Source organism: Pyxicephalus adspersus, chromosome 9, assembly GCF_032062135.1.
Source record: "Pyxicephalus adspersus chromosome 9, UCB_Pads_2.0, whole genome shotgun sequence".
Lineage (NCBI taxonomy): Eukaryota > Metazoa > Chordata > Amphibia > Anura > Pyxicephalidae > Pyxicephalus > Pyxicephalus adspersus.
The window spans coordinates 45,934,059-46,006,147 of NC_092866.1; the positions used below are offsets into that span (position 1 = coordinate 45,934,059).

The window sequence follows — 72,089 nt, forward strand, 5'->3', positions numbered from 1 at the left end:
CTTCTTTATAGGGTGCATTTCTGGTGAGGTGATAGTCGGAATTTAATGTCTCATGGAGAGAAGATCTACAATAATTCTGCACTGGTTGTTACTGCTGCTTCTGTCTGTGGCATGAATTATTTGCTGCCTTTGTTTTGGGCACCAACTGTAGACTGGCTTATCCAGGTATTTGAATAAGTAACAGATTGGTAGTTGAGAATTACTCACAACCACACAAAGCTTCATCACAAACTGGGCTTTATAGAGCCCATAGAATAGGCATAGGTACCGGAATTGGTGTCTGCCATTGACCATTTTCATTGCAGCAGGGAGCCGAAAGAACAGCTTCTGCTGTATTTTCTAAGAGCAGCATTAAACAGCTTACATAGTATTTTTCAAGTAACCAAACACTTAGGGGGTCAAAAATCTTTTCACGCAACATTCAAACATTTTTCAACTTGGATTATATTGGAAAAATATATGACTCCTTGGTAAAAATTGTGTAACTTTGGTGTGAAAAGCATTGATAAATAGACGACCCTCTGGAGACTAAAGGTTAGATGTACAAGCAGTGGGGTACTTAGCCAAAAACTAATGATTATGAATTCCAAACAGGAATCAAATTTAAATTAAAAACTACAATTCCTACAATTCATTTTAGGGCTTTATCTATATATCTATATATATATATATATATATATATATATGTATATATATATATATCTATTGAAGGTAGAAAGCCATGTAAAAAGTTAGGAAAGNTATATATATATATATATATATATATATATATATATATATATATATATATATATATATAGCTATTGAAGGTAGAAAGCCATGTAAAAAGTTAGGAAAGGGAAAAAAAAGTATTGATTTACTGATTTATTGTCTGTCTTTGCATTGATCTTTACAGCTGAATTAACAAGTGACGTGGAGGGGTGCCAAAATTCTGAACTCTCATTACCGAAAATCTATTGCACAGAACCTGTCTGCAGTAAGACATACTGAGCAAAATGTCAATGTCCAGGATACCTTCAAGCTGAAAAGCAGTGGCAGGTGGCAGTTTAATCTGCTTTATAGGAGTTCAGCTTGTTAGCCACAGTCCCAGTAGGGCCCCTGTGCAGAATTGACTTGGCACTGACTTGGCTAAGAAGGGTGTAGGGCCCTTACTCAGCGGCACACTTTCCACCTTCCTATGTCCATCACAGGTACAAGATATTAAATAGGTTAGAAGGAGTACAAATCATGGTGTATATAGTCGGGCTTGGAACAGGGCTGGGAGAAAGAATTGATATACTTTAGAAGTGTTTATCCTATCAAACAATTTTAACTGGGCTTACAAAAACACACTTAAATACATAGCGTACTCTACTGACTTCCTTGTTCTGTTAAAATAACCAGGGTGAACTGTTATTGATATGGAATAGTCAGTGATGTATGCTGTACATGCATAGAGCAGGTACATATATTTAAATGTAAGTACTCAGTACCACATTCATCATCTAAGTTTAGAATGCAAATTATTTTCCAGGTTTAATTATTGCGGTTATGAATATCATTGTTTTGTTTGCAAAATTTGTCTTATGTCCAAAAAAGGACAGGAGTATATATACGGTATATATTTATTTATATTAAATATATATATATAATTTAAAAAATTTAACTCTCTGAATTGTTCTTGTTTCTGCTTGTACCTGGAAAATGTGACTATTTTTATTTCTAATAGTTTGGAATTCTTCCTAAACCATACCTAGAACATGGGGCCCTACTGGGACTGTGGCTAACAAGCTGAACTCCTAAAAAGTGACAGCAGATTAAACTGCCACCTGCCACTGCTTTTCAGCTTGAAGGTATCCTGGACATTGACATTTTGCTCAGCATGTCCTACTGCAGACAGGTTCTGTGCAATAGATTTTAGGTAATGAGAGTTTATAATTTAGGCACCCCTCCACATCACTGGTTAATTCAGTCCTAGGGATCAATGCAAAAACAGAGAATATAAAAATCAATACTTATTTTTTTTGGCTTTCTTTTTACAAAGCTTTTTACCTTTGATCACTGTGTGTGTGTGTATGTATATATATATATATATATATATATATATATTAACATATATTAATATAGTATATTTAAAGCAACTTTTTTTTAGACAGAGTAGGTAGAGATTAGATCCTACGCATATTTTTGTTGCACAGAATGTCAGAAAAGCAGTAAAAGGTTAAAATGGAGTAAAATATCCAATACACTTAGGGGGTTTCGGGACTCCCTTCATCAGGACTAAAACACAAGTATTTTTATTTGTGTTTGAGCCCTGATGAAACCCTGATAAAACCCTGAAATGAACTGTAGGATATTTCATTTCAAATTCAAATGTATTCCTGTTTGGAATTCATGATCATTGGTATGATGTTTTCTCATATGTTAGACTTTAAGCTGGGCTTAATTCAATATAAATATTTATATAAAAAATTGTTGTGTCTCTATTAAAATATTACCCTGTGTATTTGTCTTTGTGACAAGTGTATATGTGAGAGGATTAACCTTTGGAATATTGAACTCCTTTGAAATGAAGAAAATTTTGATTATGAACTGGGTCATCTCATCATTATTAGACCTCAGAAATTATATTTTAGCTTAGTGCACATCACTCATTTAGGTTTACACAAGGGCTGTGGGAAACTGTGATCTAAACTTCAGTGTATACTTTCCACAGTGGAATCAAAACAGACTGAAATATCTGTACATGTAGTTGTGCCTTGTGTATGTTTGTCTTTCAAGTCAAATAACAGTCCTGACCACTTCCCGGCACTGTCTAACCCCAATGGACCATTTCCTAGCAAAGAAGGCCTAGAGGGCTTCAACATCCCTTTATAAATTTCCAGTTGATTCCACCACATTTCATCCTGTAAGCATTCCTTTTATCCCACTAGGGATGAGCAAGCAAAATTTTTTATTTCAATCTCGCGGCGAACCGGGCCTTTCACTTACAGAACATGTAAGCGAGAACAGCCTTGTGATTTGCCATGAGGTTATGTTCTCGCTGAACTCAGATGAACTCTCAATGGAGTAACTCACTCGCATGCCTCCAATCAGCTGTGATCTTTTGTCCCTACTGATCACCTCATTAATGAAGTGTAAGTTGTGTATATAGTAATTATAGAAGGGGTTCCCTGAAGACTTCAATGTTATTTCAAGGGTTCCCTGTGTTAAAAACATTGTAAGACACTGGCAAGGAGAGTTGATAAAATGTGGTCCAAGGACCCCTCTCCAGTTCAGTATGCTGAGGGAGTGCTGCTGCTTATAAGTTCAGGCTCCATGAAGGGCATACCTTGTGTCACATCACTGACCCAAGGAAAGAGATATATTTGCTAATTAGGATATCACCTGAACAAAGTATACTATTTTTTTTTAAAACTCCAATATCATAAGAGGTGTAAATGCTCACACTATAAACCCTAGTGGCTCTGACCCTCTCCCCCTTTGGAGACTACCGAGGACTTTAGGTAACCCATGTGTTTTTTTTTTACTGTGGCCTTCCTCTTGGAAAAATGGAGCCTTTGATTACTAGGTGGCGTAAAATAGTTAAGGACACCCGACATACGGACAAATCCTAGATACAAAAGTGCTTCCCTGCTCCTTCATGTTCAGCTTCAGCTTGATGGGGGTGGTTTGCATGACTTGCAGAAGAAGTCTGAGCAGTTCTGCAACATCTTGTAATTCTTTAATGACCAAGATAAACTTTGTAGCTGTTTCTTTTTGCATATCAAAGCACATCTTGTTCCAGAAACTAATGAATGTCTAGGCTCCATGAAGTTTGTTTTTGGCTTTGGTATTTTGCTTTGTTTGTGATTAACTCACAGTGAGGATTTTATACAGTAACTGAAATCTCACTGCCTAATATGTTGAGACAAACATCTGTCTTAATTGCATGTATTAACCCGTTCCGACTTTCATACAAATTCAACCTAAGAACAAACCTACAATCCCGATCTCGTATGTAACCCGGGGGCTACCTGTAGTGACGTAGGTTTGAGCCTACCTGAAGGCTGTGGTTAGGGGAAAGTAGTTTTAAGAACTGGAGCATCTATAGAATGTTTTTATTAAACTCCAGCACCCTACAACTGTGACTACTGCACACTTCTACATCTACATTCTACTTCCACACTACTGTGGGTGAGGTCTCTGTACTCCACTGTACTGTGGATGTACACCTTGCCTTGTTTACCTCACTTCTATCTCAAGCCCTGGCATATTTAAAAAGCAATGTTGCTTTTGCTTTCTGTCCTCTTGGCAGTGCCTAAACCTGTTCATATTCTGAAATAATGTCAAAGATAGCCAAAATTCACTGCCCTTTCCTTCTTTGCCTTATCTTGGGGAACATCCTCCTGACCTCATGACCCTTGATCAGGCATTATCCTACTGGGGAAGGATCCAAATCCAAACTACAGAAGTGCAAAAAATACCAACCTCAGGAACTTTGAAATTTGTTGACTCTCTCATCCCAGACAGCTACCAGTTGACAAGGTGCACATCACTCATTTAGGTTTACACAAGGGCTGTGGGAAACTGTGATCTAAACTTCAGTGTATACTTTCCACAGTGGAATCAAAACAGACTGAAATATCTGTACATGTAGTTGTGCCTTGTGTATGTTTGTCTTTCAAGTCAAATAACAGTCCTGACCACTTCCCGGCACTGTCTAACCCCAATGGACCATTTCCTAGCAAAGAAGGCCTAGAGGGCTTCAACATCCCTTTATAAATTTCCAGTTGATTCCACCACATTTCATCCTGTAAGCATTCCTTTTATCCCACTAGGGATGAGCAAGCAAAATTTTTTATTTCAATCTCGCGGCGAACCGGGCCTTTCACTTACAGAACATGTAAGCGAGAACAGCCTTGTGATTTGCCATGAGGTTATGTTCTCGCTGAACTCAGATGAACTCTCAATGGAGTAACTCACTCGCATGCCTCCAATCAGCTGTGATCTCAAGTTCCCACGCTCCCCGGGCTGTACTTATCAGCCCGGTACCATGGGAACTGAACTCAGATGAACTCCCAATGGAGAAACTCCATTGATAGTTCATCTGGAGTCACAGCTGATTGGATCCAATCAGCTGTGACCACAGGTTCCCACGCTCCCTGTACTTGTCAACCCATGGGAACCTGCACCCTGCACTTCAATGAAATTCGCTAAATCAGTTCGCCCAAATTTTCGAGAATGTCAGAGGCTCATCCCTATTACCCACCATTGGGTTCCTAGTTGGGAAGTAGATGTCTGCTGCCTTTAACATTTTTCCACCCAGGCCAGTCCATACCAATGACAGACCATAACATATCTCTTAAAATTGAAAAAAAAGTTTTAACAGACCTTGAAAAGGTTAACCTCTGTCTATTCTAAATTAAAGCATAGTAAGTCAAGAGGTTGTCATGATATCATTCTTGAACCACCCTTGCTTGCATTTTCCAGTCTTTTTCCACATACATAAGATTTTCCTCTAGCCACAAGATAACAAAATATCCTACAGAGATGTTTGTCTCTGGAAACAGCCATAAGGTTTAGACTAATAAAGAAAACCATTATGTGGATTTCACTTTGGAAAGTTGATAGCTTGTGAATAAAAGTGTCTGATTGCTTTCTAGTTTTAAACTTTATGGCCAAACGCTAATAAATTGAATGGGAAAAGACTAAAGTTAGCAGCAGGCAAACCTTTTAATGCACTGCTCATTCCAAACTAGATCCAAGCTCTTAAAAAAAAACCTTGCATAATTATTATTGATCTGTTGCCATGCACCTGGTATTTTAAAGACATTACTGACTTCCACTTGGCTTAAGTGGCAGGCGGAAGCATTTTTAGGTTGTAAACAATCTGGCAGACTAACTGAAGTATATTTATTTTTGTCCTGGAGAACAGCTTTCTTAATTATTCATCATGTTGACTATCTTGAAAAAACTCACTTTAACTTGCCAAAGACAAGATGTTATGACAGTTATGAATATGGGTGACAGGCTCATTTCTTTGGATCTACCTGATGGGACCTCTTTAGATGAAAACTTGTTTTGAATACTATTGTCGACACCCCTTCAAAAATGAGTGACTCCGGTACCTGGATATTCCTTTGTTCTACCCTTTGCATAGAAATTATGATGAACACCTAGGTAAGCTTTAATATGTATGGAGCAACCTTACTTTAGCTGTCTGCTTATCAAGTTGCCCTCTTAACCCTTTTCAAACCACAGTACCTATATTAAAGTTTTCCCAGCATAATACCCTGTGGCAAAAATGTCCTCCCTGAGATAGCTATCAATTACCATTTTTATGTTTCTGATAGCTTATAATTTTAGCTGTCACTCACAGCTCTAGCCTAGACTGATGATCAGGATCCAATTGGAGTGGTTCAAAATCTTGGAATCACTATGTCAGCAATTAGGGTATTAACATTTTAAACAAATGAATAAAACACAGATACATTAGAATTATATATATATATATATATATATATTTACTCCAATAATTTATGGTTTAGTTCCACTTTATATCTAACATTACCTAAATCATAACTGAACTTTTAGTCTGAATCAACTGAATATATCCCAGGTACATTGAAAAATATGGTCTGCAAAGTCTGAAATGTATTATTTTTTAAAAAAGCAGTGGGGGGACAAGTGATGGGGGTCACGAGGGGGAGAGGGGAAGGGGGGTTGTGGGTGATGTGGTCGCTGGGGGTGTGGGGGGGCAGCTGTTCACTGGGGGCGGCGCAGCGGAAGGGGACCGAGTTAGTGTGAGCATGTTGAAGTTTATGTATACTTTGAGGGGCCTTTGGGGCCGCACCTCAAAGAGGAGGTGGGGGAGCGGGTTCTGAAGGGTGAGTACATGGACATATTTTTGATGCTGCCCTTGGAGCGCTTTCAGTTAGACAGGGGAATTGGGGGCGAGGGGCGAAAGGAGGAGACATAGGTTGATTCCGCGCACTTTCTCTAACTGGCTTCAGGCATTTATCATTTTGGCAAGTGTCACTGGGGAAAAGCAGCCTGAAAAGTGTGAGGCACTTTTTTGTTATCTGGACATGGTTAGAGAGGCATACCGGCAGTGCGGTGGGTTGTTTGGTTGATGTACAATGGGCAATTCCGCCAGAGGAAGGCGGTGTGGCTGTCACTAAGGTGGAACCATAAGGATATTGGTTTATGGATGCGGTTGATGTCGGTTGGCAGACAAGGGGGCACAGTTTTTTTTCGGGGGGGCGGCGATTAGGAGGCATCAGGGTCGCTGGCCAGAAGTAAGAGGAAAGGGGATGTAAATTAAGGGCGGTTGTCGGTTCCATCACAAGTGCTCTGGCTGCGGAGACAGTCACGGACTGGTGCGCTGTTTTAAGCAGGGCTCAGGGAGGGGTGGTGACAGTGGTGGAAAAGGGGGTGTTGCCGGTGAGGGTCGAAAAGATGCTCCCCTTTTTAGTTAGGTACCTGGACCAGGAAGCGGTGAGGGTGCTCAGGGAGGGGTTTACAGTGGGGTTTAGGATTCCGAGCGCTATGGAAGGGTTGCCTAGGGAACCCAGGAATCTGTAATCAGCGCTGAGGTATCCGGAGGTGGTGGTGGACAAGTTGGCCAAAGAGGTAAGTTTGGGCAGAATGAGTGGCCCCTTTATAGCACCACCTGTGGAGGCTTTGGTGTCTCCCCATTGGGCTTGTGCCCAAAAAAAGGCAGGAAAAATTGGCGAAAGCAGATATTGAAGCCGCTTTTTGGCTGTTGCCAAATCACCAGGACTGCATAAGAGTGTTGGGGTGTAAGTGGGCCAGGGGGTATTTTGTTGACAGGTGCCTGCCCATAGACATAGGCTAAACAAGGGGGTAAGGGCCGATTTAGTGGTGTGGGACAGGTTCTTGGAGGATTTCAATGGGAAGGCGCTGTGGTCGTAAGGGCCAAAGCTTTTCACAGATGCGGCAGGGGCGACAGGTTTTGGGGCCTACTTTGGGGGTAAGTGGTGTGCAGGGATGTGGCCACAGGGTTAGGTGGACCAAGGATTAGTTCAAAATGTTGTGATTTTAGAGTTGTTTTCTATTGTGGTGGCTGTGGAATTGTGGGGGATGGAGCTGGCCAACAAAAAAGTGCTTTTGTATTGTGACAACCTAGAGGTAGTTTAGGTCATTAACAGTTTTTCAGTATCGTCAGGGTTGGCAGTGCCGTTGTTACGACACTTGGTTTTTAAATGCATGCAGCATAATATTTTTTATCTTTGAACGGCATATTCCAGGGGTTTGCAATGTAATCGCTGACGCTTTGTCTCGTTTACAGTGGGACAGGTTTCGCGTGTTGGCACCTGAGGCGGAGAAATGAGACCACCCTTGTCTGGAGGGTTTGTGGGGAATTGCGATGGTATTATCGGAGGTTGGATTCGGCAGTCGGTGAGTGAAAGGACATGGGGGGGGGGGCATACAAGATGGTTTGGCGTGACTGGGGGTACTGCTGTTTTGGTTGGCTAAGAAGTTTGCCAATGAGGGGTCAGTGGCGTCAGTAAATAGGGTAATGGTGCGGTTGGCATTCGGATTTAGGTTAAGAGGAATGCCGGATGAGAAAAAACTTTTTGTGGTTCGGCAGGCTTTGAAAGAGTATAGGAGAGGTAAGAAGGTGCGGGATGTCAGACGTTTGGTGTCCTTTGAATTACTGCAGAAGTTGGTGGGGCAGTTGGGTGAGGTATGTTCAGGGGTGTATGAACAGGTTTTGTTTCGGGTTGCTTTACAGCATTTTTGGGGCTATGCGCATTGGGGAATTGGATAGCCCAACAAAGGGTCATCCTGGGGGGATCCTGGCGCAGGATGTTTTGTGCCTGCCGGATAAGGTGAGTTTGAGGATTAGGAAGTCAAAAACGGATCAAATGGGGAAGGGGTTGTTGGTGAGGTTGTTTTGTATGGAGGGATCTGAAGTCTGCCCAGTTTAGGTGTTGGAGTATTTCCTGTGGTGAAGGCCAAAGGGGGAGGGCCCCCTTTTCATTTATGAGGATGGGGAAATTCAGTTTGTGGTGGTTTTTAGGAATTGTCTGAATCAGCTGGGGTGAATTTGAAGGAACACTCCTTGCATTCCTTTTGTATTGGGGTGGCTACAGAGGCAGCAAGGTGGGGGGTGAGGGAAGAGGTTATCAAGAAAATTTGGAGATGGGAAGCCAAGAGGCTCCAATTGTATATTAGACCTCATTTGCTATAAGGTAAGGAAAGGGGTTGGGGGGGTGATTTAGAGTGGAATAGAGGTATATTGCGCGTTGTTTTGTTGGGCTTGCATTGTTTACTTTTGTATTTTAGGGGGTCTGCATGGCCTCTTGTTGATTCTTGGACATTCTTACGTGTGGTTGGGTGCCCAGGGGGCGAATTGGGGGAGTCCAAGTCGGAAGCTACGGTGCAGTGGATTGGGGTTCGTGGCATAATGTGAAGCTGAGTGGTATCAGAGGTCAGGCCCTTCGAGTGTGGACTCTTGTACAATCTTCACTGCACTAGTAAGGACCACTTAAAACCACCATTGTACTAGAGGAGAAAGGTGATAATAATGGGTTAACCAAAAGTTATTTGGTATATGCAACTTTGGAATAAAATTGAGCTGTGGACCACTGAATGACCAGACTGGGATCACTGATGTCTTTTTCTATGATAAAGGACACAGCAAGGTGCCTCCCGCTCATCCCCCCCCCCTCTCCATAGAACTGAACAGCTCCATGTGTACAGCACTCCTGGGAGTTGTCCTGGGAATTCAACTCACCACATACAAATAATGCTTTTACTGTTGAATTAAGGACCAACTGACTAGCACACTGTCCAGAACCTTATCAAGTTCCCATACCATGGTGAAGCTGAGTATATTTTTAGACCATAAAACAAGAAACAGTTTTGCTTCCTGCTGCATAAAATGACATCTCTTAGCAGATGTTCCCAAACTGTCTGGAACATATGTCTTTATTAATAAGTCCCTATGTCATGAAGTATGACCTCTGTATAGAAGGTAGCAATATGTCTTCTTCTCTGTAAGAGAGAGTGAAGAGTGAAATGAAGTACACTAACCCATGGACATGTATTCTAAGTATTTTTTTTCTGAACCAACTGCTATAAAGTGAGATCTGACAGGCTGCCATATGTTACTCTATATTGCAATGGATATCTAGGGATCGGTGGTCTATTTGAACCACTTTTTTTTAGTTGAAAGTAGATTTTTGCGATTGTGGTGTTGAGTTTTTTTTCCCCTAAAATTAATTGAGCAGACTTCTGCTTATCAATTGAGAGTTTCCAGGTGTTATACTAAAGGCTGATCAATGTGGCCAGTGACTTAACTTCCTTTATTATAATACAGTAGCATATGGGATTTTTCATTCAGCATAAGTAAACTTGTTGGGATAGTGCAATTGTTGATTCAGTTACATCAATGGATAACTAAAGTGACAGTAAACTTGAATCCATTGTTTCCAGTAACCAATAAGCCTGATTCACCCCAATAAAATTTTACCCCAGGGAATGTATTCACATACATTGAGCATGTCAGCTCAAGTACTTCTACAGCGTGCCAATTCACAATAAATGCAACTCATGGAATATAAACAACTTACAAAAAACAACACAGCAAGACCTCCTCTATTGAACTAGGCCAACATTTTGTTGTTTGGTATAAATTTTGAGAGGGTGGAAATTATGTTAGTGATTCGAAAGTAAAAACTTTTTTTATGTTTTTGAGGATTGGAAGAGAACAGTACAATACCAGAAATGATTACCTCCTATTTACTATTTTGTCTTGAGATAGGAAATTAAAGTTTTTCTTATTTCACCTAGCTTGTATACTACATTTTTATTAATCAACCAAAACTGGGTCCTGTTCTAAAGTATTTAAATACCTGGGGATATTGTTGGTGCCACGGGAATGTGTTGACTGTTCACTCTTAGACTCTGTAGACACTTAGGCTACGTACACACGTGCAATAATTGTCATTGCAAAATATAATCTACCAATAATGTACATACACTAGATACGATTGTTTGAAAGATGCAGGTAGTGACGTGTACTAGAGAAAGTGTACTGCAGAACCATCCACGATCACTGAACGACCATACACACAATAGATTGTGAACAATCAGATCCATCGGGATAGTGGTTCAATTCCAGCGACTTTCCTCAGTCGTCGACATCGTTGGCCAGTTGGTTAAAGATTATCGACCGATCGGCCGTCAATCGTTGTTTCCAACGACAGTTATTGCATGTGTGTACGTAGCCTTAGTCTGGTGCTCTTATTTGACTTTTTATATGTGGATCATAAACTGTGGATCACCGCCACTTGTGCTTATCTTCTTTCACAACCAATATTTTAGTACGTAGGCACTTTATAAGTGAAATAGAGCATGTGAAAATAAAATGTTTGGACCTCTCCTCACATGCTATGTTCCTATTAACCTGAATATGATCCAAGGAAAAGGTGATTTAGCAAGTTACTTAATCCACTGCTGAACAGTTTCCTAAAGCAGAAACCTGATCTGGGACATATCAATGGAAAACTACTCTGTTATTGGGCATGGTGACATTCAAGAGCACAAATCTTTTAGCATAATAAATATTTAGCACACTTCCTGGTACAGATGGAGTTACAGAAACCTTTTACTAACTCCTGAGAATATGATATATGCTGCAAGCTGAACATTATAAAGGCAGAGAAATGACAAGGATTCAGGGTATCCCATTTGTCTAAAGTTCTTATGCTGGCCATGGACAAGACCATTCAACGTTAGCATACTTTGATTGCTGTCATATCCTGACTCAGAGATTTACTTTGGCTCCAATTTCTTTCTTACAGGTAGGTTGATAACTATACAAGGATTACTGAAAAAGGAAACATCTCAGCAGAGAAGGGACATACAGCAATATAATTCTTCACACCTTCCCAATATGTGCTGGGAAATACAACTAACAAACTGCTAAACACAACTAACCACAGGGATTGGTGGCCATGGTGAAAGTAGAATGTTCCTAAAAAACAAGGTTTATTATAACTGACTTTTTTAATTCTTCCAGTCTTAGCGTCCTTTGCATTTCTCATTATCTAGTCTAATGGTAAAAAACCCTGCAACCTCAGATCTCACATGGGAGCAGGTGCCCATGGAATGCTTACTGGGTGTCTCTACTGCAGGTCCTGCTGTGGTCAAAGTTTGATTTATGCATTAGTGTTTCACATTAATTATTAGTGCTGGCCCAGAGGGCAAATAGTCCCTCAGCCCAATCACTGACATTCTCTGGTTGTAGGTCCTCAAAGGCATGCTTACATAACTTCTGCCGTTTTGTGGTCTACTCCAAATGTGAATGTTCCCAGCTGTCGTTTATTCCACTAGCTCGGGAACGAAGGCTTTCTTTTCACCCTTATTTACCAATCCCCACCAACGGCAACAGCCTGTACTAACTTGGGGAGATGTCACACTGAAGATGACTCTCCCACCTATTTTCATTGGGCACAAAGATACCCACTGAGGACCTGTTTTACCTCTTTTCCCTACCTTAGGGCAGGAGGGTGGGCAAATTTTTCCTCTCCCAGATGACCGCCACTTCTTGTTACAGCCTCTTTTAACCACTTACTTACTTCTCCCAACCCATCCTTTGGGCCAATCCGTCTCAAGTCCCTCTGGTCACCGGAACTCCACTTTCCTCCATCTTTTCTCCGCTTCACCCATTTCACTTGGTAATGTGGCCCTTTGCTTACTCCTTTCTCGTTGCTCCAGGCCTTACTATAACATTAAGAGGCATATATATGAAGCATTGGATATGACATTCTCCAAATATTCACTGGAGGTGAATACATTTTAAATGACGGTAATTGTTATCATATGTAATGATTAAAGATGGCAAATCAATAGTTCAATAGCTAAATTATGACAAAAGTAAACAATGGTTGACACCATAATAATTCAAAAATAAATCACCATCATAAGGTGATATTATTCTCCTTCCAGATCCTCACTGTTGTTTAGACTTGCAGGACTGTAATAGACATACTAGACAGCTTTGCTTTTTCAGCTGAGCTACTTGTGGTATGTTAATGCTCCATATATTCCTATAGAATATCCTCTAGAGGGCACATAATACATCACTTTATGACAGATACAGTTGGCAGAAGAATACTGGCACACATTTAGCCTCAGTGTGATATAATTAATGTCTCTAAAATTGTACACAGTAAGTGAGTCAGGAACAGATTTTACCAATAATAGTCATATGAAATGCACATGTTGCACGCGAGAGCTGTCAAACACTGTTGTTCACAGAAATTCCAAAGTTAATTTAATTTTCGTTGTTTTTTTGAAAGAGAACTAGTTATTTATATGCTTAAGTAAGAACTGGAAATATCAAGCCTAAATATTACAATTGAGAGGGTTTACATTTTTATAGTCTGTTAATTTCTTGATCTCTTACATTGGGGCTGATTTATCACGTGAATGCGCGTAAGCTCACCACGCAAACATACATGCCACTGGACACAGCACATTACTGCGAGCCAGGGCTGAGTACTGGTAAACTCACCTGCCAGCTTACAGCATTAATAAATGAGCAGTGGGGTCGAGAATTCGCCAATTAAGGTTATAATTTTTCAGCTGCATGATTCAGGAGGACCTGGTAAGCTCCATCAATGGTGATGTGATTGCAATCAATTAGCGCATACCTGCTCCCTGTTCTGTGGGCATCTACAGTCCACTACATGTCAATTTGAATCTTTAGTGCTTGACCCTTTTTAATCTTCATTTTTGTTAGCTTCACCTGTACTGCATTGTTTTTGTGCCTGGTTTCTAATTACAGTTTCTGTTGTTTAGCAATTCTTCAGCAATGTTTTGTTATTTTATCCATACATAATTAGTACAAATGTATGCATGGTTTCCACTCCAAACTGGTACTTGAACCCCCTTGTTGCCTTTGTCCCATTCTCAAAGTCATATTGTCACATATTGTTCTTTGAATGTATCATGGACATATTCCTTTTATGAATAAATTGGCATTGTTTGTATGTCTTTTATTTGTTTTTTTAATAGTCCGGGACAAATAAACTTTGTGCCAAACATATTTTTTTGCTTTTACAGCCTTTAAGGGTGTTTATGCACGTTTAAATGGCATTTTAGACCTTGGCCCACTATACATTGACTTACTCACCTCAGCTTGGTAGTAGAAGCACATAATGGTGGATTCCTCTTTTAACCAGAACCAATATCATCCATGAATGTTGTTTTGAGCCAAGCCCATGACATCAGAAATAATAGAAAGAAATAGGCAACCTTTTCAATTTGAAGCATGTTAAGCGATATGCCAAAAAAATACCTCTTTGCCTATTTCTTCCTATAATTTCTCTTTTATATAAATATGTACACACAAATAAATGCATACATACATATATGCATGTATGTGCATACATGAGTGCACATGAAGCAAAACAACCAATATACACATAAAAAGAAAAACTTACCTGAATGAGGATCCCTCTCTGCAAAAGTGGCAGGCGTTATCAACTGATAGAACACGCACACATAGCGTGTCCGCATTGGCTGAGGTTGAGCAACAACAGAACATCTGTTCAGGTGTGTTAGAATGAGTATGCAAATTAGCTGGACAGCTAATTGACAACCAGTTTGGACAGCAAGTGGAAGTGTGCTTGTATACAATAGGTCTAAGATTAGGCAGCACAGCACAATGACAACAAACCTATAACACAACTACAAATGAACACAGGAGTTGTGTAGAATAGTGGCAGCAATTCAACATGAGTGAAGTATGTTAAAAGAAAACCACAGCTTATTCAGCAAATGTGTTAAAGTGCTAATTAGTATATATACAGCTTGATATGAATAAGTTTAAAGTGTTGCAACCAGACCAAAAAAATATTAAAACAACAATTGCAAACAATCCAACTATAAATGAAGCAATTTTCTGAATTGGTATAATGTAACATAAAAATGTAGCACTCAGCAAAAAAAAAGATCAAGCAGTAAAGATTTAAATTGACGTGTAATAGACTATAGGTGCACACAGAACAGGTACCAGGTGAGCGCTAATTGATTGCTATGACGGCACCATTGACGGAACCTAACAGAATCACTTCAATCGTGCAGCTAGCACTAGCACTTGTCACCAGCTCACGGTAATGTGCCTTGTCCATCAGAGCGTATATTCATGCTGCGAGCTTAGGCGCATTTGCGAGGTAAATCAGTCCCACTGATGAAAGGGGAACAAAATAATAGGCCTTAATTTAATAAAACCCTCCAATGCTGCAGAAGGTAGACTATCATGGGAGAATGTGGGTGATTCAGCAAACATGAAATGGATCTGGTCCAGGACTTAAAACATTTGCAAATGATTTTTAAGAAATCCATTCCAGGTTTGTTTGATCACCCAGGTTCTCTGATGGTAGTCTATCTTTTCCAGTCTCGAAGAGCTTAAATAAAGTGTCAAATAGCTAACATCGAAGAGTCTGTTGGGGCTGCTAATATCACAACCAAGATCATGGAACCCGCCAGCAATCCCAGGCCATTTAGATCTCTACAAAAGAATTAACAGGTACATTACAAGAATAAAATAGGATCAATGCACATAAAATATTATGGGGAGATTGATGATGAAATGAATGGTCTATTGACAGGATTCCTTTAGGGGATCTGCTCTCTTTACGTAAGTGGTAGCCAACCTGTGGTTAACAAGAAAATGTTGGTGGCCCGCCGCTGCTCCGGACCATGTCTCCTGTAGACCAGGCTCAACCTGCGATGGGAGAATGGGTGGGTTCTGGCATCATGTGGTCACTAGGGGGGAAGTTTCTTCCCCATTGAGTGGCACGCGGCTCCCAGCGCATGCACAGTCTGGAGCCCGTAAGTTTACTGGTCCATAGGTCCAAAACGGTTGGCGACCACTGCTTTAGGTCATTGCTTTAGGTCAGTTTTTTTTTTCAATTTTTTAAACTTTGTTTCAACTATGCACTATACAGAGGCTTTCAAGATTTCTTGGATTAGCCACACATTTTTTTTGCCTTTTAGCATATGAGAAAAGGTTTACTCTGATGACCCCAAAACATGCTGTGTTAAATACTAATGCTGACAGCTCTCTCTGTCTTTTGTGGGTACTGCCAAGACATGCTGATAACAGATGTGAAGTCACGCTTGCAGCTGAGGTGTCATATTTTTGTTAGAAAATAAATATTCTACTTTAAACTGACTGCAAATTTCTGTAAATTTACCCATGCAATAAGTGGTTGTTTGGAGGTGGTGAAGGAGGAATGTACAGTACGAATACTCTTGCATTTTGTTTTGGGTGGAAAAAATAGCTAGATAATGGGGAAGATGAAAGAAGAAAAAAACATACAAAAAAATCTACAATAAATAAGATGTAAGAAAGAGATTTTCCTCACATGGCATAACTGAAGGTCAGGAAAAGCACTGGGAAGAGTAGAGACTTGGTTGGACACAGGCTGACGGATCACAGGCATGAATAAAAAATCTAAACCCTATTTTATTTATCTATAGCTGGGGTCACTTGTTGCTTCAACCCTTCTTTTCTCCTTTTCTGCATTTGGACATGTTCTTCTTCAGGTGTCCACGCCACCGCCTACATTGATGTGCAGTGCCAGACACAGCCAACAGTGGGCCCCTGCACAATTTACTTGGGGCTACTGTTGGCTGAGGAGGGGTCCAGGACCTTTGTGCAGGGGCACACTTTGCACCTTCCTATGCCGGTGACATGCACACTTCCATTGGCTGTCCAGTGGTTGAATATTTGTAGAAAAGAGAGGAGTATTCTCTGCAGCAGTGAGGTCAGCAGAGACCAGGCAAGGACTAACCAGTGCCTGTGTTTGTGACAGCAAGACTGGCTGACACCCATACCCATAAAGGGCACTGACAAGAGACCTCACTGGTGGATTTAGTTGAGTATTTCCCATAGTAAGGATAACTTAAAAATATGAGGGATTGTTTGGAGGAGGATGAAAGGGAGGAGTGGGCAGAAGATGATGTGTAAGTCTATTTCTCCAAGTTTTCGTAAAATTTGAAGACATTATTCATAGTTCTGGTCTTTCTAAGTGTGGATCAAAAAACATGTAATACATTTTGTCACACCTTTCAAAGTGCAGGATTTAATAAATTCTGATGTGCCGTCTCCAAGAAATGTGTAAATCATGCATGGAGAAACAGAAATATAAACCTTATCTTTTTATATTTATTATTTATTACTTATTACTAATTGTTGGTATTGCAGTCTTTTAATTGTAGGAATATATATTGATAAAGAAGACACAAAACATGGGAAAATGGGAAACTTTAATGTTACAACAAAATATCAATGCTTTAATTCAATGATATTAAACTAATTTGATGAAGTGTTTGATTGGCTTGTCTGTACAAAGAGGTAGATATGGTAGTTTTACTTACTAAAGCATTGGTTGAAATAAATAAAGCAGTGTTCATTTTAAAACTTGCTATGACATGTCACAGGTGATTAGATACAAACTATATTCTAAGGCAAAATGAGAAATAAAGTACAATCAGAAATATGGGTACAGTGATCAGGTTTGTGTAGTGCTATGGCTTAATTAAAACAGTCATAGCAGTCCTTGAAGTCAGGGGAGCCTGGTCCATGTCTAAAGAGCTATTGTTGACTCAAGGGTTGAGAAGTACAAACTTATTAGTGCATTGATTTCACATAAAACAATCCACTAGAACCAGGTCTATTTCAGATGACTGCAAGAAGAATCTTTTCTCCACTTGAACATAGAACAGGATCAGCACAGCAGCAACTCATTAGGAAAAAAGTATCTCGAGCCACCTCTGCCTGCATCTGCGAACCATAAGATAACTAGTTCATATTGTCTGACTGTAATTTATGTGTGTTCCGTTACAGAGTCCTCCAGTTTTAAGAGATGTTAATAGAATATCTATAACAATACATGAAAACCTGCTAAACTATGCTCATCAGAGTTAGTAGGATCAAATTAAGTGTTACTTATGGGCCATCAATTCTGAAATGGGACCATTCTAGTTGAGATTTCTAGTTGTGCCCCTATTGTTGTGCCTGGGAAAGTGTAGTCTTCTTGTTTGTAGCCTGAATTGGATGATTTTCGTTCACTTTTTGGTCTGGTGCCAACTCTGACATTTATGATTCCCCCTCTTTCTGTTACAGTTATAATGGTCCCAGGACACATAAGTGGATCTCTCCATGGGGACACAGACAGCAAAGACAAAACATTTCACAGTGGGTCTAAACCTTCACCACATACACTTTAAAGTACACCTGTCATAAAAAAAGGTTGCATAAACAGACATCTATATGCAAAACCAGTGTTTTGTTGAACCCTATGCTTTTTCTAAAGATTGATAGGGGTTGTTTGAGCAATAAGCAACTAGTGCTATTTAGTAGGGATGAGCGAGAATGACTCTGGCATTCTCGTGAAAATGTATTAGTAGTTCAGATGGGTCCACGAAATTTTCCCAAAATGTCGCGAAGCCATCGGAAATCACTATAGGAGGATTATCTTGGCTGCATTCATAAATACAGCCGTGGGAATCCTCCTGTCAGTGAGCGATCGCCGGGCAAGCCCTCATTCTGACCTGTAGTGCCCGGGGATCTCTCACTGAGAGGAGGATTTATTACGGCTCCATTCATTAGCAGCTGCGATACTCCTCCTCTCAGTGTGAGTCATGCGTCTTGTGTTTATGAATAAACGCGGGTGTGGGAAAAATCTGGGGATTTTTCCCATGCTGCATTCATTGATGAGCAGCCACCCATGAAACTCACACTGTGTTCCTGGATAGAGAAATTCCATCCAGGAACACATAGTACAGGGCTGCAACAGCAATCAGGGGAGTGGAGCTGCTCCGCTCCCCTGATTGCTGTTCCGCCCTGTAGTATGAACTCCTGTGTTTTTGGATAGAGAAACTCTATCCAAGAACACACACAACTGGTGGAACACACACAACTAGTAAAGGGCTGCAAGAGCAATCTGATTGGTCTTGGAGGTCCCAAAAATTCGGTCTCACCGGCCGAATTTACAAAGGCCGTTCTCGTCTACATGTTTGGTAAATGAGAACAGCCCAATTCGCTGCGAGACCAAATTTAATTAATTCTCTCATCCCTACTACTCATTATCTTTACAGCAATGTAAGGGGCATTCTTCCCACTAAACTATTGTGAGTAGTGAATATAGTAATCATGGCAGGGGGTTTCCCAAGACAAGTTATTTCAAGGATTTACCTGTAATAAAAGGTTGAGAAAACCGCTCCTACCTACTGTACTTGGTTTATATTTTTCAGCTTCCTTAGCTTATGTACAAGTCTTCCTAGATCCCATATTGCACTCTCCAACTTATTATAGGGAATAGTCATTATGGAATATAAAGAGGTAAAATATGATTGAGCAAGGATTTTGTAATAATATTATTCACATACTAGGGTTCCTGCATTGTGTATGGGTGTGAATTGACAAACTGTGTGTACTGACAGTTTACCATGCTGGTTTAAATAACTCTTCCTTATTTAGGAGGTCAAGAACTTATTTACTTTATTTTACTTATCTTTCTCAAATGTCTGATCTCACATAGTATGCTTTGAAGTTAGCAAATATTATCATGTAGCTTCCTTCACTATTCTTACATAAGAATATGATGTAAATATATCTAGTATGTCCATTGGGAAACTTTGCATTCTGGAACCTGTCACAAAATTTTACATACTAAGTTTTCATGAATAGTTGTATTTACAGTTCTCCCATGGCAGCATGCAAAATTTGAGCATTCCCCATAGGACATATTAAGCTTGATTTACAAAATTTTAATACCAGCGTTTGGCACTCTATTTTCAGCTATGTGTAATTTTCACATTGGATTTAAGTAAAAACAACAGTCAATATCCTGATGTGTTAGTGTTATGTGGAACACATAGTCAGTGGATAGTATAAAAAAGATGCTGATCCCTCTATATTATACAAAAAGAAAAGAGGTACAATGGGATCATTTTAAGCACCAAAGTACTATTGCATCAAAAAAGTACCTAACACATCATCATTGTATTTATAGAGTAATTTAAAAATGTTTAAAAACAAGGACACATACACAGAAAACACACACCAATTCACAACTCACAAAACAGTAGTAATGTGGTCAATAGGATGAATGTTTTCTTGCCTTTCTGCCCAGTGAGGAGAATTCCCCCAATGCCAAAAAAGATCATTGGTGTCAATTAAACTGACCTGAGAGAATTGTTCATAGCATCGGTATATGTAGCCAGTGTCAAATTTTATAGACTCACTAAATAAATTTAATTGCAAGCTCTTGAGACACCTTGGACTTCTTTGCTGATATAGCTGCCATGGTACCATTTCAGCTAATTAAAATGCATGACATCACCCAGCTAATGGTATTATGTCAAGGAATGGCAGGCTTGTAATGTTCCAGTCTCACAAATAATGAAGATAGCAATGACAGACAATGCCCAGATAACAGGTTGTGCTGTAGTATGAACCAATAATCTCGGGACCCTAAAGTAGACAAGTAGGCCAAAAATATGGGAGTTGTCATTAATTACATATATTTATACATATATTTATAGCTGTAAGTTCTATGATCTAATACGTTCTATTGGGCTATTTATTGCTGACCACCTTCTGAAATGAGGTTGCTGTCTTCAGTGCTTTTTACTATACCAACCTGGAATAAGTATGCCAACTGGAAAAGGCAGAATAAAGTTACAATTTCCAATCTCCATATTTGTTGGAAGTCAATGGCTCAGAAGGTAATAAAGGAAATATATTCATGTAGCATATGGCTAGTTTATATTTCATATGGACTAGCATTTTCAGAAGTCAAGGTCAGCAATTCTACTTCCATATTTCTTCATTACAGGTTTATATAATGTGACACCCTACACTGGGTCTGTTTGCAAAATATGTCTGTGGCTGACTTCACCTCTATACTTTCCTGAATCTATAAATGGCTAAGATTGCTCATTAACAACTACCACTTGGTTACTGCTCACTGTTAAGGCAAATGCGGAATCAGTTGCAACTTGGCCTTTTTTTGTCCAGTTTGGTGACAAGACATTATGATTATTTTTGCCATATATCTTGTCTCATTACAGAAAAATACAATAAATTTACTGTACTGGTAGAAAAAAAATCTATACCTGTAACAGTTTTACATATACTAGTTTTTCTTTATAAAAACTGGAATTTCCAGCAGGGCACAGCTATAGTTTTGTAGTATGGTTCCTCCATCAAACACCTGTGAACTATTGGTGTCCATCCATCTATAATCCTTTCCAGGCAGGTAAATGTCCCGATGAAAGTGACCTTTTTCGGTAATTGGAGCAATCAGCATCTGAAAAAGAAAACAGTGATAGAGATTCAATCTTGGAAATATTTAGAACCACCCATAATATCTATCTGAAAATTACTTTTTTATTGAGGTAGAATATTTTTATGATGGGTATGATGTCCAAATACCAGCAGGAACGTTGCTAAGCTCTTAGATGAATGGAGTTACTTTTGGGCACTGATAAAGCCAATGTGAGATGTTGGTATGACCATGGCAGACTGTGGCAGGGCGTATTATTTGCAGATTATACCTTTTTGTACCATCTGTTATAATTCTCTAAGCTATGTCCTACCTAATTGTGCACTCAGTGTTCTCCCCACCATAGTATCATCGATGTATAGGGCCTCCTTTCTTGATGCTCTCATTTAGTGCCTCCAGTTTGGATGTCTTCAGTAATGTCAGTTTCTTCATAGTGACCCTGATTATAGTGCCTCATTTAGTGTCCATCCCATAGTGCCCAATGTTTTTGTCCCAACCATACTGTTCCCTAGATGATCGCCTCGAGTTAGTGTCTTCCCATTGTAGTGCCCCTTGGTGATTGCTGCTGTCAGTTCAACAAGTAGGAAATCATCAGGTTTCCTCCAACGCTCACTCTAATGCAGTGGGTAGAAGAAGATTTGGGGCATGATTTGTAGTTAATTCCCCAAAATTAAACAGCCCAATGGTGTCATTGATCACCAGTGCCAGAGGTACCCTTCTCCTCATTGCCCAAACCCTCTAGCAGTTATTTAATTAAAATAAATTAATTTCCTACCACTGGCACAGTTTTAGGTGCCCAGTGAACTGTAGGGAAGGAGGGCATTTCCAAATACAGTGTGGGCATTGAACAGGTGAAACATGGCCATAACGGGGATATCTGCTGTGCCAGTAATTATAAGATATTCCCAATGTTTGCTTTGGGGATAAAAATCTAGAGGCAAACAAGATTACTGAACCTCTGGGATGTAAACATAAAATAAACCTAGGGACCCCTCTAAACAGTTGATTAGTGATTGGTTGGCCACCTACTTGTGTCAGGTAGAACATAGGCCTCCCTTCTCAGCACCTCTTCCTGTTGCTTCGAGAGGGGATCACCATTATTTGGTTAACAGCACATGGGCCGGTATCAATATTATAGGTAGCTGGTTATCTATGGTAGAGGGTAGGTGCTTTAACATACACATTCCTCTACTTCAAACCAGCAACGTTTGTGCAGATTAAAAATTAATATCATATAATATATGTTTATTAATAGAATATGAATTGCTCGATTGAAGAACAGTTGTTGGGCAAATCTTGTTTGATTTAATTTTCGACTTTTGATTCTTGAGGAAACCTAGTTTTAAAATTACAAATATTAGTGGATCAAAATATGTAAACTTTTTTTACATATTTATCTTGACTATCCTGTCTTTTATTATCCAATGCTACAGAAATATAGTGAGAAGAAGACACATGGGCTGATTTTCAAAAACAGAAATTATAACTACAAGAGTTTTCCATAGAAACCAGGTTATTAGTTTCAAATGAAATCTGATTGGTCTCTTTGAAAAAGCCTCCACAGTCTAGTTTTTACAAATGGACCCCAAAACCTGAATTAGCCTAGGCATTCTCTGTCAATGGCACAAAGTGTTCCTGAACGTCATCTATCATCATGACAGCCACTCAAAGGATAGATATTAGAGTGTTAAATCGGATGCTCGTAGAACCTGATCGACATATCACTGGCTCTTTCTGGGATTGTCATGTTTGCAGGCTGAGCTCTGAATCATTGGACAAGAGTGCAGATGTTTTAGAAGCCCTCTCAGCAATGGAAACAGTGAGTAAAATTGGCCTTAACTTCAAAATACATCACTTCACCTCTTCTCTTTTACATTAAAAGGCCTGGGCCTGTGATTTATTGATGTGGATGTGTGAAGTAGTCTGGACTTCCAATGAAGTCAACATCAAAGTGTCAGATACTAATATGATCCATAAAGCTCTTTGAATGGGATCACAGCCTTAGATGAGTGATTTCAGCCAATAAACTCTGGAATGTTTACTACCACAGAACGATGGGCCACATTTCAAACACTGTCCAGATGGAAAAGAATTCTCAGCCCAAATTCGAGATATGAGAATTAAAGCGATAAAAGTATGTGGAGATTTAAGCTATTATTTATTCACAAAGTATCTCGCTATCACACAATTTTACAATGTAGACCTGAAAATGCCTTAAGAATAGTCAAAATAATCACAAAAATATCAAAGCTGAAAGAAAATTTTAAATGATAGGAAAACAATGGTCCACTAATCTAAAACCCTTCAAGTAGCAATGTGAATTGTTCACACTTCGTAGTCTGTTGATAAGACAATCACATAGCTCTATATGTTATAGTTAAATTCTTATGCCACATACACACTTGCAAATATAAGTCGTTGGAAAGGATCTTTCACAATCCTTTCCAACGACTAAGCACTGCACGATACATGAACGAATGCTGTACATACAGTACCATTCTGCTTTATGCAGAGGGAAGGGGGAGAACGACAGAGCGGCAACCCGCTGCGCCCTCTCCCCCATCACTTGCATTAGGATCGTTCATCGTTCATTGTCTGTGGATTTGCCAGGACGGTCGTTCAGACGATGAATGACGCGCGCTTTACACACTTGAGATTCTCGTCCAAGATTGGCCCTGAGACCATTATTGGGCGAGAACCGATGGAAGTGTGTACGTAGCTTTATTTTGATAAACCTAGATAGGCAAATGATTCAGCAAGAGCGAAAGATATATCAGTTTCACCTCTAGTTCGCTGAAGAAGTGTAGGGATAAAGTAGAAACTGTGCATGTTCAATGAGTAGCTTGTCCTATTAGTTCTATGAAAAGGGAATAATTTGCATCTAAATATAAAAACATATAATTAAGTATTTCTGTTTTTTGGAAACACATATATCATAAATAAATTATGGATTCCAGGAACCATCAAGCATGAGGTTACACAAGGCAAACAATGAAAAGGCAAACAATGAATAGAACATAGATTGAGGATCAGGACTAGTTAAAGTGTAATGGGAACCTTGGCTGGTGGTCAGGGTTGCAGATAGGGGGTAAAGTAGTAATGCTGGTCAGATTTGATGGTGGTCAGGCTTAAAATCAAAGAGACAGATGGTGTGGTCTTTCAGCAAAAATCAGGAACCAAAAAGATAGTTTAAGACAGTCAACAAGGCTTTTCATGGGACAAATTCTCATAGCATAAAACCTTACTTCTCCTGTACAAAAAAAAACCCTAACCCTGTAATATTTGTTCAAAAAAATCTCACATTTAAACCTGAAGTCCTCAAATCTTTTTGATGACATCACAGGTCCTTTTGCTTCTCAGTAATCAGAGCAGCAGAGTTTAGGCCCTTTTCCAGTTTTTTTGTAGCAGAATTTGTCCAATTTAAGGAATAACTTAATAGTTGATTACTAATGAAGAATCCTAGATGAAAGTTTAAGAAGCTGCAACACATTTGCTCCTCTTGATAAAAAAAAAAGTAGTGGCTCAGACAAAAAAGACATCAATAACAATATTTCAAGTATGGCCATTTGTCTTTGGCATTTGCCTTGGCCATCATTGGGAAATGACATATTTGTCTGTCATCACTGCAGATGTCACACCAACAAACCAGCATTAAATATTTAACACAGAAATTAGTATACTCAATTCTGGAATGCAGGCATTCAACAAATCATTCCTCTATTAGTAATGTTTACATTTTTCTTATTAGTGATTGTCAACTCCAAATTAGCATGTAGGGCAGATATGGTTTAGAGCAGTGGTCGCCTGGTCTTCTGACCCCGATGGGGGGTGCACCAGCCAGAGCCGCGGACCAACACACTTTTGGTTGGCGACTGCTGGTTTAGAGATGGTAATTTGGTTCCTTTTATAGATATTAAGTAATTTTAAGTGGATGGAAGCATATAACCTTCTCTATAGAGCAATTCATGGGTATTTCACATGAATTACATGAAAGCTGTGTATTCTTGCCTCTTCCTTGTGCCTTTCCAGTATGGCCATCTATAACATTACTGAGCAATAGGAATTTATAGACAGTGCCTGGCTGTCTGTTAATTCACACCTGCCCCCGAAAACCACCAGACAATGGTGACACATTATACCAACACTTACACGTTATACCTTGACAATTAGTTTACAATCGCATATATTTACATTTGTTATTAGAGGCATATGAGCCTGGTATGTTATGTACCAAAATGAGGATTGAGTTTATTCCTTCTGATATTGGTTGCCTAAATCTGAACAGCAACACTAGCAGTTCCGATATTTTTTTCATAATTTTTTTACTTTTCCGTTTATTTAATGCATTGTCTTGTATTTTCTTAATTTACTTACAACCTTTTTTTTACCTCATCTCCAATAAGAAACTCGTCATCTGTTGTGAAAGCCACTGGGTCCTCTGGGCTGAGCCACCAGACAGGCCTGTAGATGGGGTTTCCTGTTCTAAGCCACTCATAAGTGTATTTAATCAAGAGAGGAACAACCAAGTCTTGGTGCCTTTGTATGTACCGTCGTGTAAAATTTAGTACCTGAGACATAAAAAAAAAAAAAAATATTCTTTCAATACATAGCTTTTGACATCACTTGCTGTAAAAGTATCACAGTAACACATATAACAGTAAAAACATCAAAAGAACAAAAACACAAAACATACACACTGCAGTAATCATAAAGGATAATTATAAAGGATAATTACCATATGAATTGAGGGATTCAGTAGATAGGCACATATGAACAAAACCATTCTTTCCTGCTTAAGAAATTTCCTAACTAATTTGTAGCACATGGCTGGCCCCCGAGCTGCAAACGTAGAAAAAAAAATTGGACCAGCTTGAAAAATATGGGGCTTATAATAAATCTCATTTGGTTACCCAATGGCCTTATTTAGTAAAGCTTTCTAAAACTGGAGTAGATATAATGTCATTGAAGAACCTGGGTGATCCAGCAAACTTGGAATGGATCTGGTCTGGGATTGAAAACATTTGCCAACCAAGAGTAAATGATTTTGAAGAAATCCATTGCAGGTTTGTAGGATCACCCAGATTCTTCCAAGATAATCTATATTCTCCAGTTTGGAAGAACTTTGATAAATATGTCCCAATATGGAGTATGGAGGTCCAGTTTCTGAATTCAGGAAGTATAACGTCATTGGTCAGTACTTACATTTTCTCTGCTGCATGTGAAGTTGACCATGTACTACATACAAGGTCTGCTTTTACAGCTGAAAAGTAGTAGAAAAAAAAACACCTGCAGGGCAAAAATAAGATAAAATACTTACCTATCCTGGCTTATGTAGTGCGGGGGATTGACACCATCATGCTGCTGATAAAATCTCCAGGGAATGAGATTTAGGACTGTACAGGAACTTCTTCCTAGTAACATTTATCAGGAACCCACCGATAAAAGGAAATCAAACTTGCCTAGGTGCAGGCAAAAGATGGTGGTAAAAAATAGTGTAACTTTATTTTAATTTTAAAAAAGGAAGATTTTTTTTTGTTCAGAATATATACACTAGTGCCTTTATATCTCTGGAGTCCAGCTTTAACTTACAATTACAGTGCTAAGTAAGCTTACCCAGTTGTCGCAGCAAACCCACGGAGGTGTATTAAAAGACATCACAGGCAGAAATGTTGCAATTTGTAGCCAACGGATAAACAGTTCTTCCTCTGTTACAAATTCTCCATTTAGAGTTCCACCTTTAAACAAACACATGTTAGGAAGCTGAAACATTTTTGTTCAATTTAGTTCATTTAGAAAAGTTGGGTAATTGAGGGTCAGTTTTATTATGCATGGTTTTAACTTAAACACAAAAAACATCTACTACTTTAGTATATCCTTTAGAAATACCAAATAAAACTCTCAGAAGATCATCTAATTCTATAGAACTAAAGAAAATAGTGAATTTTTGGGCCAATTTTGTAACTGGCCTGAATCCAAACAGCAGAGTTGTTGCTTTTAATTTAGTAGCCGAATTGTCCCCCAATTACAGTAATTTGCATTAGGAAACCTAATTGGTAGAATCAATGGGTGTTTCTGGGAGTTGCAGGGGGACTAGGAGAACATAGCACATACAGGTGTATACATAGGGGAGAAGCACATATTTCTTTAAAGGAATAGTTGTACTTTAGGTTTTGCTAATGATTTGTAATGAATTGGTGCTTAAATGATGACATGATGTTATTCTCACAACAACATCACTGTCACCCCTAAAATACCAATATACCTTTGTATATATTGCTTTGTATAATATACATTGCTCTCTATGTAAAGTAAATGCCAAAATACACTCCCTGCTCTTAAATGTTCCTATATATTAAGAAAATATTAATTCAGCATCTCTCATACTGCCAGTTGTGTTTTACCCATAGAAATAAACTAAGGATGACATAGATAGTCTGTGGTCAGTAAATCTGCTGACTAAGACATGTGCTGGGAATAAATGCAGTTATGTTTATTGTGGTTGGAATTACAAAGCAATATAGAGATTTAATTGCCCAGCATAACAGGTGTCAGTGTAGGCATGACATTGCTAAATAGGAAAAAACATGCAGGAACATACAGATACTTAAAAGCTTTACATAAGTAGAGAGCTTCTTGAAAAAAAAGAAAAGGGAAAAAAATTGAACTATACTAACCAATAGCATTTCTTTTTTTTTTTCAAAAAATAAATACTGAAACTTGATTGGTTGATGTAGGCAGACAACTTTATATTTTGCTTTTCAATGGTATGGTCCATCTTTTATAATAAACAGTAAATCTTTTCCAACATGCTTTGTGAGAACATGGGTGCCTATTGGATGTTAATGCTTAAACTTCGTGTGTAAATATTTAGGTACTATATTCCCATTTGAATTAGGGGGTAACGGTATTTCCTCAAAAGTAAGCCATCACTTGGGCTTGGGTATTACATTCCATTTAAATGCAGGAGGGGGAGCAACATTTGTACCAGGTGACTAATGTGAAATGATTTGTGAACTATGGATATCCCCTTGCGAAAGAAGAGACAAAAAAACTTCCTAAACTTTGTTAGATTGTAATAATTGGTCCCTTTACAAATCTCTCTTTATGCTTCAATTGATTCTTAACAAAGATAGGATCACAGAGGAAATAATAATGTTGGAGCTTTTGTAGATAATCAGGGGATCACAAAAACCATCAGGAAGATAAGATATATATTATGCTTTGGACGGCCCCGCACACCACATTAACCCATTCATCCAATTGCTCCAACATAACAACTACAACTTGAAATTCATGGCGGAAAGCAGCAAAACATGCTTACGGCTCCTTGATGTCTATATGTCCATCAACAACGACAATCGGATATCCGCCTCCCTGTTTAGAAAATCAACTGCAGGGAACACCATTTTGCATGCCAAGAGCACCCATTCTCAATCATTGATTAGGTGCATCCCTTACAGCCAATACCTGCGCATCAGACGCAATCTCTTTTTGCATACCACATTTAGAACACAAGAGAAGAAGAAATACAGGAGAGACTCATACAACGTGGCTACTCGAAAAAACACTAGAAAAAGCTTACCAGAGAGTCTGTCTTCTCTTGAGAGATGATCTTTTGGGCGACAAACCTAGACACACCACTACACACCAATCAATACCAAGGATTATTACTAATTTCAACCAGCAACATTGGTCCATCAAAGCCATTTTTCAAGAACATTGGTATATTTTGTAAGCTGACCCTTTAGCCAAAAAATATATTGGAGACAAATCGCAACTGACATACCGCAAGGCACCATCCTTGAAGGATCAACTTGTTTCAAGCCACTTCTCCTCTGCGAATGTATCTAACACCAACAATACCAGAGGCACTTTTAGATGTGGACGATGCACCCAATACCAATGGGTCCTGGAATCCATAAACATACTCTTACCAAATGGCCAAACACATCGCCCCTGCCTCTACATAAACTGTGCAACATCGGGAGTCATCTACATGATTCTATGTATGTGTGGGGCATACTATATAGGAAAAAAAGAAAAGACCCTTACGCAAACACATTTATGAGCATATTTATTCTGTAAATATTGGGAAAATCACCACTCCATTTAGCTACCATATGGCAAGCAAGCATAAATTCGACTCTAAAGGGTTAAAGTTTTTTGGATTAGAATATATTCCCCCCAATCCAAAGGTTTGGCGACACAGACACTTTACATTTTACAATCGCAGTGTAAATAGATAGTACCACTACAAGCCATGAAATATCCTGGTCTTAACTATATGCTGAGTTACAAGTTATTCCTTCCCAAAACTGTATTACTCCTTACCCTACTGCTTCACAGCCTCTTAACCTTTAACCCCTTTTTCCTTTATTTCTTTTTCTATATACAACAGCTTGTTTATTTATGTATCTATTATTAAAAATTTAATTAATGATTATTGGTATTATTACTACTATCATTATTATCCTTGTTTGAACATTTACAATACCTACTTTGTGTTTTAGAGCAGGGGTGGGCAAACTTTTTTACCCAGGGGCAACAATCTGACGCAAATTTTGGCAGACGAGCCGGGTGGATGGGAGAGTGGGCGGAGTTATGCATCATGACACCATTGAATGTGACCTCATGATGGCATAACCCCGCCCACTCTCACATCGCAGATCTGAGCCTGCAATGGGAGAGTGGATGAGCTTTGTGCAGTGACAACCCCGTCCACTCTCCCATCGCAGGCTCAGATCAGGGGACGTGAGGTAATGTACAGAACCAAAATTAGAAAAAAAGTTGATTCTGTCTAAATATTTATTGACCTAACTGTATATCCCTTTCAATGAATTATATAGTATGCCAGTGTTTTTTCTTTTTATTTATTTTATGAACAGTTACTTATTATTCATATGTTCCCTACATACAGTATGCATAACACAAGTCCCCTAAGGAAGCCTTGTCAGGCGAAACGCGTTGGGACGCATTTTGTTCTAATGCTTTGCATTATTTAGAAAATATTGTCTAGCTAATAAGCAAAGGAAATCCTGTCTCGGAGGACACAGCGGGTTTGCTTGCAAAGTAATTTTATTGTTTGTATGTTATGCACTTTCACTTCCAAGTTTTGTATATGCCAAAACTTGGAACAAACGTGTATATTGTTTTCAATATATTGCCACACCAAGCAAATACCGTGTCTTTTCCCTTTCTTTCTTACATTATACACATCAGGAAGATATAGTTATGAATATGGTTTATTATAGTTCTTCATAATGTCCTTTTGGAAATTTATTTTTATGTTATTGTGATAATGTACTATTGGTCTGTGTATCCTAGTGGCCTTGTTCATTTATTCTTTTTGTAAATCAATAACAAAAATTTAAATATTGCCTAAATATTTGGTTTTTATCTTTCAGAAGCTGACAAAAGCTCTAAATCTCCCACTTTTCACCATTACATTTGGTCTTTAAGCATTTACTTTACAGTGTATGATGCTAATACAGACCATGTAGTGCAGTTTGTGTTTGTGCTGACACTGCAGTCCTTGTTCTGGTTAACTGCTCCTCTGTCAATAATACCCACCTGCCTGAAAAGAATCAGAAACTAACCGCAGCAGCTGTTTTTTTCACTTAAGCTGGACGTACATTAAGAAAGATGGTAAAAATTAGTACATGCGGTACCAGTATATATACAACAATATCATTTTTGGTTTACTACTTGAATCCTTGAGCCTTTATTTTCCTAAATTACCTTCAATATCATATACCTGATTATATATATATAAAACTTTAGTTTAAAGGTCACAGCAAATTTGGAAGGATACATATATTTTATTTTCTTGTTTTTCTTTTTTATTGGTAACAAATAGCAACAAAAACTTGCATGTTCCTATAAGGTTTTTTTAACAAATGCAACAACAATGTTATTTGCAAGCCCCCAAATATTTGTTCCATTTTGGAACCCAATTTCAGACTAATTTTTAAATTAAACCCCAGGCAAGTGTGACTTAGTGCAGAGAGCTTGAGCTGATTCATGTCTATATATTATATTATATTATATTATATTATAATATATTATATTATATTATATATGTATAAGCAAAAAAAAAAAGTTTGCAGTTGCTTCCAATTTATGAATCTATTTTGCTCATCATATTACTTTCTTGAAATTATATATTGCCTCGGATTTCAGTTGACAACAAAATATCTACTGAAAGAACAACTTTACCAAGAACAGAATTTAAATTTAGGAAGAGGTGGGACAGGATTTGATTTATATTCTATTGAGAATCTGCTACATGACACAATACAATATTTCTGTACCATTTGCCTCCTAATAAATTATGCAAATATATGCTGAAAGTTTAAAAATCTGAAAACAATTACCTATTGCATCTGGAATGAAAAAATTGTGACCTAGCAAACTGTAGTGCAGAACAGATGGGATGATTCCTTTTAGTCCTCCATCGCTCCAGTCTGATCGCAGAGGGCTCATTTGAACAAAGAACGGTAGAAAGCTGGACCTGTTCCAAGAGAACAATATAGCGATTGACTAATACTTTTCCTTTAAATTTCTTAAGCAAAATAGAATATACTATATTTGTCTGACCTACTTATTGCATATACTCATCATTTGCTTTCCTGGCACTTATGCTTGCTGATGTAGTATTAAATACTCAGTATTTTAAAGAATGAAAAGCATTTAACCATTTTCTTTTTTTTCTATTACACAGTGTTGAGTGCCAGTCACTGGACCCTGGTGAAGAACTCAGCTTTATATAAGCTCCAGACTTGTTTTGGGCATACACAGGGCTTTTTCTCCTTGCCCCTGCACCAAATAAAAGGAGCAGGGAGTGGAAGGTAAAGTTAGTATGTAAGGGGTTGGAAAATAAAGCCTGTTGCCATGTTGTATTAAACAACGGGCACCTAACAGTATAAACTGTAAGATCCCATATCTCCAAGAACTGAATTTCTCATACATATATCTACATTATCATAAAGTAAGTGTTTATATACAATTGAATAGAATATTGACCTAATAAATAATTTAAAAAAAAAGTTAAAAGGAAAAAAGGATAGCACTGCCAAGACAATTGTTATGGGAATTTAAGATGAACAAAGTTTCTTTACCTTGTACTTGCTGTCACTATGGCAGAATTTCCCAACTTTGTGAGCGCTGCAACTAACATTTCAGTGTATCGATCACCCTCAAAGCCTCTGGGAGATTGTATGGATTGTTCCAGAAAGGTGTTACCTTCCACCCCTTCAAACATGATGTATTTTGCACCAAGTTTGCTGACCAAACGTTTTACGTTGTTCAAGTACCATGTAGCAGCAACATTGTTGGTTATATTTAATCTCACGGAAAACTGGCCTTTCCATCTTGTCAAAATTGGGGCCTAGGAATAGCAAAGTTGGAAAAGAGCTGTGGTCATATGCTTTTACACAACTTGTACATGCAGTAGAACTGATCATAAAGTAGTATAACCATCTAACAGTTTTTTATTTAATTATAATTATATAAGATGCAAAAATGTAATATACTATTATATATTTGTTTAACCTTAAAAATAAGTTAATCTAACTTTGAAAGCAACATTTTGTCTTCCCAAAAAAGCACATATGACCAGTTTTTTGAAACTTAGGTACACAGATCAGTGTTAATCTGCATTAGTGTGCTTGGCAATAACTCAATGACAAACGTTTTTGGCTGCAGGTCTGAGAACTAAGAATGCACACATTTGCTATTCTCTGATAATAATTAATTAATGTTTCCACAATTAGGGCATTTAGTATTTTGACCTATGAAGTCATATTGTAACCATGAAGGGTTTTAAGGTATAAATGTACTTAGAAAATCGATAGAAACTTTGCATATGGCCTCCTGGATTTTACAAGGAAGTCACCCACTTGTCCAGATTTAAAGCCTTACAAGGTAGCAGAGACCTTACCACTGTCCTGTCCTTTTGTGTTTTATATATATAAAAAAAAACACATTGTCTAATAAAACTATTTTCCACACATTTTTGCCAATAATGAAACAGATTCTTTAGCTCTAATGTATAAAAATCTTCCCTACATGATTGTAAATTCAATGTTATAGATACCACATTAATTCATACATTACCATACCATTGATCCATCTAATTTTGAAGGGAGGCTGAGCCAGTAGTTTTCCTGACCCTTATGTAGACAATCTTGAAGTTCCTCAGAGTTAAAACTTGCATATGGAGATGTGGTTACTGAGAGATTAAGGTGCCTAAGAGAATATGGATCCCTGCGGTGTTTGTGAGTCTCTCCTGCTTGGTCTATATTGGATATGTGGTCCTATACAAAAAGAAACATTAAAATACTTTACCACCAATTAAATAATTACTATTTTTTTTAGGGTCCTGTCAAGAAAATTTAATTAATTGTTCCCTAAGTTTTAAAAGATGAAAACTTTCCTGGGACATTTCTGTCTTCCTTCCATCAACTGATTTATCATTACAGAAAACTAAAGGCACTGCAACCCCATGGGGAACATGCTATCTGACACACCTGGAAATATCAGAAACCAATGGTGTCAACTATTGAAGACAACAAACATTTAACTTGCACCCATGTGGAAAAGTAAATGTTCATCCTGTTGTATTGTAGGGAGCATCTACATGTATTCTAAAAGAGACAGAGTCACTTTTAAAAGACACCGATGCTGTTTTACCACTAAAAATAAGTCTTTCCTGCAAGAAAAGAATTATTATTTTCCCTTTCCTTCATCCACTGTTTTTAAGTGATAAGTTTGCTTAAAGGAAATCTATACTGTGAAAAATGCAAAGGGTGCCATTACTTATAACCTTCTGTTTTTTTCTGTAGAATGTTGCAACCTTTGCACAAAACACATGAATTACACCCTTTTATTCCAGTGTGAAGGGGTATTTTTCATTGTTTCATGTGAACATGTGGACAAAGCTAACAATTTAATAGAGATTGTCAAACATGCCTGGGTTTGATTCATAAAGAGTTAGGAGAGTGTTCAGAGAATCCATTTACATTTAATAAATTCAATATTTCAGAGTCCAACCCTCACTTAGTTCAATGGAAGATGAATATTCCACTTAAAGGTTCTAATGTTCTTAGAGTATTCTCCTAAATGAATTCCGGGTTTTCTCCCAGGATCCAATACCCTAAGAACAATCTATCCTTGCAGAATCTGGAAAATTTGTATCCTATAGACCAGTGGTCTTCAACTTTTTGGACATCACGGACCACTAAATTTACAAACTCCAGACCGTGCATGCCCGGGGAGCCATGTGTTACTCAAAGGGGACCAAACTTCCCCCAGAGTGACGTCATGATGCCAGAACCCACACAATTTCACATCGCAGGTCTGAGCCTGGTATGGGAGAGTGGGTGGGTTGTGTCCAGAGACACAACCTGGGCCACCGCCCTGAGCCTGTAATGCATATGGGAGACATGGTCTGCAGCTCTGGCCGGTGTGTCTCCCCAGCGGGGTCCTTCTCCTGACCCTGCTGGGGGATGCACTGGTTAGAGCCACGGACAACCAAAATTTTCTAGTGGTCCACCGGTTGGGGACTGCTGCTATAGACATATATACGGTTTGACTGGACTGTGGGGTTTATTAAACTTTAATGAATGCTTGCCCAAACCTTCACAAAATTATTCTGGGTACATTTATCCATCTCGGATATGTAAGTAATGCAAACATTCAGTTCTTCTTTGTTTATTCTAAACAAATTTTATATGCTACAAAATAAACAATTACATTTGCAATATTCATATTCCAGTCTCACAACTCAACTAAATGATATATATAAAGCCCCTGACCTAATTCTCTTGGATGAGCAGTCTGATGTTTGAAGGTGAAGGCTTACCTTGCTAGAAAGTAACATAGTGGAATGTTCATTTAGGGAAATAAGGCATTCTCCAAAGCCATGCCTCTTTAATTTATTATGGAACGATTTGACTTCTCTTTCAAGTTTTGCAGCAGAATCTGATACACCATAGTGTCTCCACATTGGGGTCCTAGACAGGAATTTATAAAAAAGTAATTATATAGTATATTTACATTTTCCATTACTTTTTCCTCATTACGATGTAATTGCAAGCTCACACATCAATCAACTTTCAGCTGATTATCCTCATTTCCTGTCTGATGGACTAAAAGGATTATCAAGACCACCCCTCCCCATCTGAGTTGTCCTGACTTTTTCCTTTTAACTGTTCATCTCTTGTCTTGTCATCATTTAGTCACTGTTTCTTGTATGGGCATTTCCTAGGGTGATCTCTTCAGGTATGCGGCTGTTCGGATACAATGTGTTGGAAGCCATGCTGTCAATTGAGAAATGCCCTGTTCTTGCTGAAGTTTACTATTTTGCTGTCATAGTGTTTATTGTACACATTCTTATGCAATACATGAATTAAGTAGAGTCACAAAGCAGTTCAGTAAGCCATGGCATTACACAGTTGTACCTCCTGTGATAACAATGTGCCTGCACAACTACAGATAAAATACAAAGATGCTGAGATTTGTGATTTACTGTGCTGTTGGTGGTGGCTGAGAAAACTTATAAAACAATTGTTGATGTTGTTTGGTTGTTTGGAAAACTGTCAGCATATGAAAAGAATGTAGTAATGTAATGTTTTGGAAAAATGTCAGCATATGAAGAAGGAGGAATGGAGTAAGTGCCAGAGCTCCATCCTTATCTTCCCTGTACTTAAATGCCAGATTGGTCACTGGTCACAGAAACTGGCAGAGACTGTGGACTAATCATCTTGGCTTCTAAGGTAAGATTTTTGCAGCATCTGAAATTTTGTCACATGGAGTTAAACGGATTACACAGTATTGGGTCAACATAATTAAAAACATGTACCAAGGGACACTACACAAGGGAAGGAGAGGGATTTTGGTTTAATGGGATTTTAAGGTGCTGACTAGAGTTCAGCATTAAGTAACAAAATAGGACATAAAACAAAATGTAATGAATTTATGTAAGTATTTATTTCTATATCATAGTATGTTACCTAAAAATATTGATGTTTGGAGGTGTCCTTTGGTTTTCATAAAGTTGGAGTGCCACATCTTGGTGTACAGTTTGGATGTTTTGCCCAATGCAGATTGTATATTGTAGAGGGAGCCTCTCTGTGCTTGCTGGTGTCTTTACACAAAACGCTTTGTTTTTCTCAATAGACATGAAAAGTGGAACACGTGGGTTGATTACCACTGAAACACCTACACAATTGTAAGAAACAAGAAATATTGTAACAAAGTGTCAACCAATGTAAAATCTCAGAACTTAGCATACTTTAAGTATGAATTAAAAAAAAAATATGCCTGCTTTGTCATGCTTTCAACACCTGTGTAACATTGACAGACATTTTCATCCCCATCTGTGGCTTTGGATGGCTTAAACCTATTTGTTGGGACAGATATGTTTTTGTACTTCACTTCAATGCATGATCTCCCTCATATACGGTAGTCCTGAAGTAGCAGTTATATTCCAAGAAACGCGTTGAGATTGTAAAGTGTAACAGAAATGTACCCTGCTAAATGTATGATAATTTATTGGATGTCACATTTGTAAATTAGATTTTTCAATTGATATAGCTCTCTGGATGCTATTGTGAAATAATTTTTGGCTTTTATTGCAATTTATTGGATAATTTTCTGTAAGATTAAAGATGACTACAAAGCCCCCCCCCCCCCCCCCCGCGTATTTTATTCCTTGTTTTTTTACTTGTGTAACATTAATGAGTACAAAGGTTGTTCTTATTTGACATTGCTTTATAGGGCAAGGAAAATAAGCTTTCTAACTCTCATTAGTGGTAGTCTATACTGATACCCATGTGCAATATTTTTCTGTAGTGGAAGCTTAATCTTGGGAGCTATGTCTGCTATAAGCCTTTCCCACTCCAATCCTAATTGTAACACTAAAATTAACCCACTTTGTAATGCTTACACTAACTTTTCTTGTAACCCCAGCACTAACCCTTTCTGTAATCCACGGGTGTCAAACTCTTGCCCGGGAGCCAAATATGGCCCCCAATGTCCTTTTTTATGGCCCCCAAAGGAAACCTAAATATGAACTGCAACTGGCCCGCCACTGCATTGAAATAGCCCGGCTACCACAATTCTTGGCATCATTCACCAGCGGGCTCTCTGCCTATGCGTGGCCCCGCATTGGATTGTTTTATAGACGTAAGTAATGCTAGTAATTGTAGCAGCGGCGCCATTTCAATGAAGAGGGAGTTTCAACGGCGGCCACTCATAAGATTTAGTTCTACATTGGCTGCATCTGGCATTTCCAGCACTCCCCCTCAGCTGTACTTTTCCTTGCTACTCCAAGGCATAGACTTGAATGGTTGGATTTTCATAGAAGAATATTGTTATTATTATTGTTAGCCTGAGCAAAATGGTTACCATTTTGAAATTTACCTTTTTTTATTAAAGGCTACAAATAGAGAAAAAGGCATTTTCTTAAACAAAATTAAAAAAAAATGTTATGCCTTTTTTTCTAATATAAGCTTGTTCCAGATTGAATGTGAAGCAAAACCACTTTGTTTTCATATGAAAAGGGTTTATATCTAAATAAAAGGAAAAATGTCCTCAATTTTTTCAATAAATTTTTAGGTTGGCCCGCGACTTTGTCCATGTTTCTAATTTTGGCCCTCTGTGTATTTGAGTTTGACACCCCTGCTGTAACCCAACAGGGTCCAAGGCCATCTTGAGAAGCCAGGGGGATGTCTGGGGCTAGGCAGACAGAAGATCAAGGTTATCACAACTTCACAGCACACTGGAGCTGGAGGGGTTCTGTCCTGGCCAGGGGCTGGCTAGAGGGCCCACCAAATGCAATATTTCCCTGGATCCCCAACTGTCCTAATACATCTCTTTGGGGGCCAGTGACTTGCCATCTCCAGTTCTAGTTTCTGTATCAGTTTTGACCAGTACAACTTGAATCTTAAACAAGGCTTTTTATTTCAATATAGCGGCAAAATAAGAGAACCTGTTATTTATCTACATTCAAGAACGGAAGACAGATGTGCCAGACCATAAACCCATAAAAAGAACTTCAACAGTCCAACCAATTTTAATATGCTACTTGGCTAATTATTAAATTTATGTTCATGTGTTCTTTTGTAGGCAAGGAGACATTTCAAAAGAATGATATTTTTGCTAACTTTTTTATATTACATTATTGCAATGTTTCTAAACCAAGATAATAAACAAGTTTACATACAGCATGTGACAAATGATTAAAGATTGAATAAGTTATTGGTGTTGGAGTGGGAAGTCCCTGATGACAATTAGAGGCTGACAAGCTCCACTGCTAAATTACATTGGTTCTCTTTTATAGAAATAGAATGTGATACTGCACCAAGCATGATAGTTTCAAAGAGACACAACTGATCATTAGATGATAGTTTTGTTTTGATTGTAATTGTATGGTTGTATTCCACCTGGGTACCATATTTTCGAAAAGTGGCTTTTACTGGCATCGATCAACTGCATGCAGACGGAATAGTCAAAGGATCTTTGTATGCGATCTCTGCAAACAATAAAATGTCTAGAATAAAGTGGCAATAATGGCAGCTGATGATCAAGTCATTCATCCCTACATCCATGAGCAAAGCACAGGCTTGCTTTAAAGTAATCTTTTTAAACTCATAAATGATAAGCAAGTGAAGTTTATTACAGAATCAAGAATGTCATGTAAACCAAACTGATTTTTAGAACTGAAAATAATGCACTCCGTTAATGATGATGGTAATAAAAAAGCTTTTGTAATATTCCCAGGAATATTGGGCATGATTTACTGGAGGAATTTAGCTTGTTTATATGCCAGTGTGAATTGCAACCTTGCAAGGCATAATTCACTTTGCTTAATAAATGTGATAAGAATATCTTACTTATTTTAATAATCACGTGCCTGGGAATCTAAAAAAAATATTTTTCCTCGTACATTATTGGTTGGTTGTCAGCAGAGCTTCATTACATTTGCCAAGCTAAATGAATTATCTCTTGCAAGAGGATAAGTCACTGGGGTATTTTAACAGGCTAAAGTTCTGGTGATCAACCCCATTACATCACAAAACAAAGTTTATGTGGGATATATCTTCAGGTAGAAGAAAATTGTTAGAAGAAGTTTTAATCATGTAAATAAGAAATATTTCAAGTTGCAAATAAATATTTTGTAATTTTAAATTTAGACAAGTGGAGCTTTTTTTTGTCATCAAATGTAATAACCAGTTTTGATGAAATAATCCTGTAATGTAAGAGTTCTCTCATCTGCTCCTCATAACCATTGCATCCAATGACATGGCCAAGGCTCTTCTGCTGCCCAAACTTCAGGTGCAATAATATATTGCAGACTCATGAATGTACACACATGTGATCACTTTTCATTTTTGATGGTGTTGTACTATCTGTTGGACAAAATGAGCATTCCCAATATTGTGGTTTTGTTTGAATACATTCCATACAAGGAATGTTGAAGGTTTTTGTGTCAACTGGGGTACTTTCAATATGACCCAGCAGTCCCAGGTTCTGCCCTTTGTCCATAATTGATCAATGGCCAAATAAAAGTGCTCATCTTTCATGGTTGTTTCCAGTGACAGTTGGTGAAAAATGAACGAATGAGTGCTGTACACTTAACAGCCATTATTTTCTATGGAGAGGCAAAGGAGTGGCAAACTGCTCTGCTCTGCACTGCCATGACATTGGGGTTGTTTCCTATTGTCATTCATTCATCTCCAGTGGCAGATTGATGAACACTATTGGGCATTTGCTGCACACATATTAGATTCTCCCCCTAGATGATGACGACTATTCGACAATTATCTGAAATGTGTACACATCCTTAGACTGGTCTGCTTCTGACATTTGTTTTTAAACATAATTATTCAGGGAACTCTCAAATTAGAACCAATAGATTTTCTTTTAGGACAACGCTGTTTATTAATATTACTGTTATAATAATCAGCCTAAACCTTCACCACTATTTCTTAGTACTGCCATTGAGCTCTCAGCTGTGCACACCTGACCACATTAGTAATTAATAAAGGAAGCTCATTATTCTATCCAATGCCTATTAACCAGATTTTGTCTGTCTGTTTCTGCCTGCCTACACTACAATTGTCTTCCTCCTGGGACCATCACACCCACCTTAAAGTGATACTTCAGATGATTTGCAGAAAACATTTTTTGGCTAACCTAGAGAAATGTTTATTTGAAATGTAGCGCTTCTACTTTTTGGAACCTGGCATTGGCCATGGATTCAACTAAGCTCACAGTTGTCCTAGATTGGCCCCAACTCTCCATCGTTAAGGCCCTTCATCGTTTTTTTGAGTTTGCTAATTTTGCAGGTTTTTGCACCCTCAAATAGGCTTTTTGCTCTGCCCCAGTCCTAGTGTACCCAGACATCTATCATCCTTACTATACTGAGGTGGTGCTTTTGTGCATTGGGTAGAAGCGTTTCTCTCCCTCCATCCCTCCATCAACATTCCCAAGAGCCTGAAAACCATCCTGAATACAGCATTTGTCAAGGCTCTGTCAGGCTGTAGCCAAGCGTTTTCCAAAGTGGACTGGATGACTCTTTCATCATCTCAATCACAGAAGGGAGATGAAAAAAAGTGAATGTGATACATTACCCTCGAGCCAGGGTACTGCTGATTCCTCCACAACACTCAAAACCACTCTGACTGAATGCACAGGTGCTCCATCACCTCTGTTTTAAAGAACAGAAGTTGTCACACCTTTTCTTTAGCATCTCAACTCAATACTCTTCTGACCAAACTACTGCTGTACAAGTTGGTGAAAGCCAGCTCTTCCCTAAGAACATATTAAGTGTGCTTAGCCCCCTTGGAAAATACTAAGCCACCTTTTGATTTTCAAAGCAGCACAGTGGCATAGGGGTTATCACTCGGGCCTTTGTATGGCTAGGTCCCAGGTTCAATTCCCAGCCAGGACATTATCTGCATGGAGTTTGCAGGTTCTCCCCGTGGGTTTCCTCCCACATCCCAAAAAACATGCAGTGAGGTTAATTGGCTTCTCCCTAAAAAAAAAATTAATCTTAGACTACATTAATGACATATGACTATGGTAGGGACATTAGATTGTGAGCTCCTTGGAGGGGCGGTTAGTGACATGACTATGTACAGCGCTGCATAATATGATGGTGTTATATAAATACTGTGTAAAATACTGTGTAAAAAAAGCAAGCCATCCCTGCACTCTATGAACACTGGCAAACCCTGTAAAGTGTCTACTTCTTGAATTTTACACTTTGTAGCTATGTCCAGGTGATGACGCATACCTGGAGCAGTGGCTATAGGAAAGAGCAGAACATATTCTTCATGGCCCATTACATGAATGTCTTGCAGGCACTGACATGTCTGCATCTGTTATCACCCAGTAGATTGGTTAGGAGGTTGAGCTTTACATGAGCTCTTCCAATTGTTCTTCTCCTTGGTTCTGACAAGATTACCACTCTCCACTGACACTAACACAGCAAAGCTGTTCCACTCCTTAGTACAGTATGTATAAACTTTGATGCTACCATGCAATCTTTCAATAATTAGATGGTAAGAGTCATACTGCGGGTGAGTTTACTTTGTCCCTGCTATCTCCAAATTGGCAATCTGGTCACTGACAAATGATGTTTCGGCCCCGCTGCACCCACTTCAGCAGATGCTACATTGCCAAAGAAATGCACTCTTGGCTATGCAGAGATAGAATAGTCTCCTATTTTCCAAAATCAGTGAAATACTCACCTGCTGGAATTTACCATTGCGAAGCGTGGACTTCCTGTACAAGCAATGGAAAGCAGTTACAGGTAGTCCCCGGGTTACATATGAGATAGGGACTGTAGTTTGTTCTTAAGTTGAACAGGTACATTATTTTAATAAATGCAATTACGACAGATGTTTATCTCAACATAATATTAGGCAGATTGGTGTCAGTTACTGTCTAAAACCCTCACTGTAAGTTAATCACAAACAAAGCAAAAACAAAAAATCTTTATGGAGCCTAGACATTCATCAACTTCTGGAGAGAGCTGTGCTTTAATATGCAAAAACTAACAACCTCAGAGTTTGACTTGGTCACTAAAGAGTTACAAGAGGATGCTGAAGGAGGTCACTCCCCTAGGATCACCCAAAACCTCAGCTGTGTTTAGCAATAGATTTCTTCTGCAACTCTTGCAAACTGCCCCTCCTCCCTTCAAGTCTCTGTTCTGCACACAGTGAGCAGGGAAACCCTATTCGTATCCAGGAGGCATCTGTATGTCCAATGTCCTTGACCCGGGGACTACCTGTACTAACTTTCTGATTCATAACAGTGAAAAGACAGGGAACTTGGATACTAGAATATGAACCCAAGGCTGTTTCTGTGTCTTGGGAGTAGGACTTCTTATGGGGAACATCTACTGAAACAGGAGTTGGGGGTGGGGGGCTGAGGAGAAAGAGCAAGATGAGGTACAAGGGGGAAATTTGTTAGAGGTAAAATTAGGAGGTGACACCGGTCATCAGTCCATTTGACATCTATTGGGTTATGCTGGGGATGAAGATGAAGGCCTGCAGTGGGGGCAGAAGGAGCAGATTCAGCATCCACTTTAGCAGACATGGCTAGTTGTTATTGGGTTTTGGCTAGTTATTTAACTTTGGATCCAATGTATCACTTGCCCCCCAAAAATTGGACTTTTGGCCAGAACTTACTCTTTGTCCTAAATTCGGCTAAAAAAACCATTGCTAGTGATTTTCCATTAGAAAGAACAGTCACAATATGAGAAAACAGATGGATTTTATGTTTTTTTTTCAAGTACATCTCTATGGGTTCTATTTTTAACACAAAGAATTGAAATGCAGAGAATACAAATAATGCATTTTCAGAAAAATACAAACAAGGATAAATAATACAGATAACACAAAAATAAAACAGTAGAACTTCAGTTATTTACGGGGAATGCCAATTCTGGATAAGTGAAGTTTCCAGGTAACTGAGGGTAATTTTCTCAGCCATACAGCACTAGACTTGAATGGGGAGACTTGTCCCAATTCACCTTTAGTGCTGAATGGCTGAATAGCTGAAAAAAGGGAAGGCCTAATGACGCTTGAGCCATTGACATTCCCTTAAACAATCCCTGATGGGAATCAAAAAGTAACATGTGGACCTGTTTTATAAATAGAGCCCTATTTGGTATTGAAACTGATCAAAATATTTTTGTTAGCTGTATTATTTACCCTTGTTTGTATTTATCTGAAAATGTATTATTTGTATTACCTGCATTTCAATCATTTATTTGTGTTATTTGCTTTGTATTGTACTAGAGGAAATGACGATGACACAATAATACTAAAACTGATCATAATAATAATAATAATACCACAAGGGAGAGCTTATCATTATTTGCATTTTAACACTAATAATGCATTTTGCATGCAAATGTTCCATATAAAATTTGAGAATCTCTGATTAGTTTTTTTCTCCATCACATGGTAAGCATTTCTATCATTTATATATGTAACTTCACACCTGAAAGAAGAAGAGCTCTCTGCACATCTATCTGGAACCTAAACCAGCACTGGAAGGTGGACAGAAATAGCCTGCAGAATCCGGAAAAAATATAGACGGCAGACGTTTAATACCAGCCCTCTGCTAGCTGCCAAATGGCCATGTATATTTTCACTACAATGTTGCAAGTCTTTATTTATGTCAAGGTCATAATACAAAAAGCTTTGCAAAATCTTAAAACCATGATATTTAGGTTTAGGTTTCTTGCACATTTGCAATGGAATCAAGCATCATGTAAGTGGAAGCAATATGTTAGGGCCCATTTACACCATCAGGTTGCACTGTGGAAAAAAATAATAGTAGCAAGGGCTCATTCAAACTACATTTTCCCATTAGAATTTAATAAAAAATCAAAAGTACAGTTACCCAGTCAAATGCTCTGAATAGGTAACTCATAGGGACAGCAGATAACTGTTTGCCCCTGGTAACCATGATAATGAAAGGATGGGTGGGCTACTTTTTTTTAATTAAAGTCAAGTAAGATAATAATATTATTATTCAGGCTGGACTACAATTTGGTATTCATAACATTTAAATCTTCTAAAAGTTGATTTATTACCCCAATTTTTTGAGATGTAATCAGCACCTATTTTCCATAAGCAGTTTCCATAAAAATGTTGGACATATTTATTAAAACTGATAAGTCTAATAATTTCAGGGTCTTGGTGTCAGTGGTTACTACGATCTGATGTTATTTTCAGCTTCAAACATATGGGGTAGGTCTGATTGATACTTTTAGCTGAGGAGAAGAATTGTTATTAGGTTTTATGTGCAGAGCGCAGCAATCTATAACAACCAACTTAAACAAATCCCTTAGTGCTTTATAAGAATTGTCTTGCCTTCTTCTGGATCATTTGCATATAGGTTCCTATGTAGAATATGCAGGTTTTCTAGTAAACTAACTATGCATATACCTAAGTGAGATATGTACAATATGGTACCAATAGATTTCCTTTTTAGTTAAGTTAGTTCAGTAATCAAACCTCTAATTCAAAACACAAAAGAAACTTGTAACCCAATTCTGGGTCAGAGGAGGGAAATTGGTTTTTTGTACATCTAAATATTTTCAAAAACAAAAAAAAAGTATGATGAACATATTTATTGAAATTCGAGCCAGCTTGTGTGATATACCAAATCAATTTGGATGTAGTTTCAAATAAATTTGGCGTAAATATCCGTAGAAGAGGAGGTCAATTTATGTATGGTATTGAATTCTTGGGGGAATTGTTTTTGAAATAAGTTTGATGTACAACCACAAAAAACTATTTCTCTATTCTAACCCAAGATTGGGCCACAAGTCTTTGTTGTATTCATGTACCTATTTGAATTTTAAAAAATCAAATTCAATGGCTAGATCCTGCTCATGTGTCCAGTCTTCCAATAATCATACCAAGAACTGTAATGCAAACATAACAATATTACCAATAAACAGGGCAATGTAATAACAGAAGATTAAACTAAAGCTTAAACTAGATTCACCTTACCAGTTGATCCCAGAAAATATCTTTCTAAAACAGATCCATAGGCACCAGGACTGGATTTGAGATTACTGATCACAAATGGCTGTAAAGCCACATTGCCATAGTTCATTGGCCAGCGCTGAGCACTGAGAGTTGCTCCACCATACCATGATATGTTCTTCATAGAAAAACAATCCTAAAACATAAAAATAGTCATGTTATATTCAATATCTAATACTTGCAATAATGCACAAAATGGTACAATCAAACCTAACAGGGCGGGGTGAAATGTTATTACTCACAGTTAGTTAATTTATTGGCAATGGAAGTTTTTTAGGTAGGTAGGGGTAGGTAGCATAAAGTTGAGGGAACTGACTAAGCTGTCTACTTTTCTGGATGTAGTCAAGAATGGATATTCGGTGCTTGTCAGTATGATGACTAGTAGGTTCCTATTATTATTATATAAAGTGCATTTTGTTGGAATGCTGCTCCTACTGTTCAAAATTGTGCTGAAACCATGGCTGACTCTATCTTGCTTTATTAGAATCAAGGTCCTGAATAAAATGCTGTTCCAGATTCCCTTTAGTGCTGGCCACATGTCTGAAACATTTATACAGATGGAGAAAACCAGCCAAGCTGAACCCTAATTACTTGTCTTTACCATGTGGTATTTTGGAATTTGAAATAGCACATTCTTCAAAAAATACATTAATACATTTTTTTTACCCACCATAGCAAAACTATTAAAACAGCATTGGCAAATAGTTAGCTTTGAGTACAGACTTACTTTAGGAATAAGAGGAACATCAGAGCAAAGTAAATGCTTTATTTCTCTGTGTGTCCAGACATGTTTATTTATAGCACAGATATCCAGTTTTCATAAACTTGTCTCAGATTTGCAAGATATTAAAAATCTATCATCTATGGAAAAGGATTTAGGAAGTGGATGCCTCCAGTAGGTTGCCTGGCTAGTTGGTCATCAGACAGCAGGGTATTTAAATACAAGCTTCATTAAAGGGCCATTGCAATTAACAGTTGGCACAGCTAATTAAAGGTTACTATTTTTTTAATACAAATAAATACAATTTTTCCTAAAATATACTAAGTTAAATACATTGATTTACCAATATTTGCCTGTCCTGCTAGCCAAGTCCTCAAACGTTTCTGGGTTAAAAAAACTTTGAGCAGTGTAGGATGCGTGCTAGGTTTTCTCTGCAGTCTTACACGACTCATGCTGGCAGGAGTAACCAAAATACATGGCACGGGACCAGATACATGTGGAAGTATGCTGGGTTCAGAATATCTTTGAGAAAATTTCCTTTTCATTTCAGAGAAGTTTAATGATGAGGGCATTGGGACAGGTACTGTAAGTATCAATTGCTTTCTTTCAGGGAGGCCAACATTTTGCCAAAAACAAATGAGTTGGTTTAAAGTGCAATCTATTTGCAGATGAGGTTAGGAATCCATCATTTAGATTTTCTTACATGTTTATGATACCTTGATAATTTTGCAGGAGAACCTCTATATAATATAATAAGATTTCACCCTCTTCCAACATAGTAATGTAGCACCTTCTCAAATAAACAGGAACATGGCGGAAAAGGCAATACAATACCATAGTATAAAGTGAACTACGCAGAATTTTGATCACTTGGTATTCACTCTGATTTATGAGCTGTAACAAATGTCTCCCGTGACCTTACAGTGTTAATGTTCAAAATATTTATCCTGACACTGTTCCCTTAGTTAAATTCCGGATAAAGGATAAGCCTGGTAAATGTTTTTCTTCCAGTTTAAACTCCTAATCTCTTTGCCCCGAACATTTCTCTAATATTATCTAATTTTGGATTTGTATGAGAAAAATTATCCAAACCCCTTGTCAAAATGGTATATTTCCTAAAACTTTTGTACTATTTAAGTTTTACCAATCTATATACCTATCTACATGATGTGGGTAAAAAATTACTAATTTTCTAAATTTCCATTTTTATTACTAAATTTCCATTTGCATCTCCACACATCTGTAAAAATTAGTAATGTTCCTTACCGACACAACGTTTCCTTAATTTTAGTAACTATTTTGCTGTGGATTAAATAATCCTAATTTCTTTACATGCAGCATGTTAGCTACTTCCCCAGATTTACATCTACAACTAGTTTATATCTACAACCATTCTTTAGCTATTCCCTTGGGGCAGATAGTTTTTTTCAACCTAACTTCGAAGAAATCATTACAATATTTTAATAAACCTACCCCTGACATAGTACATTGTCACTCCTTTCCTTCTGTTTTTGGAAATCCTCCCTTATTCCCCCATTTTTATTATTTCTACCTGATCACTAACCCATCATCTTCAAATTCCTACTGGAGAGAAATGTAATACTTTGGGCCTGATTTATTAGGTCTCCAAGGCTGCTTGTTAAGATAAGATGTAACACTGATCTATAACATATCTCTCATATCTCCTGAGGAAGCAGCTTTTGTCTGTGAAACGCATAGAGCAAGAATTGAGATAAATCCAAAAACATTAGAGTGTTATTAGAGTTTTTTTTAATTATTATTACTGTTTTTTTTTAAATTGGTACAATAAATTGTATAAATTATTTTAATTCATTTGTGGTAATTCTGTCTGCCTTTAAAGTCGTAATTTAATATTGTTCAGTTTGTCTATCGCAGTGGGTAGACAGGTGTGGAGGAAATTGACTGCTGTCTGCAAAATTCTACACCTTGTACATGCCAAGCATGCCTTTTGCTGCTTCCCCTGCTCCTGTACTGTAAAAGTTTAAGGGTAAGTTAGGAGTTTTATTTCTATAAAAAGAGTGTATGAGGGCCATGCATTTAGCTACCATTTTTGCATGGTAGAACATGACTAGTAAATAATAGCAGTCACCCAATTTGGACCGGCACAAGAGGTCACGGTACTCAACAAGAACCTAATTGACAGTTTAAACAAATGGTTTAACAGTGCTATAGGAGAGGCAGCTTATAAATAGGGTAATGAAAGTGCTGCACACATGCTCGGGGATATAAGATGCTACAGCAAAAGATGGACACTTGCTATGTGTTTTTCTTGAGATGACTTGTTAAGAATGATGAAAAAACAAATTGTGTAAACCATGTCTATGAGTCACCCTCACATGGATTTAAATATACTACTAAATACTCTACATCGAGGTTTAGTTTTTCTTAAGTGCGAGGTAATTTTTTCCTTAAAATAATATTACAATTTGGAAATGCTGATGTGTTTTCCTAAAAACTATATGAATTCATGAATGCTTGCTTCCACTCAGTGTTACATTTGTCATCTTGATCAGAAGTAGCCTAAGTCCCATCATGGTCACAGTGGTAACCAAATACCCTTCAAATAGTTTCAGTGAGAGCAAAATAAAACCAAATAATTGCTCTCAGTAAAATACAATAAATTGCACATGTTTAGTGTCAGTGGAATGAAACAAATCTCATCGTAGTTACAGTTGGTTGAAAAGAGCTCTCAAGTCATCAGTGAAGACAAAATATACTCCAAAAGATTGATGTAAAATCCTTGGTGTCGGTCGAAGCAAAATAAACCTAAAGTTGCTGGTGTCAGTGGAAGCAAGAATAATCATTGGTGTCCAATGGTTAATTACCCGTACACATACTACTGCTCAGTCTATACTGTGGCTGGGTGATGTTAGGGTTTGGCTTCAGGTCTATGTCAAAATCAACCCAAATATCAGTCATTTGGGAAAGGAATATATGCGATGTTGGTCTAGCCAATTCGGCCAGTGGACTGTGACAGTTTTCATAGTCAGCAGGCTAAATTTGCTCAGCCTTTCCAAAAATTTGTCACTGGAAGCAAAGAAGCCCTCTTCCCCAACAATGTCCTTTGCAACCATTGGGGATGGAAGGGGGGTCTGGTTTTGTTAAAAAGGAAGAGGATTGCATGCTTTTTACCCCCCTTTGTTTTTTTGGGAAGACCAGATTTCAGAGGGCCTTTTAATAATGGGGGGGCCACACATGAACTATCCAGGAAGGCCCTAAACCTATTAAAATCTCTGGTTTAATTATTGGGGGGGGGGGACAAGCTTTTTTTTTTTTTTTAAGGCTCAGTGAATCTGGCCAGCTGTCTATGACAGCTGTCTCAGCATGCCAGCAAAATTATCTGAGCCATGCTACATGCAATTTTGGATTTGGATCTGTCATTGACTTGAGTGGGAGTCAAGTTAGGCTACAAATCAATCTGAACACAATCAGGTCAATAAGGTGAACTGTCAGTGAACTGAATAGAGGCAAGTTGACTGTCCCTAAAATGGGGCTATATTGGGTCTGATTTTTTAAAGCTCTTCAAAGTTGGAGAGGATACACTTTCATCAGCTGGGTGATTCAGCTAACCTGGAATGGATCTGGTCCAGGATTGAAAACATTTGCTAACAAATACCAAATGACTTTTAAGAAATACATTCCAGGTTTGCTGAATCACCCAGCTTCACTGCTTCACTGATGAAAGTGTATCCTCTGAAGCCTTGGAGAGCTTTAATAAATCAGACCCATTGTATTTATCAAGTGGGAAGTCAGTGTCAGTGCTTGTATTAGTGCAAGGCTTTGGGTCCAGCATTCCAGTGCTAAATTTCACACAATGCTCCATGACTAAATGCATGGTAGGTGGCCTAGAATTTCTTACATTACTTTCATTCTTTGCATCACTGGGGCTTGTTCTGATTATAAAATTCAGGTTTGCATACTTACTAGAAGGGTATACTACATAATCTGCAGAAGAGATGTAGGTAAGGTAATAACTTTCACTACAGTCTTTGCAGTGCAAATACAGAAGTTACCTTAAGAAGGAATTACATTTAATTAAAGTTCAAAGAAATTCTTTTCCTATTCTGTATGATAGTCTTTTTGACATTTTCATGCAAACTTTGAGGTTGTTAATCCTTTTTCTGTGTGCAAATTGGATTACTGAGATTTACCAGTTCACATGACTTCTTAATATAACACAGAACAAAGGTAATACTACAAAATAAAGGCATTACTAGTACTAGGGGTATATTTTCAAAATGTCTGTCATCATAAGATCGGATTCCTTAAAGTGACATGTCAGCCATAATATAAATGCAAGGACTTGGCTTCCCAAACGTCAAATGTTAACCCTCTTGGAAATGAGCCAAATCCACCAAATTAAAATAGAGATCCCTGTATTGGCCACTGAGTGATTGGACCCACAGAATCCAAAGCATTTTTAAAGAATTTTTTTTAAGAAATAAAAAGATTGCCGTTAGTCACCTTCTAGTGGTGTTGGCTTGGCTTTAGTGTACGCGCTCAGAGTAATACAGTACCAGTGCCTGAATAACTCATCATTACATGAGTACTGTTCAGTTCAAGAGTAAGGACTACCCACCACCTCCAATAAAGGAATAAAAGACGGGGATGTGCACGTGACTTCAGTAAGTTTTGGAAAAAAGGATGTATACTATATAAAAGTGCAGGTGGCCTTAGGGAAGTTGGGGCACAGTCCCCTAAATTTGTACCAGTTATATGTACACCTAATCTTTGCTCCCAAGTTTCCGATATCACACATTTCACACTACACAGTAAAGATAACATACAAACTAACTTGGATTTTCCATCTCAGATTACTCTCTAGCATCACTAGTCAGCAAATTCTATGTCCAGCAACTCTTACCCAGAGCTGCAGGAGCTGAGTGTGATCAGCAGAAGATGTTAGAATATTCTGAATGTTGAAATCTGAATTATCAGGGTACTAAAATGTTAAAAGTTCCACCACATATATTGCACACATTAAAACCTACGTTTTGTTGAAATTTGTAATCAAACTTGTTAAAAATAAATTGTGTTAAAGGGAGCATGAGGTCAATGCAGAACATGTAGGAAAACCATGCAACATACCAGTCAAACTGTCAGTTTATTTTACTGATTACCTACTTAGCACAGACAAGGAGAGGAAGTTTCTAGATTTGAACTTTTTTTTTTTTAGCTCTTCTCATTTTTAGTGATAAGTCATGGATGTGTAGGACATCATCTTGCTATAAGAGGGTTAAAAGTAGCAAATTGGTGTAAACCCAGAATAGGGTGAAAATGTAAGTTTTGTGTATGTACCAATGATGACAGGGATCCTCACATTAGATAAAATAAACAGATAGAAAAAAAGGAAGGTGGAATAGCACACCATGAATCAGCCTGATCTTGCAGATCCTGGGGATCATACCACACATACTTCCTATATAATACCACAATAAAGTGTTTAAAAAAAAATCTAAACTTTTTCCTTTTAATTTGAGATTGGAATTAAAAATCTGTGTCTCATTGGGGAAATGTATTTCCTGTGTTGTAGATACTATGCCCATTAGGAAGTGAGGGGGAAATATTTCCTAAATGAAGGAAATCACTTGTTACTGAAATAGGCGGCCACTCATTTTATTTTTACTAACATCAAGGATAACTGTGCATGTCAGCACACTGAGCTATCCCTGCTCGCACTCATCTACTTTAATAAATAAAGTCCTTAGACTGAATTTAAAAAATATTTTGCTTAAGGAACCATAAACTGCTGGTATCAGAGAACAAATGGAGTATTTTGTACAAGTGAGTGAAAAGCTAGAACTGAGGAATTGCAAAGCAGCTCAGAATAATGGAATCCATGTGACTCATGTGTTAGCAAATTACAACCAGTAATAGGCTTATCATATAAAAGCATACAAACCAGATCCGTGTGATATCGGCCCTGATGAACATAGTCCAAGAGGGGCTAAAGGAAGCAAATGTCTGGCAGGCCGCCATGGTTTATAGAGCATTTGTGCTATCTACTCACTGGTAATAATTAAGCCTGTAATTGTATGGGAGTTCAAGACAGACCACATACTGTTTATCTATGACTTATATACATAAACATTATTCTGCATTTTTCATACTGTAATATATTTTTATATATATATATATATATATATATATATATATATTTATATAAATATGTATGTATATATTGTATGTATTTATAGGTACACTCTAGCCAAATGCAAAAAAGAAACCTTGAGATGCATAAAGAGAGAACAGCTAGAAGTCTAGTAGATTAGCTGTTCTGCTATTAATACAGCCATCGGTGTACTGAACCCTTTCATTCTACTCCCTTGTTAGTACTCTGGTGATCCTAGAAAACACCTGGTAAGGATGCTGGAACATCCTTCTTGCAAACATGGTTACATTAGTGTCTTAGCCATTAATTAGATTTGAACCAGCCTTGAAAGTATGATGCAAGATACATGGGGCCTGATTTATTAAAGCTCTCCAAGGCTGGAAAGAATAAACTTTCATCAGTGAAGCTGGGTGATCCAGAAAACACAGAATGGATCTGATCCAGGATTGAAAACATTTGCTAGCAAATAGAAAATGATTTTGAAGAAATTCATTCCAGGTTTGCTGGATCACCCAGATTCCCTGATGAAAGTGTATCCTCTCCAACCTTGGCCCATAGAGAGGTTTAATTAGATAAAAATAATTAAAAAGCAAGCAGCGTCTGCTATGTTGTCTCCTTAGAGTAGAAGGGGCAAGAAAGAAATTGACCAAACGTGTTTAGCTATTAAGTAGAGGCTGTTCACAAAATCAACATTATATTTATATATATATATATATATATATATATATATATATATATATGCAATACACAAAGCTTGTCATTCATTTGTTTATTACCCAGTTGGGAATAATTCAGATCTATTTTTAAATATAAAATACAATCGACTTCCAAACAATATTAAACCATATCCCAACCAAAAAACAATAATAGTATGTTGCTGTATATCAGTCTTTATATGTGCCTGTTGCATTCATTACATCTTCTCAGGTTTTGCCCCAATATTTTTGTCCTGCCAGTGGCACATTTCTAATCTTAGGGTGACAGCACTCGCTCTACTGAATCTCTGGAGGTGTTGTCACCTTAAGCTGCTCCCCTGATTTAGATGATAAATACCTTCTTCTCTCCTGAACTTTTTACATGAGAGGGGGGGCTTTGTAGTTTACAGAACAGAAAAGTTACAAGGACACAAATGTTTAAGCAGGATGACCAAGAAAATTTGCTGGGCTTGCAGGAAGTGTATTTAGCTTAAAAAATAGAGACACTGCACCAAGTGACTGGTAAGCAGTAATATAATACAGTTTTGTTTTTGGATTCAGATCCACTTTAAATATCTATTAAGTTATATGCTATGATACCAGTTTCCTTCTTTATATATCTTTTATAAAATATACTCTTGCAGCACTTTGTGGGTTGTAAAGAAATAGAACCTCTTACAAGTTTTTAATGCTGTATCTGCTGGGAGTTTCACCACATGACAATGATCACCAGAAAAAATGATGAGATCCAAACTTTTACAGCTGTGACTGCAACAAGAGGTGAAAGAAAAGCTTCCAAGGGGGACACCTGTTGAGGTGACAAATAACCGGGTAATAAAAGGGTAATTCATGTTTACAAGAAAGAAATTTGCATTCACTCCCTGTTGGGTCTTCGGGACATAAAATAGGGGTAAATCCTAATGGAATTAATAGCTAAAACTGGATAAGTTTTAACCCTTACCCTCCCTGTTGAAGTGAAAAATGTTTTGGCTATACATATACTTATATACCTATTCCTAAGTCAATTGTTAGGTCAAGCAGCTTGTTCTAAGATAAGGAGATTAGACCTTCTGCAATGTGATTATGTTAGCATTTTTCAGATCTTGCATCAATTTAAAAGCTTCCATACCATAAAGGATGAATAATACAAATCATCAATAGAATATGTAATGTAAAATGTACGCCATATATCAACGAATTGTATACAGACAACATTACCTAATACTTAGGTTTCAGATGTCAAACACAAATAAGTAAGGACACTATGGACATACCTTGAGCTTCACATCACAATGTATTGGGGTCCAGGTAATATTATAACACTCAGTACCAGCTGAGTAATTGTGTTCTAGACTAATCCTCAGGTCTGTGATAGAATCCCAGGTATAGCAAAATTCTGTCTTATTGAGCCAGCACAAATTTTTAACAAAATTTTGTTCCATATCAGGAAAGTTGCCTACATCAATCTCCACAAAAGTTTTGTTTTCGCTCAAGGTCTGCAGTATCAAAGTGTGAGTATTTCTCTCCCAAATGAGTCCACTGACCCGTCCTTTCAGAATCCAGTTTTTGTTAGGTTGGTCCATCACCTGCCAGTAGATAATACCAATTGTCATAATGAAGAAGATTGCAACCCCGACACAGGCGACGGCTCCTTTCCATGTTTCATTCATTTCCTTAAGTCCGCCATCCCAATTGACCTCAGGAATGGGGCTTGGGCTTCTTTGACGGGAGTGAGGCATTGCCAACAATCTTCAATTAATTAAAATATTGCTTTTTCAAAAAAAAAATGCTTCCTTTTTTAAAAAAAAAATGATAAAATAAAAATAATTAAATATATAAAATATTAAAAAAATCAAATGTTAAGTTGGATAAAGCATTTTCAGATGTATACTTTTAAAAGCCATCTTCAACCTAGCACATGTTGCAAGAAGTATGGGGAAGTTATTCTTGTCTATTTGTACTCTGTATGCTCAGCGGAAGAAGAGAGCCTTGAAATAGCTACAACTGGCACTAGAAGGAATCAGCTAAAGAGCCGTCCCACAGCCAGATTTGTCCCAGGTGCTTGAACACTGACGTACGCAGCATGTGGACTGTACCTAATCAATTGCACTTTCTTGTAACTCCAGCAAACCAACTCTGTGCATTCCAATAAAGATTAACATCACCATTTTACAGCAAGTAGATATGTTAAGTGTCTGTCACTTTTCACATCCAGAGAAAACTGTATCTCAAAAAAGACTTGGAATGCTCCTACTTCTGCATTTATCGGTTTCATAAAGAAACATGTACTTCAAATTGCTAAACTCTTCTTGATTGTTATAGTCATCCAAAGGTTTCAATACTTTTACTGACCCCAATGTTATAAATTCTGTCTTCTGACTTTACTAAGTTTATTTTTATTTTATTTGGTTGAAATCACTACATTTAACATTACTGCTTTGTTTATTGGAGAAGTAGATGCATGGTTCAAGAACCTCAGAACATTTGTGTATCTGCCTGTCCTCTCTATGACACTGTGATAGCTAACTGGACAGCTTGGTGTAGATATAAGCCAAATTTCTAAAATCTCATGTATGCTTTAAAGTGACTCTGCCATTAAAAACATATTGTGGCCAGGCCGATGCTTTGGCTTCAGAGCCTAAACTGAATAATGTGTTAACACATGTAAGTTACACACATGTTGCACTGCACCTCACTTTGAATTGCACCCCAATGCATTAATGCAAAGCAGGTCTGATAAACATGCAATGCATAGCACCTCACCACACAGTAATTCAATACCATGCTTTGTGAAAAAAATTCTGTATATCCATTTTATGGGGCAGACTAGTATCACTTGCCTAATTATTAAGGATGATTTTTTTCCACATTGGGCCGGATTTATTAAAGCGCTCCAAGACTAGAGATGATGGACTAATATGGGAGAACCTGGGTGATCTAGCAAACCTTATATGGATCTGGTGCAGGCTGAAAACATTTGCCAAATAATAGCAAATGATTCTTAAGGTTTGTTGGATCACCCAGGTTCTCCCATGATAGTATATCTTCTCCAGTCTTGAAAAACTTTAATTAATCAGGCCCAAAGCATTGCAGCAGGAAGATATGAAAAGGGTATTGAATGGTTCTTTAGGTCTCGTTCCCGCTATGTGTCGTTCACTGCTATTCACAAGGAGGGAAGACACCAGACATTGCAAGGAAAGCCACGTCTGATGTCTCCTCTTATGAGTTTCACTAGAATTCTGTCCATTTGTTTTCAATGTAATGAATGGGGTCAACAAAGCAATGGAAAGTCAAGAGAGGCCCTGAGCCTGCTAGAACAGCTAGGCGGGGGGGGGGCCAACATGACTGTTGGGGGAAGGCAAAGGGTGAGGAGATGGTGTGAGGGGGAAGTTATTGGTTAAAGGTCAGTTGATTGGAGAATCTGTAAAACAATGGGTGGGGGAACAAAAGATATAAAAGAGTGAGGGGGGAAAAAAGGGCCAGGCAGTTTTACAAGAAAGTGGAAGATCAGGCAGCTTTACAGGACAGTGTGAGGTCAGGCACTAATACTTCACTTACCTGATGGATAGTGTGGAGGTCTTGTGGGCCCTATTGCGGGCTGCTGCGGTGGATAAGGGCCCCGGATGGCTTGAGGGTCAGTTGGCAGCGATCGTGCAGGGGTCATCAGCTTCTGCAGTGGTCCAGGACCTGGATAGGGTGCAGCCTTGGCGGTCTAGGCCGCCGGTGTGCCTGAGCCCGGAAATCCAGAGGGCTCGGTGTCATATTGGGAGCCCCACAAGGGACCCTCCAGGTCGTTCTGCAGGCCGAATGGATGTTGCGGCTGTGGATTGGAGTTGGGGACTGGGGGGTTGTAATGTGAATGGTATTGCTGGGAGGGCGGTGGGGGATGGGGGGTGCAGCAGTTTTTGGCTGGTTTTCGGGAATTGTTGCAGGGCCTAATTCAAGGGGGCAGGGCAGGGGGGGGGGGGGGGGGGGTGGAATTTCTACAGTGGACACTGAGCAGGTAAGCGTGGGGGAAAATGCACGTGGGGAGGTTTATTTTTGTTTTGAGGGGCCGTTGGGGTCTCATTTGAAACAGGAAGTACGGGAAAGGATTTGGAAGGGCGAATATGTTAACATTTTTATGCTGCTTCCGTTAGAACATTTGTGGATGTGGATAGGGGCGTGCAGTATGATAATAAGAAGGGTGATGAGGAGGCGCGGCGGTATAGGTTGATACCGCGGACGTTTGGTAATTGGTTGCAGGCTTTTTCTATTTTAGATAGTGTGCTTGGGGAGCGGGCGCCTGAGACTGGTTCTGCTCTTTTTGGTTATTTGGATGGTATTAACAAGGTGTATCGGATATATGGCAGTCAGGCTTGGTTGAGATATGATGAACAGTTTAGGCAACAGAAGGCGGTACGGCCTTCGTTGCACTGGGATCATAAAGTCATTGGACTGTGGATGCGATTGATGACGTTGGCCAAGGTAGGTTCGCAGCCCTTTTCTTGGTGGGGACCCAGCCCCTCTGGGTTGTTGGCCTTTCGCAAGAAGGGTACCTGTTGGCAATTCAATGAAGGTGTTTGTCGCTTCGGATCAGCCTGCAGGTTTAAGCATGAGTGCACTGGATGTGGGGGACTACATGGGTTCTCCCGCTGCAACCGGCAGTTTAGGCAGCTAGGTGGAGCCGACTCCGCTGAAAAAAGGGAGGACTCCGGTGAGCTTAGAAAGGATGCTCCCTTTCCTAAGTAGATACCCGGCTAAAACTACATTGCGGGTTTTGACGGAGGGTTTTGCAGATGGTTTTCAAATTCCGTGTGACCTGCGGGTAGTGCCTCTGGTCCCAAGGAATGCATTACAACATCCTGAGGTGGTGGATAAAAAATTGCGGAAAGAGGTGAGTTTGGGGCGGATGGCAGGGCCTTTTCTGCGGCCCCCGGTGGATGATTTGGTGGTGTCCCCTTTGGGTTTAGTGCCAAAGAAGGAGTTGCAGAAGTTCCGTTTGATACACCACCTGTCATTTCCACGGGGTGGCTCGGTTAATGAGGCCAATGATCCGGACTTGTGTTCTGTGTCTTATGTCTCTTTTGATGCAATTTTGATGAGTGCAATTAAATGGGTGAGGAGGTATGGAAAGGGTGCGTTGCTGGCAAAGGTGGATGTGGAAGCGGCATTTCGTTTATTGCCCGTGCATCCTTATAGTCAGAGGTTGTTGGGGTGTCAGTGGCGTGGGCAGTTTTTTATTGACAGATGTTTGCCTATAGGTTGTTCGGTTTCTTGTTCATTGTTTGAATGTTTTAGTACTTTTTTAGAATGGGTGGTGCGGGATCTGGCGGAGGTGGATTCCGTATTGCATTATTTGGATGATTTTCCGTGTGTGGGGCCGGCAGACTCCTGGGTTTGTCACATATTGTTGGGCACTTTGCAGTTTGTGGCTGATAGGTTTGGTGTTCCTTTGGCTCCGGAAAAAACTGAAGGGCCCACGACTAAGTTGGCCTTCTTGGGCATAGACATTGGCAATGGAATGTAGGCTGCCAGAAGCAGTGGAGGCAGCTAGATGGGGTTTGGGTGAGGAGGTGATAAAACAGATTGGAAGATAAGAGGGGGGTTATGGGGGATTGCTGTTGGAGTCTGTAATTCTTTTTATTTTCCAGGTTTGGAGCCGTGCTTGGTCTGGATTGTCGGCCATTCCTATATCAGCTGGGGAGCCAGGAGAGCTGCTGTCCGGCCAGAGGGCCGACAACTGGGCATTTCCAGGGAGGAAGGTGTGGTCCATTGGATTGGGGTTCCGGGCATATTGTGGTCCAGGGTTTTGTGGTCCAGAAATTCAAAAGTATGCACGGTTGGATAGGCCTCCTGATGTTGTGGTAATACACGCAGTGTATGATCTGGGGGTTCGTTGCTCATGGGAACTCATTAAAGATATTAAGTGGGATTTTTTGAGGTTGCGGGTGGCTTTTTCCGGTTTGTTGGTTATTTGGTCTGAGATGGTGGAGCGATCTCGGTGGCGTGGAGCACGGTCTGTGTTTCGTTTGAATAAGGCTAGGGCGAAGGTGAACAGGGAGGTGGGTAGGTTTGTGGTCAGAAAAGGAGGGATTGTGGTTAGGCACAAGGATTTGGAAGGCGAGTTTCAACAATTATTACAAGGGGATGGTGTTCATCTCAACGCAGTTGGCCTTGACTTGTGGCTGCTTGGCTTGCAGGATGGTGTTCTGCGGGCCCTGCAGGTGTGGAGGGATCCGCAAAGGTAAGGTATTACCCTTGCGGTGCGGTGGCGGTGTGAGGTCCTCGAGGGGGAATGTGTCGGAAAAAAGGTATGGTACATGGTGATGGTGTGGAGAGTCATCTGTGATATGGGGTCTCCAAGTTGATGTGTTAATGTTGGTAAAAAGGTAATGGCGGGAGGTATGCATAATTGTGATATAGTTCCTAAGGCTGTTAATTGGGGCCTGGAAGCAGTTAGTGGTATCAAAACGCAGCTCCCGGGGTTATTGGTTTGTAGGGGTTAATCAAGGGGGAGGACCTGCCACCTGGTGATTGTAGTGTCATCTTGTTTCAGTATGTTATAATTGGGTGTATACAGTATTATTCATGTTTGTTATAATGGTTGTTATTTAAAGATTATTGTTAATTTATGTTAAAAGTTTGTTATCAATAAATGGCCAAAAAAGCCATCTTCACCATATCTGGAATTGGTCTTTATTATGGAAGGTATGGGTTTCGGGTGGTAATGGGAAACGGTTTTGTAAGAAATGGCTCTTGCATGCCACAGTCATGCATTGGACAACATAGACAACATGCATGGCTGTGCATTGCCGTGCATTGGGATATAACACACAGAAGCCTTATTCTCTGCACAATTACTAAATACCTTAGTTGCCCCTTAAGAGTCTCCTAAAGAGGTGACATGTACTGGAGTTGATAGCCAGTTAGTTTTAAAGCAAAAGTAAATTTTGCTTAGTAAAAAAAAACCCAACAGGTGTATTTTTTTTACTAAAAAATAAGACTAAATATAGTTTGCCTTCCCACTCTCTGGATCAATATATGAGCTGTATATTTCAATAAGTAAATATATAGCCACCCCTATAAAATAACAAAGTAAGGAATGAAGAAAGAAAAGGAAATAAAAGAAAAGAAAATGAAGAAAGAAAGAAAGAGAAAGGGGCTTCCAGCATAGTGTGCAGTAAATATATTTTGTAAAGATTATTGCTGGTGCAATGTACATTAAAGCATTTTCATATCCATATCCTATTAGAAAAGCATGGAGTGGAGACTGCTGAGCTATACAGACTCTTTCTTTCTTTCTTTCTTTCTTTCTTTCTTTCTTTCTTTCTTTCTTTCTTTCTTTCTTTCTTTCTTTCTTTCTTTCTTTCTTTCTTTCTTTTCTTTCTTTCTTTCTTTCTTTCTTTCTTTCTTTCTTTCTTTCTTTCTTTCTTTCTTTCTTTCTTTCTTTCTTCCTTCCTTCCTTCCTTCCTTCCTTCCTTCCATTAACATAAACATAAACATACAAGAATGTGAAGCCTCCAAGAATGAGTTACCTCCAGCTTCCAAATAGGAGAGGAACACAGACTTCAAAGCATGATGTTTTCTACTGACCACCCCTTTTGATCTCTCTACCATCTGCTGAATACTCTTGTTCTCCTCCATCCTCTGCTGGACTCCTCTCCCCTATCACCTGCTGGATATTTATTCCTCTTCATAAGGCACTATTCTTCTCCCCTACCCACTATTCTTCTTTTCTACAGTCTACTAGACATATTAGTTCTCTCCTACTCCTCTGCTGGTTGAGATAACCCCCATCTTATTAGGCACAACTTGCCCCCCCCATATCATGCTAGAAACTAATGTTCTCCACAACCTCCCACTGGCACTGCCATTCATTCATATAACTTGTTGGGCACTATTGTTCTCTTCAGTTATCTCCCTGATCCTATTATTTTTCTACAACCCCCTGGGCACTCTAGTTCTTCCCACCCTGGCACAATTGTGCCCTCATCCTACACTATTATTCCACTCATACTGTCAGGGCACTGGTTCCCCAACAGACCCTATTTACACAAATACGCTGCTTTAGAGTGTGCTCATGCATTGTCAAACTGGGCTGTCAAAAAATTTAAATGGGCTACCAAAGCTCTAAAACGGTCCAAGAATTTAGATCAACACTAATATTTCTTTCACTGCTTAGAACATTGGCAGGTATGGAGCTACTGAGGGAGGAACTGCTATCCAACTTAGTAAGTTTGTGGTAGAGTTTCCAGTGAACATTTTGGACATGATCCATAGGTATTTAGATTTATCTTTTGCTTTGATCAATATTAAGAGAGGGCTATTTCTGTGGCAAATCAGTTGTGTTCACTAGTGCATCTCCCACATGCTGTTTTTGGGTACTTTGTCAGAAAATTCCAAATGTTTAAACTTGTCAAGTGACTAAACTAAATGTGAGCTAACTATCGCTGAAAGCAAACCACCAGCCTATGATCTTTGTTTTCTATACTTGTTGCGATTATTCTTGCACTCATTTTAGGATCACTTATTGAGTGCCGATTCCCAAACCATCAATATATCTACATGCATTATTTATTATTTGCCATTAGATGGTTTTATATACTTTAAATAATATTCATGAGAGATATCCTACCGGTACATAAATAGTTCTTTAATGAGTCTTGGCATGAAAAAAGTTCAATAAGTATCAATTGAATTGCATCAAACTTTTGTCTTGCCAGTATATACACAAATGACAATTACAGTCCTCAAACCACAAGCCATCACTGCCTTAAAGGCCCAAACATGCTGTTTTGCTGTCAGGCTTGTGCTTTTCATCCTTCCACCTATGGCAGAGTGTGATAAACACCAAGCAAATATATACAATGCATGTAACTAAATGTTAAAAGAAAATAGACAGGGATTAGGTTGGCAATGAATATAATTATGTACTTATATTCTTAAACATCATACCGAATTACAATAAAATACGTATATATATCTTGAACTTTGTTGTAACATCACAGAGTTCAGGTATTCAAACTTTACTTTTCATTCTAAAGTATAGGAAATAACCATTTCAATCAAATATATGGCCCGACGCGTTTCGCCATTTAGGCTTCCTCAAGTGTACGATTGTGACAGTTGTTGTCTAAATATGTTCAAAAATAATAAATAAATAAACAACATGTAAATTAAATAAGTAGATGTGAGATTGTAGTTCATGTACATGTATATATTACCAATATCTATTCAATATCAGAAGAAATATATCTAATAGTATATAGAGAACTATAAATCAACAATGGTATAGATCAATCAAAATTCAACAATGATATATAGTTGATCTCTTATCATTATGTGACTAAATACTAAATAATGTATAACCTGGTAGATAGTATCAAGGTATGACGTATGTGAATACATTTTTTTTTTTTTATTTATAGTAGTTTCAAGTTGTTTGTGTTTGTAATTTGAGTATGTGACTGTATGTATTCATGTACATAGAATGAATGTATGTAATATACATTGAATATATATATTCATATACATAAACTTTTGAGTGTGGTTGTGATTGGGTAAATTTGATTTTCTTCAAACTTTATTTAACTGTATACATTATCTTGATCATAAAAACATGACAAACTGGTGCCTGAGTTTAAGAGAAAAAAAGTTTATTCATGCTTTACACCCCTAAAGAATATACATTGAATATTTGGCACCAGATGGTGTGGCTATATCCATATATATATTTATATATATATTGTAATACTCGGAAATATATAATAAAAATATATATAAATATATATATATAAATATATATGCCACAATTTATGTCAGGTAAAAGTTTATCATTTTTACACACTTATTTCTGTGTTTAAAATAATCACCTGCCAATGGAAACACTAACTGTCATGAACCTATCAACCAGCCAGTAGCATTTTGAAACACTGACAGTTGTTAGGGACTGTACTCCCTCCAACAACGATTGGGTAATTGTAATGCTTCCTATTATTTACCATAGCAACTGGTTCCCATTGTAGCCCATTCTAAGGTTTGCCTAAAGTCTCATCCAAAGGACCTTGCAACAAACTATACTTGGCCAAGTTTTCCCAGTTTATTATTCTGGGGATGCTACACAAGACTAAGGCAAATTATACTATGGCAGAGCAAAATATATCCCCCACATTAGCCCCCTCATGCCAGAATCAGATGGGCACCATCTATTTCCAGGCTACAGATTAACCAGTACAACCAAGCATGGCTTCGCTGTCCTAGTAGACAGGCATTTACTGGGCCTCAGGCTGGCTACCACTACATGATATCTTTATATGTATCTTAGAAAGAATATCATGAGAACTCTTTACATTTTGTCATGGGCAGGATATCACTTGGATTAGCAGTGTTCCAATATGGCTTCTCCAGTCGCAGAAGTCAATAAATTAGCCATCTTTTTCTCCTGGTTTAATGAGTGTTTGTGTGATGGGGTTCAAAAATACTGCACAACACAAAAGTCACCTGATATAGTTGACTCTACCCCCGTTTCTTTTGCTTCATTGTTTTTCCCTCAACCTTTTCTGTTTTCCCCCTGTCTGTGAATGTCAACCACATCCCCTGGTAGTACACTAAATACCTAATTGGGCCTAAAAATTTTCAGTCAGTAGAGTGAAGGCATACCTCCCAACATTTGAAAGTGCCAAAGGGGAACATTAAACAGTGGGTGGGATTGAAACATGATAGACACCACTGACTAAAGTGGAAACTCTGTGGAGTGGAGTCTATTCAGGGTAATACAATGACACATAATAATATATTATACACTAAATATAAAACTATTTCATCCTTAAGGGGCTGTAAACCATGAATAATCTTTTGTTCTTTTTGTGGTTCCAATATATTAAATTGGACCAACAGGGGCCATCTGATAACTGTAAGTCAAAACTCATTAACCAACAAAATTCCCTTTTTAGGAATGGAATTCTGAAAAAAAGTGAACTAATTTATTACATTTTTTTTTACCTTTATTGCGCATATCTAAAAATGTAACATTGCACCAAATCCCTTTATTCACACACCTTGATAAGGAATGGGGCAGCAACCCTGTGCAGCCCTTCTCTGGTATTCTGAAATCTGGTTTTCCCAAAAATAAACCAGGCAAAAATCATGTAGCCCCTTTTCCCTTTTGAAATAAACAGACCTGTCTGCCCCAACAGTGGCAAAGGCCATCCTTGGTAGAAAGGGCCTCTTTCCCACAATGTATTCTGTTGTGGGGGTCTGTGGGGGCGGAGATTATTTGAAATCTGGAAGCCCCATTAAATGAGGGAGCCCCCAGATGTCCACTGCCCCACCCTGGGGAATAAGTAAAGGAGTATTATGTACCCCTTTCTCATTTACAAAAAAGGTTCAAACAGTCCTAGAAATGCTGTATGGTGGTCACATATACAGCAATGTGTATATGTAACCACCATGGATTATCCGTCTATTTATCCTCCAGTGTTTCTTCTGTCTCCACACTGAAGTGATCCCTGGATGGATGGATCACCCATATTGAGCTCTTACACATAGGCTGAAGGAAAAGGAGAGGAGGTGAGGCAGTCCACAAAATTAGTATAAAAGTAAAAACCATTACATTAGTTTTGCGTCACGGTCATGTTACACCGTTCACCAAGACAGCGTGACAGCTCCGTGAAACCGGTACTGTCCCGGTGAAAATGGGACAGTTGGGAGCTATGTGAAGGTTACTTTTAACACCTATAAAGCACTATATATTGTATTGTCCTTATGACAGATCTCAATGCCCCAGTGGAACCCATTTGGTTCCTAAACATGCCCAATGTGGGTTCTGTGTTACACAGTTCACTATTTCTACTAACTTACATACAAATTCAAATAGGCCAACTACAAAGGCTGATAATACCCTGCATGACCTAGCAGGCCTAGTTAGGTTGTTAGGGTCAGTCAGTGTGTAGGAACAGTTGGGTGCTCTACAGTTCTAACTGCTATATTTCTGTGAATTGCAGGGTGGGCTACATTTTTAGGTGTACTGTAGTTTTATTTCCAACTGGCATTTTGAGGACTATTTTTTCATCTGCAATAACAACAAATGTATTCTGTTTTTTGTCCTTTGCCCCTCTTATGTCATAGTGTTTTTATTTCTGTTGCTACTAACTCTTCATTTAGAGGAAAAAGAGGAGGGCTTGCTGCTGTCTCATTTGTCTACTACTTCCATCCTTGGAAGGCAAAGACAGCAGAAAGAAGACACAATTGGTTCGTGGCTAGCACTCTGGTCTTTGCAGCACTAGGGTTCCAGGTTTAAATCTTGGCTAGGACTCTATCTACATAGACAGACGTATGTGTTCCTTATGTGAGGGTTTCCCACAGCTCACAAAATGCATATAAGTTAATTGGCTTCCCCTCAAAAACAGCCAGACTGTGAACAACATATGACGTTGGTAGGGAAGACAGACTGTGAGCCCCTGTGAAGGACAGTTAGTTTGGAGGATGCTCATATTACACTTGCCCTTGCCTTTTGGATTAGTCTACTGTTTAATTTGGACTTTGATGATCTTAGCTTGTTTCTGGACCTACTTTTGCTTTATTCTTTGTACTGCACCTGCCAGCACATTACCAACCACAGCCTGTTACCTGGCCTTCTTCTGATCATCATTTGTGTACTTTATTCACCAGTATGTTGCTGACCACAGCCGTTACCCAGCCTGTTTCTACTAGAACTTATGCCCCTATGGAGTGCTTTGCCTCTGTTACCAACATTAGGACCACCAGGGCTGAATAGGCATGAAAGGCTAAGCTCATCACTTATACCACATACATGCTAATACTATACACCCTTACTTGTTTCATACTTTGTACGGCACGACAGAACATAATGGCTTTTTATAAACTAATATAATTAATATAATGACATAAAATGGTGATCAAGATCATATATACCATAATTAATGTCAGTTAAAATTTACCATTTTATTTAAATTCAGAATCCACAATGACATAAAAGTATACAACCAAGAACAATAAAAACACACTTATAATGTACAACCTCATACATTGAAGAGAGGTTATCCTGACTCTCCTCATACTGTGGATTGGTGTGGTAATCGATCTCCTGACCTATACCAGTAGATTCTGAGATCTGGCGGTTCCACCTTGTTAATGGTTGAGAACGTTTTTTGGAGAGACAAGAATTTCTTAATATATTTGTTACATATCTTTATGGTTAAAAACATTTAAAAATGTTCATAGCCACTACACTCTTGAAAAAACAGTGTTTCTAACGGCGAAATGTGTCAGCAGAGCAAGATTAAATGTAGTAAAAGAATGTAGAATTTTTACTCCTTTCCTTTGGGAATGTAATCAACACGGTTTTATTGTGTCACCGATTTTTTGTAATGGAATTTGCTTTTGTAAATGTTTTTGATGTTAAATTTTTAAATCATGTCCCATTGAAATCCCTGATTTCAAGTGGCTTATTGTTGGGACACTTGGGTATTTTTTTAAAAGATGGTAAAGAATTTGGAAGATAAAATAAAAGATTGCGATTATGATTGATTTATGGTGAATTAGCAACATTTGGAACAATACTTTAATTATATTGGCTGGTAAATAACAAGGCAAGCCGATTTCACATTTGTCCTTTTACATTAGTTCACAAATTGGGCAAACAACAAATTTGGACATCATCCCTATCTAATAATATATAACACATATATATGAATTATGTTGTAGACTCTTTTGTATGTAATCCCAAGTCACTGTGGCTTTTTTGGTTCTCCATTGTTTTTCTAATGTTCCCTTGGCTCTAGCAATCAAATAAATGTCACGGGAACAAGCAGCATTTGTGTCTACAACAGTCTCACAAGTTAAACTTAAGCTGCCTATAACTTCATTTTTAACCGAATTTTTGCCTGAATTTATTACTTTTAATACATAACAAATGCCATGAAATAACTTTATCCCTGAGCGCTGTGAAGTTACAGCCAGTATTTCTTCATTTATGATTCTAATTTGCATTTACGATGAAACACCTGCTGCAAATCATGAAAGATAAGTAAATACAGTTTGTATTGAACATATGTATGTAAATCTTAGATACTGTTAGGGACTACAGTGGTAAATTATTACATTTAAAATAAATGCTAGTTAAATAAAGGTTTATTGAGAACATAAATCTTAACACATAGGGAAAACTTTCATGACCTATTCAGAACTGAAGATATTTAAGACAAGGTAGACTGCTGATTTTTTTTAATACAATAAAGGAATCAGCAGACAGATTATGTTCGATTTGTACAGATAGGATACTGGATTTTTATATATTTGTGTGTATTGTAGTATAAGTAATAGTAATTCCATATGGAAGTGTTAGTGCAGACATGTAGCATGTACAGTATTAGACACACAGGCATTTTTTAATTTTAATTTTCCAGCATCTATCTGAAAAGAATTAGATTCAGCAATCTCTCCCAGAAAGTACAGAATACCCTACTTTGTTAGCTTCTGCCTTTAACTGTCTGTCATTAGGCAGTATTAGGAAGGAATGGGAATTACCTACAGAAGGTTAGAATCAATGCCAGGCCAAGGTGTATTTAGAAGTGGCAGCTGCAGCAAAAGGTAGGGTCTGCAAACTTTGATGCTTATGTAGTTGACGAAAGGGGCATAAACTTCGGCCTTTTTAACTTAGGACCTATCCTAATACTGATTAGAAATTCAAATGAGTCAGGTTGGAGCTACATTAGCTGCAAAATCTAGGTAATATTGTTTAATGGGGATCTAGGCATATACAAACTATTTTATCATTATGAGGCTTTCTTAAAGATTTAGTGCAGAGAGTTGTTAATGCAAACCTTCAAGTTACCAAAAGTTTGGGGGCTGCCATTGCTGGCTCTTGTTTGAATATGCTGATTCCCTATCCCCATTGATTGCTATCAATGGAATATTTAAAAGACCAAAAGTGAGTAAGCAAGGAAAGTTCATTGTATGTGTTTACTTTAAATCATACTCTGCAGAAGGTGAAATGTGTGCAAAACATCAAAACCTCTTGCTTTATGATGTATGGATTTGACATGATTTGGCATACAACACAGCATAAATCTATCTATCTATCTATCTATCTATCTATCTATCTATCTATCTATCTATCTATCTATCTATCCAATCCATCAACTAGATCTGAGGGACTTCATGTACTGCTCAATTATGATATATAACTAATCTCCCCAGGACAGACCCACTACTCATATAGAAAAAAAATCCCCATTGAGTAGTTTAGGGATAAATATAAACTGTTTCTCTAAAAGCATATAGAATTTTATTGAATATCCAAGAAAACAAAGACAGCAAAAAAAAAAAAGTGTATTCAGCTCAAAATCAGAATAACTTTGTTGTAAACTCAAGTAACAGTGGTAATACGAGTTGTAATTGTTTATAGCACATAGTAAGTATGCTATAACTTTGTGCCCACCCGCAGAACAGTCTATATATAGCTATGATGCATTTCATAGATTTAGCATCATCAGATCATAGTTCATTAATTCACCTTTCGATCACCTATCATTGAATATTTTGTAGCATGCATCCTCCCAAAAAAGGTTTTTCAGTGTGAGAGCATTTCTTTTAGAATCTTGCTTGCTAAAGTAGAAAGGGGCTTTAAGGTAGAAATGTAGCTAAGAACAACAACAACAGAATTCCCTGCTCATTCCTAATCCAGGCTTTTGAGAGCTACAAACCAAGACGGGAATCTTTGTAAGCCACACCTTACCACATCTGTTACAAAAGTCCTGTTTTTTGAGGAATAGAGTTGGACAGCCATGTTTAGGATAGTCTAGGAATAGATTTGTGAAGGATTGGAACCTCTGCCAAGTTTTATTGCTGTCTTGTTTGTCTTGGCTACCAAAACATGGGGGCAGAAAGTGATGGGAAATCCAACATTTTACAGTTGTCCCCAGTAAAGAAGTTAGGTAAAATTTTTTTTTTTGGTGAAAAAAATCTTTCAGGGGTTTTAACAATGCGTTACTTTACTCAATATTGAAAAATTGTTAAACATACACTTTATTATGAATTTGTGCCTATAATAGCCTCTACTCTTCTGGCAAGGCTTTTAACATGATTTTAGAGTGTGTCTATTACATTTTTTTTCCGTTTCAGACAACAGAAAATTTGTAACTTTAGAAAGTAAACTTTTACATCTATTTTTGTATTAGGTGAAACAAAGTGAAAATTCTTTTTTCTAAAAAATACATGATTGTGCCCAAGGTAAAATTACATGATTGAAATCAATACACACCAAGCTAAATAAAAAATCCCCTTGCAAAATAAAAGTTGAGTAAGCAAAGTTTAAATGTTCTGATTTAAATCATTCAATTCTGTGCCAGCAAAAGTCCTGCTTTTTAAGTTTTTTTTCTTCGATACGATTGGGTAATCTTTAAATTATGAAATTGTCATTTCATTTCATATAATAAACCCCAGGGTTTTTGAAAGTGCCTAGACATTGCTACCACTTCCACAGCAGTTAAAGGTCTCTACTACCATTTTTAAATAAATGTATAACTAATATTTATAATCTGTTTGTATTAAACGATCTCTGCTGAAGATATATTTGCTGATAAGGCTGATGCTTAATCTGGTTGTAATTGGTTTTGTTTTTGGAATACTGCAAAATGATATTGGATGTTCACTGAACTTTGAGGAAAGTCTGAAAAACTTCACAAAAGATGGAGATATTATTATTGGGGGAATATTGCAGGTGCTTTACTTCAATTTCCACTCACTTGCTAAACCTTACCCTGTCTCACCACACTGTATACAGTAACTACATACTATACATCTCTTAGATTAAGCCCACATGTTGGTGAAATGTTTCCATTTGGAGGATCCAAGCTGCGTCATGTCCTGATTATCTGGATCTTTAGATTTTTTTAAGAACACTTCATATCTGTGGTGAGTAGCTACATTGTGATAATATCACATGTGGTAAGCAGGAATGAGTTCAATTAATGAGCTAAAACTCGCCATGGGGCTGAAGGCATCTACACTTGTAAGTAGCAGAGCCACCATCACAAGTTTTTGGGGCCCATGCTAGGTAAACTTTCTTTACCCCTACCCCCACCATTCCTCATGGTTAAATGGTCAAGCTTTGCCATGTTAAGTATAGGGTCTGGGCTAATCGGCAAGGGAGCCAGGTGAAGGTGTTGGCTGTAGGATACCCAAAAAGGGAGTTAGGGGCAAGTGGAGGCTCTTGACTAGCTAGAAATGGAGCCAGGTGCAAATGCAGGGACTGGCTCCACTTTCATCTGGCTCTTTTACTGTTTGGCCCATATCCAAAACTTGACCCAGTTCCACTGGCTAGCCAAGTGCAAGTGTTGGGTCTGTGTTAAACCAGCATATGAGTCAGGTGCAAATGGGTCTGGGAAATATTCACTGAAAAATATCCAGTAGGTGCTAGTTTTCGGGGAGAAAATTACTTGTTGATGCCATAGGCCAGAGGAAAATGCCGTTCTATATCTGAGCTGAACTTGAATTTGCTGGCTACAGAATTGTGCACACGTAGTGTTACCTATACACAGGGCAGCATTTCTCATAAAGCCATAATCTTTTATGCTGCTGGGGGAAGAGCGGGGGGGGCAAAAGTTCCTGGCCTGGGGAGAAAAAAGGATAAATCCAGCTCTGACTATACAGGGAACTTTTTTCACCGGTGCTTGCTCCCATACATAGACTAGTCAAGACTACTTTTTTACAATCTGTAATTCAAAGAACAATTTCAGCTTAAACTAGAAACTGCTCCTATGTCGTAAATCACCACTGCCATAAGTACTCCTCTTCTACCATCTAGACCAGTTGCCAACCTTTTTGGTTCCGCAGACCACTAAAATCACTGGCTCCTGGCCACGCATGCGCCCAAAGGGGGAGAAACTTCCCCCAGAGTGACGTCATTATGACATACCACACCCACTCTCCAATCGCTGATCGAAGCCTGCGACGGGGGAGTGGATGGAAAGCCTAGGAACTGCATGGGAGAACCTGGTCCGCGGCTCTGGCCCGTGCGTCCCCCCCAGTGGGGTCCTTCTCCTGACCCCTGCACCGGCCAGAGCCGTGGACCTCCAAAATTTTCTCGCAGACCACCGGTTAGCAAACGCTGATCTAGACCAGTGGCCAGCACCATCACTGCCAGAGCACCAGAATTACAGTGGAGCTGTACTGTTTTTCTGCAATTACCTGGGAATGTTTCTACTATTTACAATTTCACAGTGATGGGTACACATGCTGGGGACTTTGGAGGAGGTAACTTTTTATGCTGAAATTATTTCTTGCATTTTAAAGTTCTAGCTGGAATTGGTATTTATTAGAAAATTGGCAGAACCTGGGCAGAACCAAAAAAAAAACATTTTTCTTATAAACTTTAGTACATTAAGTGACTTAAACAACAGCTAAGATAACCCTTCCTGGGGAAAAATGATGACTATTCTAACATGTTTCTGCATGTTTCTCCTTTTACCAAATCTTACCCTGGGCTACGATATCTATGACACTTGTGATCCTGATATGGGTGCTCTTGAAGGAACAATCAAAATCTTCTCCCCCCCTCCCCCTCCTTTTCCATGGCAAGCCTCTTACAAGTGTACAATGATCTATAGGCAAGTGCTCTGTATGTTAAAATTTAGTTAAATGTCCCTTTTTCAGAATGTTTAAAATACACATGTACCCATTAACCATGTGTTGAATAATTTCAACTCACTGATTTAAATATGATGTTTGAAGCACTCACACACCAAAAAAGTGTATGAACTATTTTTGTAACTCACAGAACCACAACGCATTGCACCATTGTATTACAATGACCAGAGATCAGCTTTGTGAATGAATGCTAGCAATGTGTATCACTCACATTTTCTTTTGTAGTGGTAACGAGCACAGAGTGATCAGAAGGGGACAATCAATGGCACATGAGTGATCAGAAGGGGAATACGGTATGAATGGCACATGAGTGATCAGAAGGGGAAAAACGGTATGAATGGCACATGAGTGATCAGAAGGGGAATAATCTTTCAGAATCTTTTTTTTCTAGATTTTCCTCCTTTAAAATTGGGTGCGTCTTATAATCCGGAGCGTCTTATACGGCGAAAAAGACGGTATACATTGTCCTGTACAAACCCCTCCCCTTTTCTATAGCCTGTGCACATATGCACGAAA

General features: G+C 38.4%; 1 protein-coding gene across 1 annotated transcript; it reads right to left on the bottom strand.

Annotated features, from left to right (window-relative positions):
* Positions 1–17,263: 17,263 nt before the first annotated feature.
* LOC140337934 (SITS-binding protein-like) lies at positions 17,264–54,930 on the bottom strand. Its single transcript, XM_072421812.1, has 10 exons — positions 54,197–54,930; positions 45,338–45,509; positions 36,311–36,518; positions 35,161–35,311; positions 33,419–33,613; positions 32,417–32,685; positions 31,673–31,809; positions 26,913–27,034; positions 25,688–25,867; positions 17,264–21,323 (listed from the first exon to the last, which is right to left on the bottom strand). The coding sequence occupies exons 1-10, from the start codon at positions 54,659–54,661 to the stop codon at positions 21,150–21,152; spliced, it is 2,073 nt and encodes a 690-aa protein (XP_072277913.1). The 5' UTR covers positions 54,662–54,930; the 3' UTR covers positions 17,264–21,149.
* Positions 54,931–72,089: the final 17,159 nt, after the last annotated feature.

Bases quoted from the DNA above. Each gene is read 5' to 3' on its own strand.
- LOC140337934 (XM_072421812.1), bottom strand. From the start codon at position 54,661: ATGCCTCACTCCCGTCAAAGAAGCCCAAGCCCCATTCCTGAGGTCAAT. The intron at 27,035-31,672 runs GTAATTGTTTTC...GTTTGTTTAAAG, and splicing joins TTTCATTCCAGATGCAATAG to GTGGAACTCTAAATGGAGAA. The intron at 25,868-26,912 runs GTAAGCTTACTT...TTTATGTCTCAG, and splicing joins GGGTTTGCTGCGACAACTGG to GTACTAAATTTTACACGACG.